At 40.4% G+C, this 72,089-nt stretch overlaps 1 long non-coding RNA gene across 1 annotated transcript; it reads right to left on the bottom strand.

The window, feature by feature from the left end:
- Window positions 1-34,935: 34,935 nt before the first annotated feature.
- LOC118143038 (uncharacterized) lies at window positions 34,936-71,151 on the bottom strand. Its single transcript, XR_004727082.3, has 5 exons — window positions 70,842-71,151; window positions 48,341-48,499; window positions 45,766-47,066; window positions 44,455-44,582; window positions 34,936-38,354 (listed from the first exon to the last, which is right to left on the bottom strand). It is a non-coding gene; the product is annotated as an uncharacterized LOC118143038 (long non-coding RNA).
- Between the last annotated feature and the right edge of the window lie 938 nt (window positions 71,152-72,089).

Below are 72,089 nucleotides of genomic sequence, written 5' to 3'. Positions count from 1 at the left end.
CCCTGGAATGAGGGCCTTATAACCTGCTGTCAGGGAAGGTAGGCCAGAGAACTTCTCTATGGCCAGCTCCTACACAGAAAGGTGGGAGAAGGTTAGAGTAGTATTTCTAATTTCTATGGTTTGCCTCAGGGGCGAAAGGGGAGCAGGAGACAGGAGGCCAGAAGGGCAGAGACCTTGGCTCTGAGGCCTTCCAATGCCTTTTGGGTCACAGTACTCAGCATACCAAAGCACCATACTTTGAGGTATCATCTTCTGAGCTCCACCAGATACTTTTTCATAACTGTATACATACATATATAAATTACAAAGATGGAATCCAACTACTATTGTGAAATTTCAGAGGAATATAGATTACTGGGAGTATTTGGAGATTCACATGGAACTGCACCTTGAAAGAAGAAAAGGATATGCAGACATTGGGAGAATTTAAATGTAATTTTCTAATATGTTAAAACCAAATTTTTCTCCAAAGAAATGCCCCTCATCTTTTTTGTGAAATTCGATTGAAAGAAATTTAGAAATTTACTTTTGTCTTTTCAGGACTGTACCTATTCTTTTTCTTTTCTTCTTTTTGAGATGGAGTTTCGCTCTTATTACCCAGGCTGGAGTGCAATGGTGCGATCTTGGCTCACCGCAACCTCCGCCTCCTGGGTTCAAGCAATTCTCCTGCCTCAGCCTCCTGGGTGGCTGGGACTACAGGCATGTACCACCATGCCAGCTAATTTTTTCTATTTTTGGTAGAGACTGGGTTTCACCATGTTGACCAGGATGGTCTCCATCTCTTGACCTCGTGATCCACCCACCTCAGCCTCCCAAAGTGCTGGGAGTATAGGCCTGAACCACTGTGCCCAGCCCCATTTTTAAAATTAAGGTCTAGTTGTAGCTCCTGTTCCCACACTACAAACTCAGAATTCTCCTTGGCCTTAGTCCAGCTCTGTTGGGTCTCTGTCACCAGGCCTAGCCCCTGCCAGTCTTTCCCTGTTCTCTCCCATTGCCCCTGCACTCTGACCAGGCTTTTCACTGCCCACACATGCCATGGCCTCTTCTTACCTCTTTACCTTTGTGCAAACTGTTGTGTGTGTACACCTTCTGCCTATAAGAAATTCTAGAAGAAATGCTAGTTGAACATCAACGGAGGGATCAAGTAGACTACAACACTAAAACGAAGTTTTAGGGAGATGAAGACGAACAGAAGAAACACACGAATGACTGAAATGGTAGGAGGGGGTGAGGAATTCAAATAAATACCTAAACGTGAATAATCCCTACTCCAGTCGATGTGAAGGAACACAGGGAAAGGGCTTTGCTCATCAGTGAACCTGTATATTGGCCTCACAGTCCACATACTTTTTGCTCTGTGTGACCCATCTCTGACTTCACCTAATTATGAGAAGACAACCCTCTAGTTTGTTGCCTTTTCAGTAACCACTGAGTCACAGGGATAGCCTTTTGACAGTATTCAGTTACAGCTTCTGAAAACCAAGGAAAATGACTATTTCTTACCCTCTCCTGGGTTCATTCAGATTGGATTCCTTAAGTATGAACTCAGAAAAAAAGAATGTTAAGTGTGTTTACAATTATGTATGTAAATAAAGTACATTAATATTATGTTAAGGACTATTAAGGTCTGCTAAAATGACAGAAATTATATTTTGTTCAATTGGGGATATTACTGTTTTCAGTATTCGTGTTTGCTGTCTCACCCACTAGGTTATAATCTAGTTACATAAGATTGAGGATAAGGAGATTTTTTAATTCACTTTTCTATTCCCACTGTGGACCATGATGTCTGGCACATAGTAGGAACATGCAACAATTAACACTGTAATGTTAAATAAACGGGATAAATGGGAGATTCTGGGGAATTCACAACTATATATTCTATAGGTGCTTCTACCTATATAAGTGAGTCACTATGCATATTGATAGAAATCTGCTCTTCCTATCATATTATAGTTGGAAAAAAGCAGGGAGTAAGAAAAGAGGAAACAAAGTTGGTAACAGAAGGAAAAATTCTGTCAATATCAGTCAAGGATGATAGCACATCATAGGCACGATGTCGCATGGTGATGTGTGGGAGACCTCACAAAAACCAAGTCACAGATATTTAAAGATTTAAAGATATTTAAAGTCACAGCAAAGATTATAGCAACTTTGATTCCTAATTAAAGCCCAGATACACAGAAGGAAAAGAGAACATTTGATTTTCCAAACCTTTATTAAGCACATTCTATACACAAAGACATTAGCGGGATGCTGAAGGAGTTATCATGGTGAAAGAGGAGTGAGCATGAAGCATCTTCGTGTTATAGCCTAGCTGGACTATTTCTTATCTGATAATTTATTCAAAGATAAACAAGACTCCGTCTCTGGATTGAAGAGCTAGAGCAGGAAGAAAGCAGAAAGAATGAAATGTAGAATAGGGATGTGGGACTGTTGGGGACCCAAATATGCCACCCCACAATATGCCTTATTAGGATAAGGATTATTTTGGGGTGAAGGCAATTGAAAAGAAGCAGAGGAAAAGCTCTCCGCCCTCTCCCATTTGCCTGAAAGCAGGACATAAATCTACAAAGGCAGAGGTATGCCTTCTCACTCCTCCTCTGGGAAGAACAAAAGTTGATCACTGAAGACAATTTTAGTTCCTTATCAGCCTGGAGACAGCACTGGCAAACTGTCTAACACGGCAGACTTTACCAACTGGCCTTCTCTAACATATGTTTCTCTTCCCACGACTGGACACACCTAGAGATTCAAAATCCATTTCCTTTTCCTGCTACTTCTCTAAAAATTCACTGTTTCTTTGTTGAAGCCTGTATTCAATGCTATGTTTTTGAGATTTGAGATTTATTCATTTCCTGTTTTCCATGTTATATAAAATATATATGTTCAACTTGCTTTTTTTCTTATTAATCTATATTTTGTTATAGAAGTTTGTCCCAGCTAAGAAATATGAAGGATAGAAACAAAATTATTTTGCCTCCCTTACAGGAGCATAGAAAAGAGAAACCAATTCCAACTGGGAGTATAAGAAAAGACTTCAGGGTACATTTTGGCAAAGTGGAAGACAGATCAAGTACAGTGGCCACCTGCCCACACAGAGCCAGCAACGTAGACCTGAGCCACCTGAGCCTGGGACAGAGGAGGTGCAGCAGGGCAGGAGGAGTGCACTGCGCCTCAGCATGGGGAGGTCCAGTCCTTCTACTGTTCTCAGAGTCTTTTCTGGAAGAATACACACTGGAATCTTGATGATCACCATAAACAGCAGGCTGAGGTATGAACAGCAGCAAATGCTGTTCTTTGATTTTCAAACTTTGCTTGAAAAGTGAAACTGCTTTAAAAATACACACAAAAATCCCTACACCTAGAAGAGATAAAAGTGGAGTGGCTCCAAAGAAAGCAGAACAATAGCGGAGGCGTGGATGTCTTCCCATTCTTCCCTACTTCCACCATCTTGGCCTGGGGGGAAAAATTACATCAGAAACATTTTTCTGACAGACCAGGTAGAAAGTGACCATTAAAAAAAAATTAACTTGAATGCTTTTTCTTGCCTCTTTCTTTCTTTTTTTTGTACTCCATAACAACTCGTAACAAAGTAAAGCAACACTGTATATCATCTCAAATTTTGTTTGCCAGGTCTGTGATCTCTCATGAAAATGTGTGAGAAGTTGTCAATCACTTTGGAAGTGAAAAGTTCAACCAGATAGAATGTTGCTGGGTTCTTTTTTACTTTTTCTTTCTTTCTTTTTTTTAATTCATTGGAATGCTCTAAAAATCATTCTTCTATTTCAGAGGCATCTGTGACGGAGCAAAAGCACTGACTTCTGTCAAGTTCACATGAAACAGAAATTCACAGAAGTCAACACTTCCAATCGATGCAAATGATTCTGATGGAGAAATTGACAAGAATTACTGAGGGCAGCATCTTGGTTCGCTCTCCTGTCAGGCCACAGGAGGCTGAAGCTCTGCTGTCATTAAACCAACTGGGGGACTTGAGGAGAGGGAAAGGGGGCAAAAGCAGGAGCAGACTTTTTTTTTAAAGTTTAAGACAGGATAAAAGAGCAATTTAAAAATCATTACTTTTTAACCATGAACACAGCTATTATTCTGAACTCCAAACCAGGGATGTAATAGTCACAAAGACAAAAGAATAGCAGGGTAAATTGTTGAAACAAATCTCTTTGTAGTCGCTAGTAAAAAAATCTCATTGCAATTCAAGAGATAAATGGCAATTAAGTAGTTTCTGTTAAGTGTTTATTGTTCACCTTTTATGTGGGTGGCCTTTTAAGTGATTTTCTTTTTACAGGAAAAGAGAAAGTTTGTTCTCTTCAGCATTTGAACTAAACATGATGCAAATGCATGCAACCATCAATTTAAAAATAATAATCGTCTTGATTTTCTAAGCCGATAAACCAACTACTACACACAACTTCCTTTTCAGACTCTTGTTTGCTTGGCTTATCACAGTTAACTATTGCACTGTGACTCTGCATGAAGACGGTAATGTAATTAAATCCTATTAACACATCAGGAATAAAGCCCTTTAATGGGCACACAGGCTTTGAGAGGCAGCTCGTTCCTGAGCAGATTTAATATCCTTAAATTAAGCAAGTGTGAATGGGAAGATGAATCTTATTAAAAACTTAAATCTGATTATATCTGAAAATTATTGGTTCCTTAATGTAATAAATTATCCAATACAGACTAGAACAAATAATATGTCCTAGCTTCACATAACTCCACTCCATAACAAGTGACAAAAGAAATTATGTGTGACTGTAGGGCAAAAAGAAAGGTCTTTTTATAAAAGTCATTTTGCATAATGAAATACCTAAATCATTTTAATAAACATGTGGGGAGGGGGGAGAGCAAATGACACAGTTGGAGAGGGAATCATTTACACTATTCAGAAAGGGAATGTGGAAATAGTGATGCTAATGTTTTTTTTTAAATTGCCATTCTGGCCAATTTGTTGTAAATTCTGAAAAGAAAAGCTGCAGCTTATGTTGTTGGTAGCAAATTCCTTCTCCAGAAGGCTAATGCAAATGTAAGCCATCTGCCACACATTCTGCTGAGAAGGCTGGAGTCGCAAACAATGGGCCAACAGTCTCTGAATACTAACACACACACTCCACAGGCAAGAAAAGTTTGCATTTTCCCCAAAGGTATACTTTGCGTTACCTCCCTTCCTATCCTCACCAGGACCACCAGGCACCCTCCCGCTCTCTCCCGATCCAACTGGCACCAGGCGAGCTTCCACATGATTAGTCTGATGATGTTCACGAGGACAAACCCCCAGAGAAGCGTTTCTGTTGAAACTGACTGAAACAGGAATGCAAGACCTGTTAAATTATTTAAACCAGACAAATGCTTTACAGTGTGTGTTTTTTAACTTAATCCTATTTTAGCAAAAACTGGCATCGCCCATTGCACTATGCATCAGAACACTGCTTGGGTTTTATCCTTTTATGACTGGACTCTTTCAGAAGGCTCGGGAACACTGTCCTCAGCTCATCTGAAGCCGACATCTCGCTAGCAGATGGACGTGTTAAACAGAATGCACCGGGCAAGCAGGCGCTACAGGGAACCATCATATCTGAAACCAGGGTCTGCTCACATACCTTCAAGTAATTCTTCCTCCTCCATTCGAGGAAATTCGAATGCTCAGTTATTTGGCAAAGTGTGCCCAAATGGCTCATTCAGCAACATGATAAAACATTTAAATATTGCTTGGTGTTTGGCGATGATAGGGTAGAAGAGGCAACCTCCAGTGAAAAGCTGTCCCAGGAATTCTAACATCGTTTCCCCTTACCCCCATCCTTGCAGGTTTGGCGGCTGCCAGTTTTCATCCCAACCTCTTCTGGCTCTGATTACCAATTCCCTCTGGCCTCTTACTGGAGGTTCCTCAGACTTGCCAGACTGCATCTTATCCTCTCGCCCACTGCTGGTGTACAGCTGCTTTCACTGCCTTGCATGCCTTTCCCAAGACCCCTCGGTTACACATTATCTAAGCAAGAGTCTAGTGTATGCTCCAGAGCCTGATTTCCTGGTTTAAATAGCAGCTTCCTAATTTACTAGTGGCGTGGCTGCGGACAAGTTGTTAAACTTCTCCATGACTCAATGTTCTCAACTGTAAAATAAGCATAGTAATAATATAACCTACATCAAACAGCAAATAGGATGAGGCATGTGAAACTCTTGGCACAGTGTCTAGTATAACGTGTGCTCAGTAAGTGCCAGCTATTATTATCACCTCTATCGTGGAAATGCAACAATCCCACTTGCCGTCCCCTCCATCTCTCACTCCTTAATATTACCCTTTCTCTGAATTACCATGTGCTTCAGCAAAAATACATGCTTACACTGTTGCCCTCATCTCTTACCTGTGTTATCTGCTAGACTATCAGTTCCTTATGAGTTTATCTTTGTATCCATGAGGCTTAATACAATATCAGGCACAATAATAACTGTTTAATAAGCATTTATTAACTAAATACAAAAATTAATAAATGAATACATTTAGTAAGTGCTGGATTAAGCATATAAACCAAAATAGGGAGGATATCAATGTTTCATACCACAAAGACAATAAAATGGCTACGGAGGATAGAAAAGGACTACTTGCAAGTGCTTAGATGAATGTGAAGCAATGTTATAGCGGGTGGTCAGGCGGACATGAACAGTGCAGGAGAGAGCCCCTGCCCCTACCAGGAATGTCAGGTGACCACCAGGTGATGCTCAGGCAGCTGTTAAACTGTCTCTCTAGGATAATAATTAGTTCCAGTCAGTGCCAAAGAAAGGTAATCTACCGGTAAACAAAAACACTTGAAAGGGTGACTAGCAGCTTCCCAACAAGATCTCGGGAATTGAGCAAGTGGGCCCAAGCACATACATTAAGAGGTAAAATGGTGAAGTGTAACTGGTATATGACCTTTTAGGGACATTCAACTGGTAAAGTGCCTCAAGTGAGCACACATACAACACCAGTAAACACTGGACATGCTCCTTTCCCAAGGGCTAGCAGGCCACTGTGCATGTGGATAGCCCATCCCAAGGGAAGAACTAGGGGAGAAGCAGCACTAGTCCCTAGAAGTAAGCCAGCATATAAACCCCAAGTCAAAAGGTCAAACTGTGGACTTGATCTCTCAACTCACCCACCTTACCCTTTCCAAGTACGTTACTTCCTTTCATTCCTGCTCTAAAGCTTTGTAATAAACTTTCACTCCTGCTCTGAAACTTGCATTGGTCTCTCACTCTGCTTTATGCACCTCAGTTGAATTATTTCTTCTGAGGAGGCAAGAATTGAGGTTGCTGCAGACCTATATGGATTCATCACCAGTAAAAGCAACAGGAAATTTTAATAACTGCTGGGAATAGTGTAAACTGCCTCAATAATTATGAAAAACTATTTAGCAATCTTTAATAAAGCTACTTATATACCTGCCTTATGACCCAACAATTCCACAATTTAATATATACCCAATAAAAATGAATTAATGTATCCAGAAAAAGACATGTGGAATAATATTCACAGAAACTCAATTCATAATGGCCTCAAACTTGAAACAATACAATTATCCATCAGCAGGAAAATAGACTTAAAATCATTGTGGCATATTTAGGTAATAAAACACTACCCCAAACTTTAAGAAAAAAATACTGATATAAAAAACAATATGGATAAATCCTCAAAATATTATCTTGAGCAAGAAAAGTCAGGCATATAAAGGTATATATTATATTATTCCATTTACATGAAAGATAGGAACAAAGCTAATCTATGATGGCAAAAGTCAGAATAGTGGTTGCCTCAATAGGAAGCTTTCTATGGTGACAGAAATGTTCTGTATCTCAATCTAAATGGTGGTTACACTGCATTAGTCCATTCTCACACTGCTATAAAGAACTATCTGAGACTGGGTAATTTATAAAGAAAAGAGTTTTAATCGACTCACAGTTCTGCAGGCTATAGAGAAAGTATGGCTAGGGAGACCTCAGGAAACTTACATTCATGGCAGAAGGGGTAGGGAAAGCTGGCACATCCCACATAGCCAGCAGGAGGAAGAGAGGGCAAAAGAAAAGGTGATACATACTTTCAAACAACCAGATCTCATGAGAACTCTATCATATAACAGCAAGGGGGAAGTCTGCCCCCACGATTCAATCACCTCCCAGCAAGCCCCTCCTCTAACACTGGGAATTACAATTCGACATGAGATTTGGGTGGGGACATAGAGTCAACCATATCATTCCACCCCTGCCACCACCCAAAGATTATGTCCTTCTCACATTTTAAAACACAATCATGACTTCCCATCAATCCCCCGAAGTCTTAACTCATTTCAAGCATTAACTCAAAAGTCCAAGTCCAAAGTCTCATCTGAGACAAGGCAAGTCCCTTTCACCTATAAGCCTATAGAATCAAAAAAAACGTTAGTTACTTCCAAGATACAATGGGTTTACAGGCATTGGGTAAATCCTCCTGTTCCAAAAGGGAGAAATCGGCCAATACAAAGGGGTTACAGGCCCCATGCAAGCCCAAAATTTAGCAGGGCAATCACTAAATCTTAAATCTCCAAAATAATTTCCTTTGACTCCATGTACTGCCTCCAGGACACACTGATACAAGGGGTGGGCTCTCAAGGCTTTGGGCATCTTTGTCTCTGTGGCTCTGTAGGGTACAGCCCCTGTGGCCGCTTTCATGGGCTGGCATTGAGTGCCTATGACTTTTCCAGGTGCACAGTGTAAGCTGTTGGTAAATAGCATTCTGGGGTCAGGAGGATGGTGGCCTTCTCACAGCTCCACTAGGCACTGTGCCAGTGGGGACTCTGTGTGAAGGCTCCAATCTCACATTTCCCCTCTGCACTGCCCTAGTAGAGGTTCTCCATGAGGACCCCAATCCTGAGGCAGACTTCTTCCTGGACATCCAGACATCTCCATACCTTGTCTGAAATCTAGGCAGAGGCTCCCAAGCCTCAAGTATTACCCTCTGCACACCCACAAACCCAACACCATGGAAGCCATCAAGGTTTAGAGTTTTATCCTGTGGAGCAGTAGTCTGAGCTGTACCTGGGCCCCTTTTAGCCATGACTGTAGAGGCTGTAATGCAGGGCACCATGTCCCAATGCTGGACAGAGCTGCAGATCCCTGGGCCTGGCCCACAAAAATCATTTTTATCTCCTAGGCCTCCAGGCCTGTATGGCAGCAGGGTCCTGGGCCTGGCACACAAAAATCATTTTTCTCTCTTAGGCCTTCAGGCCTGTTATGGGAGGGATCCTGTGAAAGTCTCAGACATGCCCTGGTCACATTTTCTCCATCATCATTTATCAACATCAACATTTATCTCCTTTTCACTTATGCAAATTTCTGCAGCCAACTTGAATATCTCCCCAGAAAATAGGTTCTTCTTTTCTACCACATGGTCAGGCTGCAAATTTTCCAAATTTTTATGCTCTTTTTTAAATAAAGTTCCAATTTCTGACCATCTCTTTGCAAACACATAGGAGCTTACACTATTAGAAGAAGCCAAGTTATATCTTGAATGCTTTGCTGCTTAGCAATTTCTTCTACCAGATCCCTATATCATCTATCTTAAGTTCAAAGTTGCACAGATCTCTAGGGCAGGGGCTGCCAGTCTCTTTGCTTTAGCAAGAGTGACATTTACTCCAGTTCCCAATAAGTTTCTCATCTTCATCTGAGACCTCATTGGCCTGGACATCTCTGTCCATTTCCCTATCAGCATTTTGGTCAAAACCATTCAACAAGTCTCTCTAGGAAGTGACAAACTTTCCCTCATCTTTCTGTCTTCTGAGCCATCCAAACAGTTCCAACCTCTGTCCATCACCAAGTTCCAAAATTGTTTCCACATTTTTAGATATCTTTATAACAATGTTCCACTTCTCTAGTACCAACTTTCTGTATTAGTCCATGCTTACACAGCTATAAAGAACTACCTGAGTCTGGGCAATTTATAAAGAAGAGGTTTAATTGACTTGCAGTTTTGCAGGCTGCACAAAAGCCTGGCTGAGAAGGCCTCAGGAAACTTTCCATCATGGCGGAAGAGGAAAGGGAAGCTGGCATGTCCTACATGACCAGCAGGAATAAGAAAAAGTGAAGGGGAAAGTGCTACACAGTTTCAAACAACCAAATATCATGAGAACTCTATCACAATAACAGCAAGAGGAAAGTCTGCCCCCATGATTCAATCACCTCTCACAAGGCCTCTCCTCCAAAACTGGGAATTAAAATTTAACATGAGATTTGGGTGGAGACAGAGAGCCAAACCATTTCACACTGGTATGTACATTTGCAAAAATTCATTGAGGAGTGTACTTCAGGTTTATGCACTCTACTTTGTATAACTTACTCCTCCAAAAAAATGTTAGTAAGGTTGCTGGAAGGCATGTCAATTGGTACAAACTTTCTGGAGTGTTGTCTAGCAATACATGCCAAAAGCATCCCAAAACCATTGATTGAGAAATCCCACTTCTAGGAATTAATCCAAAGAAAATCAATGAACAAATGCACAAAGACATATGTGCAAAGATATTTATCAACTTGATGTTTATAACAGCAAAAACTGAAAACAATATAAGCCCTTATTGGTATGGGGATGATGCACAATGAAACACTACGCAGACATGCAAAAAGGAGATGTAGAGCCACAATTACTGACATGGGGGATCAACATAAAATGTCAGTGAGTGATAAAAAGTTACAAAGCAGTAAATTTGGTACAGTTTTATTTTGTTAATACAAATATACATACACACACACAAATATATATTTGCCCAGGAAAAGATCTCCAACTATGTTTAACGAAGTATGACAGTGACTTTCTCTGGATGAGATTTCATATGGTTTGGTTTGTTGTGGTTTGTCTATTACTTTTTATTTGTTTATTTTTTTTATGGTCACTTATCATTTGAGAAATTTACATAAATACATAGAAGCATGATAATTGGATACATACAAATGTGTATGTGCACTGTGCATGTGCAGACACCCATTCAGCAGAAATGAGATAATGTGACCTAAAGCCATATGTGAAAAAAGAAGGAGATGGCTGAATAGGAACAGCTCTTAAGTGTAGTTCCCAGTGAGAACAATGCAGAGGGTGAGTGATCACATTTCCAAACAAGTTTTTATTGCCCACAGACCAGGAGATTCCTGGGCTGAAAAGCGCTATGAGTTTCCAGCACGGCTGCTTCAGCTGGTGCTGTGGGTCTCCACACAAAGACTCACACAAATCGGGGTGGCTGTTTCAACTGATGCCTGCAATGCCTGTGAGACAAAGCCACCCATTCAACTGAAAAAAAGGGGCTGAAATAGGGACCCAGGTGATCTAGATCAGCGGTTCCCACCCACACAAAGACCAGCAATCTGAAACACTCTGGAGAGTTTCACAGCAAGTGCAGTTGGACCCTGGATGGTCCAGCTCTGTAGGGGAAAAGGCGTCTGCCATTACCAAGATACCACTACCAAGGCAGTCCGCCACTACCGAGGCAGTCCGCCATTACCAAGGCAGTCTGCCATTACCAAGACAGTCCTCCATTACCGAGGAAGTTCTAACTATATCTCTATAACCAGAACCTCAAGGAAGTCCACACGGCAGCTGGGCAGAGCCCATGACAGCTCAGCAATGCCTCTGTTGGCAGACTGTGACTAGGCTACCTCCTTGCTGGGCAGGGCATCTCTGAAAAAAGGCAGCAGCATAACAGGAACTTATAAATAAAGCCCCACCTTCCCAGGAAAGAGCCCTGGCAAAAGAGATAGTTATGAGTTCAGCTGCAGCACACTTAAACGTACCTGCCCAGCAGCTCTGAATGAAATAATGCTACTCCCAGCTCAGTACTTGAGCTCCTATAAGGGACAGACTGTCTCCTCATGCAGCTCCCCAACTCCATATATCCAAAGAGACACCCATAAAGGAGAGCTCAGCCTGACATCTGGCGGGTATCCTTCTGGGACGAAGATAACAGAAGAAGAAACTAACAGCAACCCTTACTGTTCTGCAGCCGCTGCAGGTGATCCCCAGGTAAGCAGGGCCTGAAGTGGACCTCCAGCAGTCCTACAGCAGAGGGGCCTGACTGTTAGAAGGAAAACTAAAAAGCAGAAAGAAAGAACTTCAACATCAACAAAAAGGACATCCACTCAGAAACCCCATCCAAAGTCATCAACTACAAAGACCACAGGTAGATAAATCCACAAAGATGGGAAGAAACCATCAGGAAAAGGATAAAAACACCAAAAACCAGAACGCCTCTTCTCCTCCAAGGGATCATAACCCCTCACCAGCAAGGTAACAAAGCTGGATGGAGAATGAGTCCAATGAATTGACAGAAACAGGCTTCAGAAAGTGGGTAATAACAAATTTCTCTGAGCTGAAAGAACATGTTGTAACCCAATGTAAAGAAACTAACAACCTTAAAGAAAGGTTTAACAAAATGCTAATGAGAATAAACAGCTTAGAGAAGAATATAAATGACTTGATGGAGCTGAAAAACATAACACAAGAACTTTGTGAAGCATACACAAGTTTCAAGAGCCAAATTGACCAAGCAGAAGAAAGGATATCAGAGATTAAAGATCAACTCAATGAAATAAAATGAGAAGGCAAGATGAGAGAAAAAAGAGTTAAAAGGAATGAACAAAGCCTCCAGAAACATGGGACTATGTGAAAAGACCTAATCTAAGTTTGATAGGTGTACCTGAATGTGATGGAGAGAATGAATCCAAGCTGGAAAACACTCTTCAGGATATTATCCAGGAGAACTTCCCCAATCTAGCAAGGCAAGTCAATATTTAAGTCCAGGAAATGCAGAGACCACCACATAAATATTCATTCCTCAAAAAGAGCAACCCTAAGGCACACAATTGTCAGATTCACCAGGGTTGAAATGAAGGGAAAAGTGCTAAGAGTAGCCAGAGAGAAAGGTCGGGTTACCCACAAAGGGAAGCCCATCAGACTCACAGCAGATCTCTCAGCAAAAACCCTACAAGCCAGAAGAGAGTGGGGCCAATATTCAACAACCTTAAAGAAAAGTACTTTCAACCTAGAATTTTATATCCAGCCAAACTAAGCTTCATAAGCAAAGGAGAAATAAAATCCTTTATGAACAAGCAATTGCTGAGAGATTTCATCATCACCAAGCCTGTCTTACAAGAGCTCCTGAAAGAAGCACTAAACAGGGAAAGAAACAACCAGTACCAGCCACTCCAAAAACATATCAAATGGTAAAGAGCATCAACACAATAAGGAAACTGCATCAACTAACAGGAAAAACAACCAGCTTATATCAAAATGGCAGGATCAAATTCACATATGTTAATGGGCTAAATGCCCCAATCAAAAGACACAGACTGGCAAATTGGATAAAAAGTCAAAACCCATCGCTGTGTTGTATTCAAGAAACCCATCTCATGTGCAAGGACACACATAAGCTCAAAATAAAGGGATGGAGGAAGATTTACCAAGCAAATGGAGAGCAAAAGAAAGCAGGAGTTGCAATCCTAGTCTCTGATAAAATAGACTTTAAAGCAACAAAGATCAATAGAGACAAAGAAGGGCATTACATAATGGTAAAAGGATCAATGCAACAAGAAGAGCTAATGATCCTAAATATATATGCACCCAATACAGGAGCACCCAGATACATAAGGCAAGTTCTTAATGACCTACTAAGAGACTTAGACTCCCACACAATAATAGTGAAAGACTTTAACGTTCCACTGTCAATATCAGACAGATCAGTGAGACAGAAAATTAACAAGGATATCCAGGACTTAAACTCAGATCTGGACCAAGCAAACCTAATAGATATCTACAGAACTCCTCACCCCAAAACCATAGAATATACATTCTTCTCAGCACCACATCACACCTATTCTAAAGTTGACCACATAATTGGAAGTAAATCACTCCTCAGCAAATGCAAAAGAATGAAAACCATGACAAACAGTCTCTCAAACCGCAGCACAATCAAATTAGAACTCAGGATTAAGAAACTAACTCAGAACAGCACAATTTCATGGAAACTAAACAACTGGCTCTTGAATTTTGACTGGATAAACAATGAAATGAAGGCAGAAATAAAGGTGTTCTTAGAAACCAGTGAGAATGAAGACACAATGTACCAGAAACTCTGGGACACAATTAAAGCAGTGTCTAGAGGGAAATTCATAGCAATAAATGCCCACATGAGAAGAAAGGAAAGATCTAAAATCAACACCCTATCATCAAAATTGAAAGAGCTAGAGGAGCAAGATCAAAAAAACTCAAAAGAAAGCAGAAGACAAGAAACAACTAAGATCAGAGCAGAACTGAAGGAGATAGAGACACAAAAAACCCTTCAAAAAAATCAATAAATCCAGGAGCTGGTTTTTTGAAAAGATAAACAAAATAGACAGACTGATGGCCAGATTAATAAAAAAGAAAAGACAGAAGACTCAAATAGATGCAGTAAAAAATAATAAAGGTATTATCATCACCAAATCCACAGAAATACAAACTACCATCAGAGATTACTACAAACAACTCTATAAACATAAACCAGTAAACCTGGAAGAAAAAGATACATTCCTGGACACTTGCACCCTCCCAAGCCTAAACCAGGAAGAAGTTGAAACCCTGAATAGACCAATAACAAGGGCTGAAGTTAAGGAAGCAATTAATAGCCTACAACCAAAAAAAGCCCATGTTCAGCTGAATTCTACCAGAGATACAAAGAGGAGCTGTTACCACTCCTTCTGAAACTATTCCAAACAATCCAAAAAGAAGGAATCCTTCCCATATCATTTCATGAGACCAACATCATCCGGATGCCAAAACCCGGCAGAGACTCAACAAAAAAAGAAAACTTCAGGCCAATATCCATGATGAACATAAATGCAAAAATCTTCAATAAAATACTGGCAAACCAATTGTAACAGCACATCAAAAACGTATCCATATAATCAAGTAGGCTTCATTCTGGGGATGCAAGGCTGGTTCAACATATGCAAGTCTATAAACGTAATTCACTACATAAATAGAACCAAAGACAAAAACCACAAGATTATCTCAATTGATGCAGAGAAGGCCTTCAACAAAATTCAACAGCCCTTTATGCTAAAAACTCTCAATAAACTAGGTATGGAAAAAACATATCTCAAAATAATAAAAGCTATTGACGACAAACCCACAGCAATTTTATCATACGGAATGGGCAAAAATTGGAAGCATTCCCTTTGAAATCTGGCACTAGACAAGGATGCCCTCTCTCACCACTCCTATTCAAAATAGTATTGGAAGTTCTAGCCAGAGCAATCAGGCAAGAAAAAGAAACAAAGCGTATTCAATTAGAAAAGGAGGAAGTCAAATTGTCTCTATTTGCAGATGATATGGTTGTATATTTAGAAGACCCCATTGTCTCAGGCCCAAATCTCCTGAAACTGATAAGCAACTTCAGCAAAGTCTCAGGATATAAAATCAATGTTCAGAAATCACAAGCATTCCTATACACCAATAACAGACTAAAAGCGAGCCAAATCAAGAGGGAACTTGCATTCACAATTGCTACAAAGAGAATAAAATACACAGGAATACAACTAACAAAGGATGTAAAGGACCTACCTGTTCAAGGAGAACTATAAACCACTGCTCAACGAAATAAGAGAGGACAAAAATAGATGGAAAAACATTCCATGCTGATGGTTAGGAAGAATCAATATCATGAAAATGGCTATACTGCCCAAAGTAATTTATAGATTCAACGCTATCCCCATCAAGCTACCAATTACCTTCTTCACAGAACTGGAAAAAAACACCTTAAAATTCATATGGAACCAAAAGAGAGGCCACATAGCCAAGAAAATCCTAAGCAAAAAGAACAAAGCTGGAGGCATCACACTACCTGACTTCAAACTATACTACAAGTTTACAGTAATCCAAACAGCATGGTACTGGTGCTAAAACAGAGACGTAGACCAATGTAATGGAACAGAGGCCTCGGAGGCAATGTCACACATCTACAAGCATCTGATCTTTGACAAATCTGACAAAAACAAGCAATGGGGAAAGGATTCCCTGTTTAATAAATGGTGTTGGGAAAACTGGCTAGCCATGTGCAGAAAGCAGAAACTGGACTCCTTTCTGACACCTTACACTAAAATTAACTCCAGATGGATTAAAGACTTAAACATAAGACCTAACACCATAAAAACCCTAGAAGAAAATCTAGGCAAAGCCATTCAGGACATAGGCATAGGCAAGGACTTCATGACTAAAACACCAAAAACATTGGCAACAAAAGCCAAAATAGACAAATGGGATCTAATTAAACTCCAGAACTTCTGCACAGCAAAAGAAACAATCATTAGAGTGAACTGGCAACTAACAGAATGGGAAAAAAATTTTGCAATCAATCTACCCATCTGACAAAGGGCTAATATCCAGAATCTACAAAGAACTAAAACAGATTTACAAGAAAAAAACAAGCCCATTCAAAAGTGAGCAATGAATATGAACAGACAATTTTCAAAAGAAGACATATATGAGGCCAACAAACATATGAAAAAATGCTCATCATCACTGGTTATTAGAGAAATGCAAATCAAAACTACACTGAGATACCATCTCATGCCAGTTAGAATGGCGATCATTAAAAATCTGGAAACAACAGATGCTGGAGAGGATGTGGAGAAAGGGGAACACTTTTACACCATTGGTGAGATATAAATTAGTTCAAGCATTGTGGAAGACAGTGTGGCGATTCCTCAAGGACCTAGAAATAGAAATTCCATTTGACCCAGCAATCCCTTTACTGGGTATATACCCAAAGGATTATAAATTGTTCTATTATGAAAACACATGCACACATGTTTTCTGCAGCACTGTTTATGATAGCAAAGACCTAGAACCACCCCAAATACCCATCAATGATAGACTGGACAAGGAAAATGTGGCACATATATACCATGGAATACTATGCAGCCATAAAAAACAATGAGTGTGTGTCCTTTGTAGGGATGTGGATGAATCTGGAAACCATCATTCTCAGCAAACTGACACAAGAACAGAAAATTAAACACCACATGTTCTCAATCACAGGTGGGGATTGAACAATGAGAACGCATGGACACAGGGAGGTGAGCATCACACACTGGGTCTGTTGTGGGGGGCGATAGGGGAGGGACAGCATGGGATAGGGAGGTTGGGGAGGGATAACATGAGGAGAAATGCCAGATATAGGTGACGGGGGGATGGAGGCAGCAAACCACATTGTCATGTAGATACTTACGCAACAATCCTGCATGATCTGCACATGTATCCCAGAACCTAAAGTGCCATAATATATATATATGTAAAAGGTTGGCCCTGTCTTTTAATGTAATAGGTTGAATTTCACAAGGCATGGAGAATACAGCCCACTCTTCACAAGACAAAGGTAAGCCTTGCCTGGCTGATACAAACAGAAAAAGCCTCTGCTGATGGCTCAAATGGGAGGCAGTCTCTACTTGGGCCCCCTTAGGTAACATGTTTAAGTAACTCATGACCTGACAAAAATTAGAGTGTCCACTTAGATATTTTCATTTTAGGTGGATAATAAATCAAATCTTCTCAGTTCAAGAATGTGGTTTTATACACAAAGAGAGTTTTTGAGGGGGTGTTGGAGGGAGATTATATCAGATTTTAGAAAGAAACAAAAGGTTGGGAGAGGGAAGACAGAGATGGAGATGGAAGTAGAGAGACAGGGCAGTAGGAATGGAGACAGAGAGGAGACAGAGATGTCCTTTCCTAACTATTACCAGTGAAAAGTAAAGCCTCGTTTCCAGCATTCTTGTTTGATCATGGTTGGTACAAATTCATTTCTTCTTCATTCTCTTTAATATTCTATTGATTCTTAATGGTTGGATGTAGGGTCACTAGGCATCTTTCTGCATTTTTCTCATTGTGTAATTATCACAATTCAGTGACTTAGAGTCTCCCTGGCCCTGTACAGCCCATTTAAACAGGCCTGCCCCAACCTCCAACTATGTATGTATCACCTCCTTCCACCTTGTTTTCAGAACCTACATGCCCTATCCAAGCCATAGCCTTATATTTTTTATAAAATTATTTTTTTTAAAAACCTGAAACTTATAGAGAAGTAGATACAAGTACAAAAAACTTCTTCCTTGAATAACTTAGAGTAAGGTGCTGACCTGATGTTCATCACCCCAGAAAACTTTAGTATTTGTTTCCAAAAAACACAGTCCCCTGCATAACCACAAAATTAAATCAACACTGATATATAACTATTGTCTATTCCTCGGAACCCCCTTCGAGTTTCACCAATTGTCTCAATAGTGTCCTTTACATCCGAAGAGTTTAGTTAAGAATCATGTGTGGCATTTAATTTTCATGTCCCACTTGTCTCCTTCAGTCTAGAAAATCTATTCTTCTTTCTTTGATGATTATGACCTAACATTTTGAAGACTACTGGCAGTTAATAAAATGGCCCTCAGTTTGGATTTTTCTGGTGTTTCTCATGACACAGGCTAGGCATCTTTGTCAGGAATATCACAGAAGAGATGCTATGTTCTCACTGCATCCTAGCAGGTGGTACACAATCTTGATTTATCTTATTAAGGATGTTCACTTTGATTGCTTAATTAAAATGATATATGCTAGGCTTTTCCACTGAAATTACTCTTTCTCACTGCGTAATTAATAAATATTCTATAGAGAGGTAGTTTGATACTATATAACTATCCATTTCCACATCAAATTTTGAATTATTCATTTGTTTATTTATATGTATTTATACCGTATGAATCCATGGTTTCTTATTTTATACAACAGGTTATAATCTATCACTACCATAATTTATTTTGACACTCAAATTGCCCTTGGGTTGGTCATTGAGGGCCCCTACGAGTGGGTGCCTGTGTTTTTGGCATGTCTCCATTATTCTTTGATCCTTTCCTTACTTTCTGGCATAAAATGTTCCAGCTCATCTTATATTTTCCCTCCCCAGACCTGGAATGGGTCATTTCTCCAAGAAGCTCTGGTTTCTCTTATTAGAAAATGGCATTTAGAAACCAGTATTTGGCTACTAAGTGTGGTCACTGATATTAGAAGAGCTGCTGCTCCAAGATCCTTACAATGCACAAAGATAGGGAATATACAAATGTATGTGTATTTGCATATGTGTATATGCATGTGTATATGTAGTATATGTGTATACACACATATCACAAATACATTTAACATTTATATTATTTCTGTATCTGTTATCTGTCTATAATCATAAGTTCACACTAATATTTCCAGTTTAAATACAACACCGCAGAGTTCATTTTAGTTTTCTCCCTTCCATATGTGTATCTCTCTTTTCCAAAAGTGAAAAACTTGGATCCCATTAATGTTAATATATTTGTTGTTTTGATCTGTCACTCTAGATGTACCCATTCCACCATCTCTGCTGCCATCATCTCCTCAGCATGAAACACTCCTCACTCAGCTCAGACATTGACACCCCACACGAGGAGCCTGTCCACATGGAGGCCTTCCACACTGTGTGGACTCTGACACCACACTCCAGGCTTCCCCGATTTGTGACACCCTCTTCACTCTGCTTGAGCTCTAACAACGAACATCAGGTCGCCTGTCCATGTGGACACCTGCTATGCTCTGCCTACCTACTGGCTTTAAGAAACACTTGTTTAGGAATAGATAAGGAATGAAAAGGTAGAAAGGGAATGGGAGGGGAAGAAGAGTCATGGATTAGAGTTTAACCCATGTATTTTTCTCCTCATTCTTCCATATCATGCTTCAGTTTAAATGCATATTTTAACATTGACTGCATAAGACATAAGTTTGTCCCAACTGAAATTCTGCTTTTAGATCTAAAAGCATATCCCACGAACTGAAATTCCAATTTTTATGAAAATCAAGCAAGCCTACATGAGGTAAAAAACTAATTTAATTTGAATTCAGGAGTTCAATGATGAATGGTTATGTATATGATTCTGGGCAGCAGGAGAGAAGTCTGGTTAAACACTAAGATTTTTGACTTATAGACATGGTATTAGTAGTTGAAATCACATGAATGAATGAAACTGTCTAGGAGAGATACATGTAAAGTTGGAAGAGAAGGAAGCCTAGGATATACTGGTATTTAAGGGCAGTCAAAAGAAGAAAAAATATTGAAAGCCTAATAAAAAATAATACAACCCTGCAAGATCTTCACATGTACCCCAGAACCTAAAGTACAAAAAAAAAAAAAATAAGTAAATACATAAATAATAGGTAGGTGAATAGAAGAAAATTGTGTCATAAAATCCAATGTAAATAAGAAATTTAAAATTTTTTTTATTTTTAAATGAGAAATTGATGATTTAATCAATTGTGTGAAATGTTTCAAATAAAAGATCTAAAGAATAGCCATTGGATTTTGCAACTATACAGTCATTGGTGTCACTGGCAAAATACTTTCAGTAAAGAGTTGCAGTAGTTTCCGGAGCAAAAGCGATACATCAAAAGGACATGTGGTAGAGTGACTTTAGTCTTGTTCATCCAGGTCAAGCGGGAAGATGTGGATACATGGAGTTAGGACAAGGAGTAGTGAAACTGTGAGAATTTATGCCTAATGGCTTTCATTTACTTCAGGAAGATGTGTAATTCATTGATGGAAAGGAGGCAGGGATGAGGTAGAAGCTTGAGAAGGATGGTCAAGATGACAAAAGCCAACTACAGAGCTTGTTAAAAGGAGCTTCCTAGGCAATTAAGCTGCATATATGCTCTAGAGTGGATCTTTCTCTTTGGTCATTTGCCCCTAAAGATAAGCCTTTGATTTCTAAACCCTCTAAGCAATGTTTCCAAATTAAAATTTTATTTCCAAAGCCTGAATTCTCAACATTCTATGTCTTGGACCATCAAAAGATGAAGGAAAGAACTGAATCATAACCATAGTTACCAGTAAAGGTGGTGAAGAGAGATGTGTATCATGTAAGAGGTGATAAAATATATATTTCATGGAAGAGATGATTTTTTAAATAGCCCTAAGATATTAAATCAACTTCTAGTTTTAAGGAGCACCATTTTAGCCACATTCTTAGTGGTCACAAACGCCTTTTGGGCCTTGCTTACATCTCTCGGGACTCTCACACTTTTATCCAGACATATACACTGCCCAGACTTACCTCAGGCCAGTGCTGGCCTCAGATCAATTGCTGAACCAGGAGTCTGAGCTCTTTTCAGGATATCCCACCCTCTGCAGATTTCCGGGCTCTGTTTTTTCATCTGCTTATCTTTCCCCATGGTTCTACACCACAAACTACAGCTTTTAGGCATTGTGCACCTGGAACAGCAGAATCCTTCTCTATAGTGTTTTCTGTATTCAAACTTTAAATCCTCTTTCTTTTGGTTAAGATTATCATATTGTGTCCATATGTGTGAAAACTTACTCGTAGTTATAAAAAAATCCTTACAATTTAAAAATTCACTAGCACTCTTTCCTACCATCTCTTCTCCATAAATATAGAGGCTACAGACATAGATATGTATGCATGTGTATTTGTGTATATAATACATATATGAGATATATACCAATGAAGTTGGTAAGCAGATTATTCAGTATGACAGGAACAGCATAAATCTATCAGCAAGCTTGGGAAAAATAAGGCAACATATTATACACACATATATATGCCTGCATATTATGTATATCTATCACATATAACTATATTTATATTTATATATTATATATTATATATACATGTATTATATTATATAATGTATACATAATTTACATTATATAATATAGAATATACATAATAAATGTATATATAATTATATATACATTATAATTATGTATAATACATATACAATATAATTATGTATAATACATATACAATATAATTATGTATAATACATAATTATAATGCATATATACCTTATTATGTGTGTATATATACATAAACTATTATAATACATAATTATGTATTTATAATACATGTGTATATTACATAATCATACAATATATAATTATACATGTATTATATATTATATAATTATATAATTATACATGCATTCAATATCATGTGTTCTATAATGTATATATAATTATATATAATATATAATTTTGTGTATAATTATACATAATGTTAACATAATTATATATGCAAATAAACATATATAACATATACAAATTTATATTAAACATATATTTAATATACATGTATATAATATATATTTTCTATTTTTATATAAAATGCATATTTTATATACAATATATACACATAATTCTATATATATATGATATATATATGCGTACATACATTTTTCCCCAGGCTTGCCGATAGACTTGTCCTGTTCCTGTCATACTGAATAATCTGGTTACCGACTTTGTATATTCATAAGCAGTTAAGCCAGGAATTAGAGTAGTGTTAACTAGATCAATCAATGATTAAATATACACAGTCTTAAACTAGTTACTACTGTACTCTAAACACCTGAGTCCCTGACCAGAGTGTCTCAGTACGTTAGTTACACACTTTCAGCCAAATTCCTTTGTGGCTCTTAAATAGTACACGAAGATGCTGATTAAACCTATCCTTACATAAATATTTCTATATCCAGTGTCATGGTGGATACACATTTGCATACATTGGACATCACTGGCCTCCACAGATTCTGGGGCATGGCTGTTGCTCTCTCGGCAACACCATGTTAGCCATAGATTCTTTATTCTGCCCTATGTGAGCCATAGATCCTTTATTTGTGGCAGAAACTCAAAACCTCTATAGGACAACACGACAGAAAATGAGCTTTAGAGCACACTAATTTATACATATATCACCAAGGCAGGCTACAAACATAATCCATGGGAACCTTCAGGCCTCCAGCTTTTAATCTGGCAAGCAACAAGTCAAGTTTTATGGGGGAAATATTCAGTTTTAAAATGCTAGACACTGTTCTATGTAGTAAGCACCCCACAGAAATACTGTGTTCAAAAGTGCCCACAGATTCCCAGCTGGCAGAGCTGTGTCTGTAAGTTTTCTCTTTGCTATGTAGCACTCTGGGAATTAAAGTCCACCAGCCATAAAGTTTGCTCCTGTCACAGCCAACCACAACTGTCTCTAATTAGTTCTGGTTTGTAGCTTCCAGACACAAGTATCCAAACACACAATCAGCCCAGTTTCCCCATCTGGTTCCGCAAAATGCAATACAGAATGTCTTTCTAGGATGATAAGGGAAATAAATCACATATACACACATACAAATACATATACCCATACATATATACAAACATCATTTTCTTGGAAGGAGGGAGATGCATTTTTCCACATCAGTAAAATCTACTGAGTTTTATGACAATTGACCCCTAAGAAAATAGTAGACGATGCAAAAATTCCAGAAGAACAGAGAAAAGCTACTATTCTCATTATGAATAACATGCATTATATGTTTTGTTCATCTCAGTAAGTCTATATCATGATGTCATACTGAACAAAGCTAAATAAAGAGTGACTCCCAATATGTTAGCCTCAACCAGATTCATGCCCTCTAAGATCACATCCCACCATCAAGGACATACCCTATCTCTGTGCTTCTCATGTACTCCATTCATGCTAATTATGGAATACATCAGCATGATTCTCCAGGTCCTGCACTTTGGAGGGATTTAGAACCACAGTAGAAAGAAGCAGAGATGAAGGACTAATGTCTGGTAGCTAAGATCTCAGCATGCAAAAGTAAGTTTACCTTTTTCATCCTTAGGAAAACCTATTCCTAATACCTCTGCCACCAACCAAATGCTTTTTTTGATCTTCTTATATCTGTTGGCTGAGAATGTCCTTTGTGTTCATTTTAACCCAATTTTGCCTTCAGAAAAATATGAGGGTAATGGAAATATTTTGCTATGTCCCTGGCTCCACACCTCCTAAACATGCACATGATCTGCTTTACTATCTCCTTCCACATCCCTTTAGTGGGGTTGATAGCCGGGCTCTCTCAAATGCGCCTCCAACACAGTAAGCTCCTGAACCCACTCCCTTGAAATCTAAAAATCTAAGCATCCAAAGGAAAATATTAATTATATGTCTGTTCTTAGATTAGACTGAAGGCACAGTTTGTTGTATAGACATGAAATAAATGTCAGGTGAAAGAAAACATAAATAAATGAATAGCTGGTTCCATTAGCCATAATAGTGCATTTGTCAGTGTTGACAGCATCCACTCCTGGGTAGTACATTTCTCTTTGCACTTCACACCTCATCCCAATGCCTCATCTTTTTCTGTGCAAATCTCCACCCTTTCTCCACTAACATTTAACAACTGAAATTTTCAAAATCATTGAAATGTTCTTTCTCGTTTGTCTGTCTCTTGATTAATATGGCTTAGTCAAGCTTACTTTTCTTTCAGCTTTCTGATCACACCTGTGCACATATTGCCTATATCTGAACAATTTTAAAATATTGGTAAGAGACACTGTTCAGTTTTTAAATGTTAAGAGATACCGTTATCTCTTATCAACATTTTAAAACTGAACAGTGTCTCTTTTACCAGCACAGTTCCATATACTTGAAATGCAATGTCTCCACCCCAATGTCATTTCTTCTGACCAATCACTATTCACCCTTCAGGTCTCAGGTTAACATTGCTTTCTTTAGTGTTACTTAAAACAAGATTAGGAACCTCAACTGCCATAGTACCTCCATAATACTTATCATAATTATAATTGAATAATTATGATTAGGGTATTATTAGCATCTCTCATTAGACAGTAAGCTCTTTGAGGAACTTCCAACATCAGGCTTGAGTGAGCTGACATGGACAATCTCCACCAACTGTAAACTACAGAATGGCTGGATTACATTTTAAATATCTATTCAAACTCAAAAAAAAAGGGAAGTAGAAATCCGTGAGCATACAGAAAAATGAGATGTTAAAGAGAAAAAAAAATCAGAGCATTAAGTAAGAGTTAACCCCTCCAGGAAGAAGTAAAGTGATGACAACAAAAGCATAAAGCCTTGGAGGAAAGACCTGGACCAACACTGTTAGACAGTCGTCATTGTATGCATGAGTCGGTGTAATATCACTAGAAGGTAGACTATGAGTTCCATAAGTTAAGAATGTGTATATAAATCCTTAAGCAATCACTTAAAAAAACAGAGTTGCAACTTTAACATGCTTCTTTATGCCAATAAATTCTAAAGCTTAGATAAAATAAACATTTTTTTTTTGAGACAAGGTATCATTCTCTTGTCCAGACTGGAGTGCAGTGGTGCAATCTTGGCTCACTGCTCGACCTCCCAGACTCAAGCAATCCTCCCACCTCAGCCTCCCCAGTGGCTAGAACTATAGGCACATGCCACCATGCCCAGCTAATTTTTGTATCTTTTGTAGAGATGGGTTTTTGCCATGTTTCCCAGGCAGGTCTCAAACTCCTGGGCTCAAACAATCTGCCTGTCTCAGCCTCTCAAAATGTTTGGATTACAAGCACAAGCCACCATACTTGGCTAAATGAATATGTCTTGAGAAACATAAGCTACCAAAGCTCATTGAAGAAAAAAATTGATCATTTGAATAGCCCTATATCTATGATAGAATGTGAATGTGTTTTTAAAAACCTTCCTACAATAAAAACTACAAGCCCTAAATCCTTCACTGGTGAATTATTCTGTGTATTTGAGTAGGAAATAATAAAAGTTCTACATAAACTCTTCCAGAAAATTAAAGAGGACAGAATACTTTCCATTTTAATTTATCAGTATTAGCCTGATTACAAAACCAGGCAAAGACATCATGGAGAACATGATTATCTATGTAGAAAATCCAAATGAAGCTTTAAAAAGGTATCAAAACTAATAATTGAGCTTTTATAAGGTTGTAGGATATAAGATCAGTCTGCAAAATCAATTGTATTTCTATATAGCGATGATACAGCAGTCTCTTAAAATATTAAACACACATGCCATATAACTCAGACTTTCCACTTCTGGGTATTTGCTCAAGAGAAATGTAATCATATAACTCTACAAAGACTTCTACTTGAAGGTATATAGCAGTTTTATTTGTAACAGCCAAATACTGGAAACAATCTAGAGGCTCATTAATAGGTGAATGGGTAAGCAAATCATGGTACATCCATATGATGGAAGACTACTCAGCAATAAAAAGTAATAAGTTATTATTAACCTAAAAAATGTGAATTTCAAAATCACTTTACTGAAAGAAGCCACCAAAAAGAATACACATTGTATTTTTATAATTCTATTTATATTGAAATCTAGAAGATGGAAAGCATTCTATAATTACAGAAAGCGGATCAAAAAGCAGATTACCTAGGGATCAAGTGGAGAGAAGTAAGGGCAAGAGTGAAGATTTACAAAGGGTAGAAGGAAATTTTTGGAATTTGCAACAAATAATGTCTACTATCTTGAGGTGACAGTTTAATGGATATATACCTTCACCAGTTTTATCAGAACGAATATTTTATATGTATATAGTTTATTATTGGTTAAATAATAATTGGTTATTATTGAATTAAACTTCAATAAGGCTATAAAAATAAAGGAATGGAAATGACAATTTTTTAAAGTTAGTAAATTGATAAAAGTTATTACTGCTAAAAGTTATTTTTTCAAAGTTAGTCAATAAATACATTGCTTGTTATTTTCTATATTTCTCAAAGCATGCCTGTACTCTCTTAATGTGATATTATGTCTGTTATTCAGCTTCATAAATATAAGGATTCCAAGAAACAGACCACTGGGATACGCACTTGGGTTGCATGATCTTGGGATTGTCCAGGAGAGGCAATGAGGCAGTACAGGGTAATGCTTACACAGGCTTAGGAGTTGGAACTCCTGAGAATGAATTCCAGCTCTTTCATTGATTAGTGGAATGGTCTCGAGTCAGCTGCTTAACCTCTGATTATCTTAGTAGCCTTACCTAAAATGCTATTGTCCTTAAGTGTTGCCATTATTTAATGATGTAATTCACTGAGAAGGCATAGTAAGGTATCTGGCACATAGCAGGCATTCAAGGAATGGCAGTTTCTATTATTTCTGTACCTCTATGTCTTTCCCAGGACATGCTGACAGTTTATGAGAACAAATGTCTGATCACTTGGTGAGAAGTAAGTGCTAACTTGCCCAGGACTGATCCCTTTTATTCACGTCTCCCAGAAAAAGAAGTTAGCTCCTGCAAATTTCATGGATGCTAACTATGACTTAGTACTTCAGACAATCAATCCCGGCCAACCCAAACACAAATTCCCACACACAATGTGTCAAGGGAAGGGCTGGTATCAAGGAAGCTGATGTAAGTCTTTCTCCCAGATTGACCTGACAAATAGATTCAACTCCATGGCTCAGAACTCAGCTTTCTGACCACACACGGGAGAGGCTAGTTCTCCATCTAACACTATCACCAATCTGGCAAGACAGGACTGAAGTTGAGGTTCTGCCATGATATATTACCATGACATACACACCACTGATTGTCAAAGGAGAGCCCAATGCCTCCCTAACCATGTGATTTTTAAGCCTCAAAGCCCACAACCAGACCCCTGGCCCTGCTAGATCTCTATGTGCCTCGCTGGGATGCAATGGAGAGTGATGAACGGGCACAATGCTACTGCCCTAGCCTCAGAAAGTTTCCCCCAGTGAACACTGCCCTAACAGGCTTGTGTGAACACTGCCTAGCCATTTGCCCTTGTCTATGTGACAATCCACCAACCAGACCTAAGACACAGACGTTGAACTATATAGATGCTACTCCTACTGGCTCTTACCTACCTTCCCTGACACACTTCAGGCAATCACAACCCTGGATATCTCTTCAGGGATCAGCGCTGATGTCTTCTCTGTTCTGCCTTAGACACAAACAAGTCTTGGCTCACTTTGCTCTCATTGGTTCTGTAGCTGCCCAGTCTGTCCTACGTCCTCGACTCCCTTTCCCTGGCTAATTACATTGGTAACTTTATACTACAACTAAGGTCTTATTTGATATTTAGCAAGGAAATTAAGGCATTCCTCATTCATTGGGGAAGTTGGAAAGTAGAAATCAGTTGGATTGTCTACTGCATAATCACAATACAGCTATTTGAGGCAACTCCCGTGAAAAGCAGGAAAACATCTATGAACCTCAACTTGCCAGACTTTAAGTACCCAACATAGCACAATAGTGAACCAGTTAATGAGTGATCAATAAGTATAAGGTGGTGTTTGAACAATTTATATAGAAAATTGTCAGGAATGCAAGGTTCATGACATTGCTCTGGGCAGCAATTTCTTGAATGTGACACCAAAAGCATAGGAAACAAAAGCAAAAATAGACAAAGGGGATTGCATCAAATTAAAAACTTTCTGCACAGCAAAGGAAACAACAGAGGGAAGAAACAATCCAGAAACAAGAGAAAGTACTTACAAATCAAACATCAGATAAGGCACTAATATCTAAAATACTCAAGGAACTCAAACTACTCAATAACAAGAAAACAAATCACCTTATTTAAAAATGGTCAAAGGACCTGACAGATAGTTTTCAAAAGAAGACACATAAATGGGCTTTATGTGTCTTAAATGGCCTTTATAGACAGATAAAATGTTCAGCATCTCTAATCACCAGGGAAATGCAAATTAAAACTACAATGAGACATCGCCTTATACCTGTTAGATTGGCTATCATAACACAAAAGAAACAAGTGTTGGTAAAATGTGGGGGAAAGGGACCTCTCATCCACTGTTGGTGGTGTTGTCAATTAATAGAGTAATTTTGGAAAATGATATGGAAGTTCCCCCTAATAATCTAAAAATAGAATTACCATATGATCCAGCAATCCCACCTCTGGATAGATATCCAAAGGAATTGAAGTCAGTATGCTGAAGAGATGTCTGCACCACCCTGTTCACTGCAGCATTATTCACAGTACCCAAGATACGAAAAAAAACAAAATGCCCATCAATGGATTAATGGATTTTTTTAATGTGGTATAAATACACAACAGAATACTATTTGGCCTTTTAAAAGCAGGAAATTTGTAACAATACAGATGAACCTAGTGGACATTATGCTGAGGGAAATAAACCAGGCACAGAAAAACAAATACCATGTGATCTCATTATATGTTGAATCTAAATAATATCAATTCATATAAGTAGAAAATAGAATGATGCTTACCAGAGGCTGAGGGAGTGGGATAAGAAAGGGGAGATGTTGGTCAAAGGACACAAAGTTTCATTTACACAGGCACAGAGAAATAGGTTCTGGTGATCTACTGCATAGCACAGAGGCTATAGTTAATAATAATATATTTTATATTTCAAAATAAATAGAAGAGAGAATTTTCAATGTTCTTACCTAAAAGAAATGATAAATACTTGAGGTGAGAAATACGTTAATTAACCTGACTTGATTACCGCACAATGCATACATATATCAAAATATCACACTGTAACCATTAAATATAAACAATTACTATTTGTCAACTAAAAATAAAATAAAACATTTAAAAAAGAAATAGGAATTTCAAAAATGCAAGGTTCATGTTTGCAGCAACCTGGGTGATTCAAATAACAGGCTAATCAGTCACGTTGTTTAACCCTGGGTGGTACACATTGGGTTGTTTTTTTTTAACTAAGAGGTCAAATGCATATAGCAGATTGGTGCCTTTTGAATGCAGGAATATAAAAACACCAAACGTCATTACACAGACATGAGTTTAATTCCTCTGCTTTCTACCTCCATCTTCGGTTCCTTCAACAAATATGTATCATGCACTGGGCTAAAGTACCCATAAAAATGGGGTGGAAATTTTGGGGTACTGTTTAAATCTTTGATACTTCCATATAAGAAACAATAAGCAATATCTGTATTACCACAAGAGAAACTCGATCTGGAAACATTGACTTCAGGGAAAGATTTTGCATAAGTCATGTCCAGTGGGGTTTCATTAGTGATGTAGTGGAAGTTGTTCAAGGTGGAGGGGTCTCTCCCTGAGGCAGCTTGGTGCCACAGACCCCAAAGGCAGAGTTACAGCAGAGCTCTGCTGCAGAACTGCCTAGAAGGTCATTTCTCTGCCCACTCGAACCTGTGTGCAAAGAAACCCGGTGGCTATTTTTTCAGCTTGAACAAACCTTTGACCTGATGGCAGAGGAGTTCTGTAAATCTTTACGCCCAAACAAAATTCACCTGTTGACTTGCAGAGAAACAAATATTTTTTTAAGTGCTTAAAAAAATTAACTAATTCATATCATGAGAAAAATCCCACCTTAATTCCTCTGAGGGCTCATCTATTCCTCAATCCATTCTATGCTCCTTATTAATTATCAAAAATTCTTTATGCACTGGTTATTTAAATAGTCTGCTAAGTTCTTATGGAAACAAGCAAACACATTTTTTAAAACTTGCCAAAATCTGTTGTTCCCTTTCCCTCAGAAGCACAGAAAGTGAGTTCTTGTGGTTTCTTAGATGGATGACAGATTTCTATCTAATTAATCCAGAGCCCTGTGTATAGAAATGACTGCAAAGCAAACATGTCTATTAACAAAAAGCAGTGATCACTGGTTGGCACTGGGCCAGCAACTCTACATAAGCAATGAACTGATGCGTACAACTGTCTCTGCGCCATATGGGTTCTGCTGTAGCAGTGAATTTGATCCAATGTAAGGTTAAGAGATGTCAAATTTAACTGGGTTTAATTGATACTGGTAAGAGGTTCTAAATAAAGAAACAGTGTGTGCACCATCAGAAACAGGCAACACGTAAGGCTCTATCCTCCCAGTTTGTCACTGAGTTTCAACTCAGTTACAGCCAGACATTCAAATTAGTTTTCAAATTCAACTTTCTCACATACGATTTTTCATGGAAGTTGGGTTCACAGGTTTCTCAGCAGCTAATTGGGGCTGAATATTATGTCATAATATAATTACATCTGCAGTTATTTCTCTCTTACTACCAAGTTCTTGTTTACACAAACCAGGTAGAAAACTCAAATTCATCATCCCCATTATGAACTCGCTATTCTCTCCAAACTCACGCTTCAATATGTGTCTGCCATTCAGATAACGGCCCTTAATGACAAAAGAGAAAGGTCTTAAAGTCCTCTTGACTCCTCTACCTTCCACTAACCCCCATAAATTCAACTTCACACGTGCCTGACAGGAGTCCATTTCTCCCCACTACCAACTGTCACAACCGCCATCATGTCTCCCCTGAATTGTAACAGCTTCCTAGTGGAATGCCCACCTACTTAACCATTCCTCCCAACTGCTAGACACTTCCCTGTTTAAAACCCCCAATATTTGTTCTGTATCTCCTAAGATAGAAGTCAGACTTCAGGGAGTCCCCTTTGCTATACCTGCTCCTGCCCACTTACTGTCAACCTCCAGCATCCCCTTGATCCAGACACCCTGGCTTCTCATCCTACCCTAATCATGTAAGTGCAAACATTTTTGTGCTATTGCCTCTGCTTAAAACACCACCCTTAAGTTCTTCCTGAAAATTAAGAGAGGAAAAGCTCAAATCTTACTTTTCTGAGAAGCCTTTTCCACCCCCAAGCAGAACTCACCACCCTTTTCTGTACTCCCACAGCTCGTTGTTCATAACTTTATTATAGCACTGATGTGATGCATTAGAGCTGCATTTATTCTAACTATCCATCTCGATTATGAGTCCCTATGACTCCTATCCATCTCAGTTATGGAAAATCAAGCCGTTTATCTTGATACAGCTGAGTTCCCCACAGTGTTGGGCTTGACTCTGTGATGGCGGAGTGAGGAATACACAGAAGGGCACATCCAAGCCATGTGGATAGGCTGATTGAACCCACATTAACAACACTGCTTCACTTGCAACATGACAGGAGATACCTCCTCTACGTCAAGGAGATGGACTCCATTTCCACCAGGTGCGTCTTACCGATTAACACTGACAACCACAAATGTGTACTGAGCACTACATTTTGCTCAGCACTTTAGAATCATTACTTCATTTATTATTCATGAGTGTCCTATAGGGTGAGGATTTCTCTCCACTGTTTTGTTCTTTTGTCTAGGACCTGGCACATGTAAATATTGTTAATGAATAAACAAGCTATATAGTATATTATTACCTTCACTTTACTGAGAAAGAAACTGAGATGCAGAGATGTCAACTTACCTAAGTGCTGTGGACTGAATTCCATCACCCAAAGATTCACATGTTGAAGCATTAACCCTTAATGCCACTGTATTTGGAGATGGAGTTTTTAGGAGGAAATTAAGGTTAAATGAGTCCTAATGGTCTGATAAGTTTGGTGATCTTATGAGAGATGAAGAGAGAGATATATCTGTCTCCACTTGCATACACCAAGGACAGGTCACGTGAAAACACAGCAATAAAGCAGCCAATCGCAAGCCAGGCAGAACACCGAACCAGAACCTGACCAAGCTGGCCTCCTGATCTCAGGCTTGCAGCACCCAGAAGAGCAAGAAAATAAATTTGTTGTTTAAGCGATCTAGACAACCCAAGATGATTTAGACACTAGTTATTTAGAAAAATTTGGAAATAGGAAACTCAAGATTTTAACCTAGATTAACAGATTTCAGAAGCTTTATCCAGTCATTATGGAGTATTTCTCAAAGTATGTGTTGTGACCCACTAGTAGGCCTGAATGCAGTCTACTGGGTTACAATCAGCACTTTTTTCAGGAAATTGAAAAGGCAGGTATAGAATATAATTGAACAGAATAGAAAATATCAGAGTGTGTCACTTTTTCAAGTAATATAAATAATCTTTAAAAAGCATAAGTCATCCTTTTGTTTTGAGATGGAGTCTTGCTCTGTCACCCAAGCTGGAGTGCAGTGGTGCAATCCCGGCTCACTCAACCTCTGCCTCCCAGGTTCAAGTGATTCTCCTGCCTCAGCCTCCCAAGTAGCTGGGATTACAGGTGTGTGCTACCATGCCCAGCTAATTTTTGTATTTTTAGTAGAAACAGGGTTTCACCATGTTGGCCAGGCTGGTCTTGAACTCCTGACTTCAGGTGACCCACCCACCTCGGCCTCCCAAGCTGCTGGCATTATGGGCATTAGCCACCTCACCCAGCCCATACATCACTTTCAAAGTAAGACTTTAAAAACATAAGCATTACTTTATAAAACTTTTGTCCCAGAAATGTGGAGGAGAGGTGTGGAGGGCACAGGCACCACAAAGTGGTATGTATCTCTTATTGTGAGTTTCAGTCAAACATATTTTTATAAACACTGTTGTTTTGCCATACTGTCTCACAAATAGCCCACTCATTCTATCTCTAGCCAGACCCCTTCTGATATAAGAAATGTCACAAACCCACAGGTGAGTCCTGATTTTCATAGTGCTTACACAATTTCCCCCTTGGTTATAGCTCATCCCAGCAAAACATGGCTTGACATTTAATCTCTATACATCAAACATATATGTTTCCTTACTTATTTTGTGCCCATGCTTTTTTCTTGCAGCAGTAGAAGCTGACCACAGCTTGACTGTCCATCCTTATTCCCTGTTTCCTGTAATCCTTAACTCAGTCTGCAACCCAGCAGCACTCTTCTAAGGGCTTATCCATTATAAGTACACACTAAATGTATGTGAAATAATTGAACTAATTGATCCAATCAAGTAGATTATATCCATCTGAGAGCTTTTGTTCAGTCCCAAAAGAGCCCAGACTCAGTCACAGAGAAATGAAGCAGGCATTAGCTCTGATTCTGGAAAACTTGGGTTTTTAATCCTAGAATCAAAACATCAGTAGGTTTTTCTTAATGCTGAGACAATGTAAACAACTATAATTTTCTTTCTGGCTCAGTCTTTATCTCTACATGGTAGTCAGGTTCGTTGTGGTGGGGGACAGTGTGGTATACTCACCCAAGTGATATAGGCACAAGTGACAGTCACCTCAAGGACATATCTGGGTACGGGCCATTTGAGTAGTTGTCACCACTAAGACAATCTTGTCTGGGTCCTGAGTGGTGAGGCCAGACATTCTGCAGAAGGGCAGGCTTATGGGGTGTTGGTCAGCACCACGGACAGTTCCAAGTGCCCCCTGACTGACTTCAGAATAGCAGGAATCCCTCTGATGTGGTGTTAGACCCAGCATACTTGGCTTATTGCCTCTCCAATGTACACCACTCCAAACAGGTGTCTCAGACTGCAATGGGATTTTCAGTGTCAGAGACCATGTGGTTCTAGGCCCAGGAGTGCCTTCTTCCAAGGTACGGAGACACTGCTTCCTCCTCTGGGAGTGGATGGGCCCCTCCTATGAGGGAAGGGAAGGAGAAGAGGTAGGTACAGCTCTCCCTCACCCCTTTATTTAACATCATCTTTTTCCAATATCCTATACCTTCTGTGACCCAGATCATAACCTAACACAGGCAGGAGTTAGGGGAGAGAGTGTCTGGCCTATCTGTAAAGTATATTTATTGATTTTCTGATTGCCCAGCATCTACTCCAACTTAATTTAGTAATATATCCCAATTTTTGATGAGCTACTTCTCCCCTCACAGTATGCTATGTCTATCAATCAAGATGGTCCATCATCCCTGGGCAACATGGCAGACATGTGATTCATCTTGGACAATCAGATCCTCCCTTCTTAGAATTAGAACCTAAGAATAATAGTAAAATAGTTACAGTTTCCTTATTGCTAGAAAATTCTTGAGCCTGACAAGACAGTTGACTAGTTCCTTCTATTAACACCCTCTGAGGCTTCATGTTTCCTGTTTTTTTCAAATCTGGTTCTTTAATCTTATAAGCAAACTCCCCATTTTTCTACAGACATTTCTTTTGCCTAAATTAGCCAGCATTAGTTTCTATTACTTGTAACCAAAAATTACTAACAGTTTCATCTACTAAGGATAAAGGTTATGCCTGGAGTCTTCAGATGGAAGGCAGAGAGGATAGTAAACTTAAAACTGGCAGTTAAGCACAACTAAGAGACTATGAGCCAAGACTCTATGTGAAATTTATTTCTAAATCCTTACACATCTTAGCATATGTTTCATCCATAGTTGGTATTCAAAATTTACCTGGCAAGGTAAGGCATATATAAAAATTTATAAAGTGAATATGACTAACAGAGAGATGGATGTTAGTTAAACATCACTGTGAATAGTACATATTTTGGAGGTAAGAAACAGCTCTCAAAGAAGTTACCATTACCTCTTCACCTCTTTCTCTCCCTCTTCATATCCCTCTCACTTTTAACAATAAATACAAATTTCAAAGCCTCATCTTAGCCCTCTCATTTGTTAGGGCATCTGTTATACCATGGAGTAAAGCACTGGGGCAATGTAAAATAAAATTCATGTAAAATAAAGGCTTTTTCAAAGAATTCCTAAATTTTGATCCTTTCTGATATTCCCCTGACTCCAGTTAATAAAAATAGCAACAGTTAATAAAACATTCTATCCACTCCTTTTCAATGCTGCCTATTATTCTTGAATGCTCAAAAGCCCCAGGCTCCCAGCCGGGTCAAAAGGTTTCACAAAACATCCACGAATTATTTCGAAGCAGTGAGACTCCCACAGCATGTCTCCCCGGAAGCTGTAAGGCAAGAAAATCCAACCTCTCTTTCTGATCGAAAGTCAGAATTCACTGGAGGAGATATAAAGAAACCACCAGATAAAGGTTTATTCTTATTTTGTACCTTCAGTCTGTAATCCCAGGTACATCCCTCACCTAAGTAGAAGCATTCCTTCCCAGGAGAAGAATCCCAGTGCACTGTCTATGACAATGTATTTTCAAAATTTTGTATAATAACTACAAATTCTATTTTTAAAAAGCAATTCCACTATTCACTATGCTGGAGGGCACTAGTAGTTTTCTCCCCCAAACACTGAGGGGAGAAAATTCTCCTACCTTAGCCCTTTGGTATTTTCTCTTTCAATCAGACTTTAGCAGCTTCAAGTTGAGCCTGCTAAAAGGAGCCTATGTTCACTCGCCTGTCAAACCAAACCTTTCTGCACAGCCCTTTGGCTTTGCTGGATGTTGCTATAAGACCCAGTCCTTAAAAGCAACACAGTATTTCCAGCCTGAGCCGTCCACAGTTTGATTCCTCATCCAAAACGTAGTATACTACAAGAGACATACCATGGTTAAAAGATTAACGATAGCCATAGGGTCCACTCATACATCTCACAGGGCCTATCCTATGTGTCATTTTGCAGTATGATGTAACCTAGCCTGGGGAGTTCCAACTCTGGCCCAAAGATTACCCAGTCTCTATGACAACAGGTTGCCCTGAGACAAGACCACCTCAGTACAGTTGCAACTTTCATGAACCTTAAAGCAAAGCTTACCCTTGCAAGAAGCTTAAACTCCCTTTATGAAATAAATACCTGGTAACCGGCCCAGACAGAATACAGGTATAAAAAAGGGGGAAAGGCCCCCAAACTCTGAAAATGGTACCCAGAGGAAAACCTCCCCTTCAGGGGGTCATCTGATCCATGCCACAATAAGAGCACTACTAGAAGAAACTGCCTGAACACCAGATGGTACCTGACTCTTATCTTTGATGCAAATCAGACCAAACAGGGAAAAGTCACCCCTCGGGAAGCTGGTTAACCAGGCCCACCTGACAGCCCCAAACACCACATGAAACTGATTCTTTGTGTGTGAATCATGACTTTAGAGTGATAACCTTAAACACCAAACTCCTGTAGCTGCTAATACACATAATTCCTCCCTGGTTTAGTCCTGACCCACTGGAAGAGTGGGCAATAGATTCCTCACTGACATTGCCAACAGCAAAAAGGCTATGAAACTCAAAAGAGGACAAGTTACAGGGAAGAACAACAGAGCTGTAGAAACCACTCTGCTGTGATAGTTTCATTTTAAAATCAAATGAAGCTATTTAGCAAATAGAATCCACACTCTCCCATGAACCCAAAACACTAAATAACTAGTAAATGTTTTTATTTCTCTGGCTATAATGCCTTCAATACGTTTGTGATAGTTTTGCCAGATCAAGTATTCAGAATCTATTTGCTTTATGGATTTTTTAGTGAAAGTGTTCTTTATCCTGGTCTGAAGAATGCTAAAATTGGGGGAAATGGTGGAATACTTTTCTTCTTTGCTTCTAACACCTAATCTTTGTACATAACAATTTTTTAAGACAATTTTAAGCCAAGTAAATATTATGAGCACTACTTCCCAAGCCCAGAACATTACACATTCATTCATTCACAAGATATTTCTTGAGTGCCTGCTTTCTGTCAGGAATGGTTCTAGGCTCTATCCTGGAAACTATAAAATGGACATATGATAAATTTTTTAATTTCTTCATTTTTAATGTGTCACTGGCAATCTTTGCCTTGTAAAACAATCTCTTTTATTAGCATGAAAGTATTTTTGTAGAGAACTGCTTTGCTATCTTATTTATATGCAAAATTAGAGCTTTTGTGAGATCCTACACTCCTACTTCGTTTCTATTAGACTTGAGTTTTTTAAAATTATGATCTTTCATTGCAGCACAATTGAGTCCCAAGGCCTGCTTTTTCTATAGCAGTTTCAATTACAGCAAAAATTTTACTATCACAAAAAAGCATGCCAAAGTCCTGCTGCTGGCAGATCTAGAGGCAGTGTTCAGTTGACCCCTAAATGCCTTCTGCTGGCTGTGACCAGGAGCTTCAGGAGCTGGTAGATCTCCGCGGCAGGTTTTGCAGCTGTGGCCCCTCCCCCACTGTGATGGTTAATACTGAGTGTCAACTTGATTGGACTGAAGGATTTGAAGTATTGTTCCTGGGTGTGCCCGTGAGGATGCTGCCATGCAGATTAACATTTGAGTCAGTGGACTGCGAGCAGCAGACCCACCCTCCATCTGGGTAGACATCATCTAATCAGCTGCCAGCCAGGCTGGAATAAAGCAGGCAGGAGAAGACGGAAGAGCAGACCTGCTGAGTCTTCTGGCCGTAATCTTTCTCCCATGCTGGATGCTTCCTGCCCTCGAACACCAGACTCCAAGTTCTTCAGCTTTTGGAATCTTGGACTTACACCAGGGGTTTGCCAAGAGCTGTTCGGCCTTTGGCCACAGACTGAAGGCTGCACTGTTGGCTTCCCTACTTTTGAAGTGTTGGGATTCAGACCAATCCACCACAGGCTTCCTTGCTCTTCAGCTTGTAGACAGCCTATTGTGGGACCTTACCTTGTGATCACATAAGTCAGTTCTCCTTAATAAACTCCCTTGAATATATACATATATCCTATTAGTCCTGTTCCTCCCTAGGATCCTGACGAACACCCACCATCACAGTTTGCAGGTCCTCTTCCAGGAGAGATATTTGCTGTGACTACCATCCTCTACAACTTCTCTTCTAGTTTCTTCCTCAGGGTGATCCAAGACACCAGAGAGCCGAAAATTAGCTTCCTTTCCCTAAAAATAAAGGGAGGGGAATTGTTCTCAATTCTCCAAATACAGCTCAGTCTCCTTCACCGGGGAATCAGAATTTGAATAAATCATGCCCTAACCCAACTTCCCCATCACATTCCCTCCCTGAGGGAACTCTGGCCAACTGCTCAGCTTACTACCTCCCAAATGGGCCTTAAGCTTTCTAATCATTATTTCTTCATTCAAAATATCCTCCCCGTCTACAACATCCTTCAAAATTCTAACTTGCCTTTAAACCTAACTAAAACTTCATCCCCTCAAAACAGCTTTTCCTTGACTGATTTATACTGAAATCATCATACTTACCTTTTCACAAATTATAGCAATTTCACAGCTGAAATATGTGGAAGGTCTGAATTGGGGCAGTGGCAACAGGAATGCACATGTGAGAATAGACTCAAAATCCATAATGGTAGTCAAATGGCCAGGGCTTGGTGGATGTCGGCGGATGTCATTATGGATGCCTTTTGCCAGAAAATTGCTTGAAAGTGAGGCCAGCACCATGAAGGGAATATGAGCCTTTTCCCCTCCAATTTCTACCAGGTACAATATTTAGAAATGTGAGGCAGAAATGACCACTGGTCAAAATTCTGAAGATTTTTATATCTTCCCTAAGGAAGCAGAACATAAACATTTTCATAGCACAGAGATCTGTTGCTGACTCTAATTACAATAATCTCTCATTCTGAAATTACTTTTTTCCTCACTGGTTCTTTCATCACAGACGCCCAAGTTGAAATCAAAGATAACTGACGTCACCTCTAAAATTCTCATTGCTCGAAGTGTGTGAAACGGAGGATGTATGGTTCATGCCCCTTGAGCCACACATGTGTCTCAGTCTGTCTTGCCTGAAATAAATTTGCTACAGTCACTGTTTTTACAATATGCCAAAGATATATTACCAAAATAAGCTTGCTCCTCCACGGAGTAAGTGAGCCGAAGGCATTGTGTTCCATCTTTACAATGAAATGCAGATTTCTCATTGAAAGACTAATCTTCAGTTTCAAAAGATTGAACAAAATGGTGCTTAAGAAGAATTATAGCTGGTTAAATATAAGCTGCTAAAAACATCCAGGACAAGAATATTCCATGAGCACCAAAGCATTTTCATCTGCTTATGATTTAAACAAATTTCTTTCAGGGGAAGATCTTATCCCAGTATTTTCTTCTGAGATCAGCAAACAAAAATCAGGAAGTATACTGACCCAGAGCCTTCTTTACCTAAATCATCTTATTTATCTATAATTGTGTCACTAAGAGACTGCTTCATATTAGCATGATAGACCCCTCCTCTGGCCTGGACCTACTCACAGCAGAATGGAAGAGAGTCCCACAGAGCTCCCCAAGCTCCTGGTAGGTCATTCATGCTCACGTTTGCTCAGCATCTCCCCTCAGACCTCTACTCACTGGCAAATACTAGTCCAAGGTCTGCTCCAAACTTGTGACCCATTCCTTCCTTAGAAGACTTAGGACCCAGCTTCAGTGCCTTCATCCCTGTCACCTTCATAGCCCCATATAGTTTCCTCTGTCTGCCAATCTAACCCCATGTCATTTCCCTTCATTGCCCTCCCAACCCTTTTCTGGGTCCCCAGTAAGTCATGGTCTACAGGGAAATCTACAGGTCCCTGGGAAGTCACGCCTACAGGCCAGGTACTGTGGCTCATGCCCATAATCACAGCTTCTTGGGAGGCCAAGGAGGGTAGATCAGCTGAGGTCAGAAGTTCATGACCAACCTGGCCAACATGATGAAACCCTGTCTCTACTGAAAATACAAAAATTAGCTGGGCATGATGGCAGGTGCCTGTAATCCCAACCACTCAGGAGGCTGAGGTGGGAGAATCACTTGAACCAAGGAGACGGAGGTTGTAGGGAGCCAAGATTGCACCACTGCACTCCAGTCTGGGCAACTGAGCAAAACTCCATCTCAAAAAAAATAAATAAATAAACACCTAGAAACTCAATTTCTCTGAATACATCACCTTCTTACTCCAATGAAAATCTTCAGTAGATCCCAAAGCACAGTTTCCCCCACAGCTCCCCCTAGTCGCCACACTAGTTGTGCTTTTCCTCTGATAACATTTGTCCTAAAGGAGAGGTAGCTCCCCTCATTGCCTCTTCCAGATTAACACTCCTGCCTCCACCCTGTAAGCCCAGCCATACCACCTGATACTTTGCACTGTTACAAGAATCTATTTTCAAATCTGGTAGTTGCTTTCATTAAATGAAAGAATGTGTTCCTTGCTGTCTTCCTCATCACTTCTGTAACAATTGAGGATGGTTAAATAACCACACAAAATCTCACAAATTTTTGTTATTTTTGCTGAATTTATCCCATATCCTGCCTCAGCCACTTAATTTCCTGGTCATCCCATCTCTTCTCATTGCCAATAACTTCACCCCCTCTAAAATATTGGTTTCAATTGGCCTCTCTTTAATTACAACCTCTGAGGTTTCCAACTTGATTGTTGCTTTTACCACAATTCCAGTAACCTGAGGATACACAAATCTTGGACCTACCACCCTTTCTTTGACTGACCATCAGGTTCTTGCTTTCCTCCTTCCCCAATTTACACTTCATGGTTCATGTGTAACATCACCCCTCACGTACACTCCCCAGTATACACTCCACAGTCCATCTCTAACATCACCCCTCACATACATTCCCCAGTTTACACTCCATGGTCCATGTGTAACATCACCCCTCACGTGCACTCCCCAGTTTACACTCCACGGTCCATCTCTAACATCACCCCTCACATACACTCCCCAGTTTACACTCCATGGTCCATCTCTAACATCACCCCTCACGTGCACTCCCCAGTTTACACTCCATGGTCCATGTGTAACATCACCCCTCACATACATTCCCCAGTTTACACTCCATGGTCCATGTGTAACATCACCCCTCACATACACTCCCCAGTTTACACTCCATGGTCCATCTCTAACATCACCCCTCATGTGCACTCCCCAGTTTACACTCCATGGTCCATGTGTAACATCACCCCTCACATACACTCCCCAGTTTACACTCCATGCTCCATCTGTAACATCACCCCTCACATACACTCCCCAGTTTACACTCCATGGTCCATCTCTAACATCACCCCTCATGTACACTCCCCAGTTTACACTCCATGGTCCATGTGTAACATCACCCCTCACATACACTCCCCAGTTTACACTCCATGGTCCATGTGTAACATCACCCCTCACATACATTCCCCAGTTTACACTCCATGGTCCATCTCTAACATCACCCCTCACATACACTCCCCAGTTTACACTCCATGGTCCATGTGTAACATCACCCCTCACATACACTCCCCAGTTTACACTCCATGGTCCATGTGTAACATCACCCCTCATGTACACTCCCCAGTTTACACTCCATGCTCCATCTGTAACATCACCCCTCATGTACACTCCCCAGTTTACACTCCATGGTCCATCTCTAACATCACCCCTCACGTACACTCCCCAGTTTACACTCCATGGTCCATGTGTAACATCACCCCTCATGTGCACTCCCCAGTTTACACTCCATGGTCCATCTCTAACACCAGCCCTCACGTACACTCTCAGCTCTCATCTGTTCACCTTGCCCCTTGTGTACTCAGCCAACAAAACCGCAATCCCAGTGAATTCAGCTTTCTTCCTACTCCACGCCTACACTCAAGCCAATACTGAGGGCCAGAGGAAATCCCACAATTCTCTGGACTAAACACACTTTAAAATCATGACCACAAACCTTAACAACATCTTCAACCTTCACCGGAAATTCTGGCGTACTGTCCTTGCCAGTTAATTCTCTTGCCCTCAGACAAGTCTCTCTCTCACACTCTAACTTTTCTTCACTGGAAACTTCAACATGGCCTACACATTGGTCTCTCAAGCACATCATTTCTTATTTTACTAAGAAAGAAAGAACATCCCAAAGACAACTTTCTTATCCTGCAACCAAACCTGGCATCATCTCTGCTGCTGTGCCTGCACCTTGCCTGCCCTCCTATAACAGGGCTTGAACTGTCTATCCTCCTTTCTAAAGCCAGCTCCTCCATCTGTCCCCTCTTGCCTACATAAGGACTTCTGCACAGCAATTGTCTTCATTCTCCCCTGGCTTACTACCAGATTACACTTACCAGCAAACATGTTGTAATGATTTCCTTTTGAAAAAAAACAACCCTCCCTGGCCTCACATCTTCCTTTTCCAATTAACTCCACTATCCATTTCTTGGCTTCCATTCTTGGTAAAACTACTCAAAACATTGCCATGCTCTCTGCCTCCACTTCTTCACTTCTCATTCTTTCTTGAACCCCTTCTACTCAGGTTAATATCCCCCCATTTCACTAAGACTGTTTTCTCAAGATTGTTAATGACCTCTGTGTTTCCAAACTTAATAATCTTTTCTTACTCTTTGTCTAATTGGACTTCCCGGTATCACTTGATAATTTAATAATATCATCATTTGATAAATCCCTGTTTTGGGAATGTTTTTCTCAGACTGTAGAACATCATGTGTCTGGTTTTCTTCTTACCTCACTGTTACTTTCCAATCTCATTTACTGGATTTCTCACTCCCACTTGAGGCTCAGCCCTCAGCTATCTTCTCTATCAGCACTCATATCCCTTAAGTAATCTTACATCTTCCCTTGCTTTCCATATCATCTGTGTACAGATGGTCCCAAATTTATATCTCCATCCCCTGACTTCTCCCATAAACTCCATATATATCCAACTCCCTGTGTGACATCTTCACTTAGATGTCTACCAGGAATCTCTGCAGGTGGACTTCAAAACATACTAAGAATCCCTGCCATGAAGACAAAGAACCATGCGAAGTTTCAATATCAATAGTAATCAGATCACGGCAAGCAAAAAACACAATGTGATTTTTTCCATCACCTCATTATTATGAATTATATTGCTAGGAATATTCATAAACGTGTCTTGGGGACACATTGCACACAGTTTTGTTATTCAACTTGAGATGATGACAAACTTTTCCAAAGTAAATACATATTCTCAGCTGTTTTTGCAATTTTTTATTTTTAACATCACTCTTACCAGCCATTTTAAGTTTTGTCATTCTGCTGTGTGTGTGGTGTTATTACCTCATGCTTTTAATGTGTATTTTCTTGATTCCTGGCAAAGCTGAACTCCTTTTCATTATTGACCAAGCAAACTGAACTATGAGATTTAAGGATGCAACTTAGGTACCTAACTATAAAGAAAGCCAAGGAAGCCGGGCGCGGAGGCTCACGCCTGTAATGCCAGCACTGTGGGAGGCTGAGGCAGATGGATCACGAGATCAGGAGATCGAGACCATCCTGGCCAACATGGTGAAACCCCGTCTCTACTAAAAATACAAAAATTGGCTGGGCATGGTGGCACATGCCCGTAATCCCAACACTTTGGGAAGCCGAGGCAGATGGATCACGAGATCAGGAGATCGAGACCATCCTGGCCAACATGGTGAAACCCCGTCTCTACTAAAAATACAAAAATTGGCTGGGGATGGTGGCACATGCCCGTAATCCCAACACTTTGAGAAGCCAAGGCAGATGGATCACGAGATCAGGAGATCGAGACCATCCTGGCCAACATGGTGAAACCCCGTCTCTACTAAAAATACAAAAATTGGCTGGGCATGGTGGCGCATGCCCGTAATCCCAGCTACTCGGGAGGCTGAGGCAGGTGAATTGCTTGAACCAGGGAGTCAGAGGTTGCAGTGTGTCAAGATTGTGCCACTGCACTCCAGCCTGGTGACAGAGTGAGACACCATCTCAAAATAAAAATAAAAAAGAAAGCCATGGAAGTAATGGCCATAAAAATCAGGGGAGTAGTTACCCTCAAGGGGCAAGGAAGGTAAAATCACTGGAAGAGGACGCGCAGAGAATAAGGGGCTTTCTGAGTGCTGGTGACTGTATTTTTTTGCTCTATGTAGTAGACACACATATATTCACTTTGTGATAAAACACTGGGCTGTAAAGTCTTGTTTTGTGCAATTTTCTACATTTATCTCACAGTAAAAAAAAAAATAGAAGGTTAAGTGAAGCAACCAAATATTATTTGAGTACTTACTACATGCTGGGCCATATGACAAATACCAGGGATCCCAAGATTAATGAGGAAGGTTGTTTCCCTCAAGGTCACCATGAATCACACTATTAATTGGTGGCAGCGAGAATTGCACCTGGAGCACTGAGAACCTGTGAAAGATGTCACGAAAGAGGGGGGATTTGTTACAGGCCTCAAAATGTGAGTAATATTGGATAAGCAAAGAAAAGAAGGGATATGATGGCCATCTTTAGATTTATGACCAGGGCAACCCCCAGTCTACACACACATTGACATTGACACTCAGATGCCCACAATCACACACACACTCATGGTATGCATCTGCTGGAACTGCCGTAACAAAGTACCACAGTTGAGTTGGCTTCAACAACAGAAATGTGCTGTCCCACACAGTTCTGGAGGCCAGAAGGCAGAAGTCAAGGTGTCGGCGAGGTTGATTCCCTAAAGGCTGTGAGGGAAGGATCTGTTCCCAACCTCTCTGCATGGCTTGTAGATGGCCATCTTCTACCAGTGTCTCTTCACAACCTCTTCCCTCTCTGAGTGGCTCTGTGTCCAAATTTCCCCTTTTATAAAGACAGCAGCTAATGGGATTACAGCCCACCCTAATGTCGCCTTTGAACTTGATTATCTCTACAAAGACCTCTCTCCAAATAAGGTTGAATTCTAAGGTATTAGGGGCTGCATTTTCAACATAGGAGTTTTAGGGGGACACAATTTTATCCATAACACTCAACATATATATGTTCAAATGTACACACATCCATGTACTCCCATATACAGTCACACATACATACATTCACACACACATACACATGCACACATCTACATATACACACACACAATCTCACGATACATGTACACACACACCCCTTTACCTTTTCTCACTCATATTGACACCCTCACAGCAGGCAGGCATGTGGAGTGTCCCACATCTGCAAGGGAGTTGCTCCTTCCCCCATGCTGCCGCCGCCCACAGCACCCTGTCTCCTTGATGGGAATGTGACCCAAGCCAAGGAAAACAGAGTCCCTCACCAACCATGCACCAAACTGGGAATAAGGGAAGACTGCTCCCTGCTGTCTGGTGGCAAATTTGGAAAGATAGAAACCCAGTTGCTACTGGAAACACTGTTCCACTGTGGTAGGCCAAGACCTGTCTGCTGGACAATGAAGAAGAACCACAGGAGAAGAGAAAGTGAATCTTGATGCCCATATCCCTTGGCCCCAGCCATCCACGGGCCAGCTGCACCCTGACACGCTCATAGTACAGTAACTTCCCTTCCCTGCTCAAGTTAGTTGGGTGTGGGTTTCCATTACCTGTAATTCAAAGAGGCCAGGGCTTTCCAAGGGAAGTCGAGGAGGTCTGAAGAGATCATGAAGATAGAGGGTGAGGGATCAAACTGAACTCGTCACCACGTCTGACGGCAAACCTTCTCTTGTCTTTGATTCCATTTTGTTTCCTTGTTGCAGTTGTGTTCCGTTCTCCAACCACACTGCTTTCTTTCAGTACTTCCCCAACCTCTCTACCCGCTGCAAACTTTAAAATCCTCCCCCGTCTCTACTAAAAATACAAAAAAATTAGTTGGGCACGGTGACGCGTGCCTGTAATCCCAGCTACTCAGGAGGCTGAGGCAGGAGAATTGCCTGAACCCAGGAGGCGGAGGTTGCGGTGAGCCGAGATCGCGCCGTTGCACTCCAGCCTGGGTAACAAGAGCGAAACTCCGTCTCAAAAAAAAAAAAAAATCCTCCCTGCTCCTTACAGATCTCTGCTTATATGTTAGTCCATCCAAAATACTTCCTGACCACCCTAGGAAAGGCAGTTTACACTCCTGTTACCTTCCAATCAGAACTTTAATTGCTTTCTTCACAGTGCTTTATCACAGTTGGCAATTATGCTATTTGTATGCTATTTACTTGGGTTTATCTCTCATCCTCATTCTTCTCTAAGCCCCCTAAGGACAGAAACTGGGTGCGTATATTCCCCATCTTATCCCCCCAGGCCCAGCACTCAGTGTGGCACGGATGGCTGATGCAAGAAGGTCAGAAAGGGCAGAGACAAGGAAGGAGGCTGATGAGGTCTCCAACTCACAGTAACTTCCCAGTTGTGCTCTCTAAAATCCGGGCATTCTGAGAAGACTGTTTCACTGGCAGTTTCCACCTGGACTTGTGTGCCTCTTGCTCTTTGAATGCTGTGCTGTTTTACCTCCTGGGTGATTCTTCTCTGTTAGTCTCCCAGGCCGCGCACCCACAGGAACGCCCCTGCTGCGTGACCTCTTGCTTTAACAGTGGGGCACCTGTGACTTTTAGTTTTAGCGTGATCACAGGTGTCGTGTATTACCTTGTTTTGGTTTTAGCCAATGAAAAAAACATGTTGAGGATTCTTAAGTGACTATTACAAATCTTAATACTCCCCCACCTACATTTTTGTAGTTTCTTTACCCCAAAGTCTTTCTTCAGAAGGTATGCCATGGGCAATGCTGGATTTCTTGGGACAGAGTAGTGAAGAGCAGTGTCATACTCAAAATCTAGCACCAGGACTTGCAGGCAACTTTCTGTCTGGAGAGCCTTCCTTGGGGCCAAGGGTACAGGAGTAATTTAAAGTCTCTATTCGCAAACCTCTATTTGAAAAAAAAAAAAAAAAAAACTGTTATTTGTTGGCTTGTTTTCATTTTTAAGTATTTTTTTAGTTTTTTGAGACAGGGTCTCACTCTTGTCACCCAGGCTTGAATGCAGTGGTGCAACCACAGCTCACTGCAGCCTCAACCTCCCAGCTCAAGCGACCCTTCCACCTCAGCCTCCTGAGTAGCTGGGATTACAGATGCTGGCCACCACACCTGAATAATTTTTGTATTTTTCATAAAGACCAGGTCTCACTATGTTGTCTAGACTGGTCTCCAACTTCAGGGTTCCAGTGATCTGCCCACCTTGGCCTCCCAAATTGCTGAGATTACCACCACACCCAGCCAGAAAAAAAAAAAGCCTTCTCAAAGTAAACCACTTGAAAGAAATGATTATGGTTTATTAACATTCCAGAGTCTCAGATACCAAAGCCTTCATTTACCACAAGGACTAGTCCGGGGGGAATAAAAAATGGCTTACTGTGATGTTTTTAAGGTGTCTGAAAACCACATTCCCTCTTCCCTTTCCTTTCAGATACTCAATCTCTAGGAAACCCAATTGACAAGTTTCTGGCAATTCAACACCATGTAGTATCGCACGTCAGAAATCGGTATGGAATGTTACACTCACTTTTCCTGTAACTTCTTACAGCCTTTAAATTGCCATCTCTCTAACTACATTTCTTCAAACAATATTGCCGTTTGAGTGGTATCAATCAGACAGGATTGCCCTTTGGTGTCAAAACTCTCAGTCAGCCACGTGAATAAATTCTGATTACTTCTGTATTCTGAAAAGAAAATGTATTTTTTCAGATCACAGTCATGAGCTGTGAGTGAACCTTTAATAAAAACTAACATTGACTTCTCATCTGCAGGTGTCTGGCGCTCAGTTTAGTGTCTTTTGAGAGCAGAACCACCCTAGGCCCAGCTCCTTTTTAACCGTGGCCTTAACACTCCACTGCTTTGCCTAATTCCTAATTCTAAGCAACTCCCATGGCCTAGTTTGTTTTGTTGATTAAAAAAATGTGCTAGTTTAAACTTCACATTTCAGGTTTGATCGCTGTGGGACAAACTGGCTCATAAATCTTCCCTCGGCTACCAGTAACCAGGGAGAAGTCGCTTTCTTCAGTAAACATCCCCTGCTTCTCAGTAATAGGGTGCCTTCCATCACCCAGAGGTTTTTTCCTTTTAATTGAGTGTTTGTTGAAGCATGACTCTGAGATAGGAGGCCTATTCAGGAATAGAAATTGCAGCCCAAAGTGCCCATTACTTACCTGAGACAGGGCCCGAGACCAGCTGCACCTTGCAGAACCTGGACGCTGGGACGTGTGGATTCAGGCTGCTGGGCCGATTAGCGACATTGCCAAAAACGACGGGGATGCAGGGAGATCAGGGGAGCCTAGGTCTTGATATTCTCTCCACCACCCGCAAAGCTGAGGGATAAAAATAATAATAAAGTAGGCACTCCATCTCCACTCCCTCCTCCCCACCGAAAAAACACCTCTCCCCAAATGAAAAATTCAACTTCTCTGCACACCAGAAACACACCTCTTTTTTCCCCCTATTTTTTCTAATTTTCTTCTCTAGCAGTCAGAAGTCTGCTTCCAAAGCTTCCCCTACATTTCCGATTTGAAAGAAGAGAGCTAATGTCTTTTCAATCTCCATTTTGAGCCAGACATTATATTAGCTGCTTCAGTATATCATTTCCTTAATTCTTCCAACAAGGCAATTCACTCGGTCCGTGTGTCATGAACAGCTACTGGGAAGACCTTTGCTCTGCCTTAGCTCTCCCAGTCCTGATCTCATGGGCCCCATTTTTCCTAGCCCAGAGTTCTTCTTACACATCAATATGGATGAGGTTTTACTTTGAACTGTTCATTCCTCCAAGAATGACAGATGTCGGATTAAACTGCAAAACTCCCCAACTTTGCATTCACTGCATTCACCTCCAATCAATAAACGCGTTCTGGTGCTTCCCAGCAGGAAGACAGTCTTCATTATGGCCCTCCTTGGCAATGTGGGGAACTGCTCCTCCCAGCCCCTCAGAGCTTACACTATTTTGCACAGACCCTTCTCACCCCTGATGTGAAGCACTATAGTGTCTGCAAATGTGATTTATTTGAATTCTAGCAGAAACATTTGTGGTACGTCTGGGTGGTCCTCTGTCTTGAGCTGAACCTCTCAGTGCTACAGAAATGGGTTATTACTGATACCTGGGAATCGCTACAGCTTCTTTCTTGGCTGGGATAAATTACAGTGTGACCTCTCTGCGGTATCCAGTACATGGCGAGCCCTTTGCCTTCAGACAAAATGGCGCCCACATCACAAATCTCTGTCCTGCAGAAATACTTGAAGGCTGTTCTCCCATCTATTCTCTATCATAAACAAGCCTCTGTTTTGATCCTTCTCCTCATTGCCCTGCTCCTGTACACGCCCCTTCTCTGTTGCTTGGCTCCCATTACCCACCCCTAACTGAAAGTCCCTCTGCTTCCTTACTATGAGCGATCTATTCTTCAATAAATAGCTTAAAACCCTCCACAGAAGGGGACTGACTGCTGAGCTGGGTTTTCAGAAACGAACAGAGTGAGCTGGAGAAGAGAATGTGCAGAGTTACCGCAGGCAGGAGAAATGTGTGCACAGGAACAAAACACATTGTATCAATATTTGGCAACACTCTTATCAGGGATTGTCTGTGAAAAGCAGACACCAACTCTAAGAAGCTCAAGTAAAAAAGGAAGGTTACTGTTAGTATTGAAGGGAATAGTAAGGAAACTAATTTGAGGTAGTAAGACCAAGGACTAGTACCACACAAACTCCCATGTCCATTTCAACCTAAACGTCTGAAGGGAATAGTAAGGAAACTAATTTGAGGTAGTAAGACCAAGGACTAGTACCACACAAACTCCCATGTCCATTTCAACCTAAACGTCTGCCCCATTCTCCTTTCTGGTAATCCATTTCCTCTACCTGCCTATTCTCATAACTGTGACATTTATGGATTGGGCTACTTGGAAGTAGAATTAGCCCTATTTTCACAGCCTTAACACTGCTACCCCTCCTGGTTCAAACTATATAGAGGAAGGTCATACGATTGGGTCAGCTTGGGTCAGGTGATCACTTCTGGTCCAATCAGCTGTGGCCAGAATGGTCCACCATGAGCATGGCTGTTTGCACCTGTCTCTTCAGCAGCTCCTGTGGTTGGAAGGCATCTCCCAAGGGAAAAAGCAGGCTGAGCAGGTAAATTATGTCTGGACAAGAGAACTTTCAGCAGCTCAGTATTTCTGAAACTTAAAGAACAAGGCAAAGAATGGTGGAAATGAAATCTTGTTCTTTGCTGGCTTATGAGTGCCCCTAGACATGGCTCTATAAATTGTTAGTTGAGTCATTTTAAGATATATTTTTATGTACTTTCAACCTTTGTTTAAGATTAGATTTTACTAATCTTTTTCTCCCATTACTTAAAAACAGTTTTAACTGTTGGTATCTTCGATGAGAGAGAAATACCTTAATCAAGCCTTTCTCCTCAAGCAGTTCCCCGTGACTCTAGCAAGTCCTCCTTCCCTATTCAAGATTGTTACTTTCTATGCCAAATACCTAAAAATTCCCCTGCAGTCTTTCCTTTTTTATCATGGATTCTGGCATTGGTTTATATAGTATGTATTTGTTTTCCAAACTATATTATAAGCTTTTGAACATAAAAGCCTGCTATTTCTATATTCCTGCTTCTATATTTCCTTGACCATCATATATATGCATGGGGGATTATCTGGATATCTATTATGATGGACTTCAGTTCTATATTACAATGTAATAAGTAATCTCTTATGACATGTATTGGTCATGACTCTTTTGGTCACAAATAGCAGAAATCAACCTAAACTAGCTGAGGTGACAAATGGGAATGTATTGGAAAGACATTAGGTACCATCCCATCTAAACCATGGGAAGGGCAGAGAGATACGTGGACAAAAGGATATTCAGAGACTTAAAAGGAAAATCTGTCTCTCTTCCTGCTTCCATTTCTCTTCCTTTCTGTCTTCCTCCTTCCTTCCCATCTCCTTTTTTCATCTTTGCTTTTTCTCACTTTTAGACTGGTTCTCTTGATGGTTGCCTAAGTTTAACATCTTACATTTTCCACTTCTCAAGAGAAATTGACTGTCTTTCTTGGTTTGAATTCTAAAATTCTATTTGGTTGGCCCAAAATCACATTCAGATTCAGGGTGAGCCACCCCTGAATTAACAAAGTATTTGTTAAAATGGGGTCGAGACATGGACTCTAAAACCATGGCTTTCCCTGCTGAATCTACATGAATGGAGAAAAGCAGTTCCCAGAATAAAAGGTGTTTAAGTCAGGGTAATACTAATTACTGCAAATTGATAAACGCCTAGCTCTCTGTGGCTTAACGTGTCAAAGTTTATTTTTCACTCATGGCACAGTCCTGATCAGGTGGCTCCTCTCCACATGATGCCCAGGAGGAAGAGAAAGGTTTTGGTGGACACGTACAGTGTCTGTCATAGAGGCATGCTGTCCCGTAATGAAGAGAATGAAGAAAAGGGAGTTCTTGGTCTCCCAAACAATAGATGTCCATTATGCCAGACATAATACATCAGCTCATAACACATTCACTGGGAACAATCATGAAAAGAATGATACAGACAGACAAAAAAGTAGCAGATATAAAAATGTATTTGTATCCATAATACAAAACAAAGTTGAACATGAAATTATAAAGAACCTCAAAAACATGCTAATAACTCAGGAATCGTGGGGTCTTAGAAACTGTTTCTTTGCATTTCATTCTTTCAGAGGAACCATCCTAAGTGCTGTCCTTGTTTCATGAGATTTTGGTCTAATAAATCTTCCCCCATGACCCCAGAGAATGATAAAATTGTTTTATTTGGAGGCATGTTCTCTCCAAAGGCTTTTTTATTTAGTGCCGGAGATTACAGTACACTAACACAGTCAAAGCCGGAATCAAGAACTTTGTTCCAATTGCTTGATCCCAGGCTTAAATACGGCTCCTCATAGGATCTTTATTTGCCACAACGAGAATGCAGCTGGTTCCTTCCATTTTCCAAGCTTACCCTCATCATTTCAATTACACAGGCTCTTGGAACAAAGCATACTGCTATCATGATCAGTCTCCTTTAGTTATCGCCAGGTCAAATAGATGCCTCTGATTCCCACTTGCGGGTTTGGATTCTGTGATGCCTTTACGCCCTGTTCTCACTCATCCTCCTCCTTTTCTTCTCCTTCTCTTTCTCCTACAGAAGAGCAAACAGCTGTACCCTTTCCTCATGTTACTGGTGAGAATCCACTCCATACCCCAGCCAGGCAGGTTCCTCTGGCTGCCTTTATCATCTTTCTTATTGTAAACATTACAGCAAAGTAATAGTTAAGAGGGAATAAGTAAACAAGGTAATTATAGAGGAAGCTAAAAGTTGTAGGACAGAGAGAAAATCTACCTACGATAGGACCAACGGAGTTCTCAAGACTGATGAATAGACACAAACATTTGCAATTTAGAAAAAAAAATTCACATCAAACCCTTAAGCTCATGAAACCATCCCAAGTCACTGCCTCTAAATCATGGTTCACTGCTAGGACTCAAACTCTGAGCCCAACCTGAAATAGGGCATAAGTGTTAAGCAGAGTCCCTCCTAGAATCCTCTACATTTTCACAATGCCTTTATAAAAGTACCTGCCAGATATATCATCCACTGGCCTCTCCTCAATTGGAAACACTGAAGCACGGGAAACATGGAGTGAACCACCCGCCACATGACAGAGTTCAGGGAATAAAATTTGGGATTTCATCCCTGGGTGCCTGCCTTAGCATACAGCCATTCTGCTGCACATGTTTTTCATAATGTACCTCCGAGGGTTTGAATTATTGCTGGTTTTTGCTTTTTTAGGTGGATGGGGAGAATTCAGGTGGAGAATACTAGTAAAATGCAAGACGTTAAAGCATTATTGGTATAACAAATAGAGAATGTTTTGTTCCAGTCGAAAGACCTCCAATATTTCATCCCAAAGTCATCTTCTGGGAAAACCAAAATGTAAGGAGGCTGACACATACTGAATAAGATTTAGTAGGCACATTTCCAGGGTATACACAGAGCCTGAGTTTCGCTGATTTTACACTTCCTCTTTAACCTTAGGTCCACCTGGGCAAATATCTACAGTTTCTCATGCTAGTGAACTTTCAGGGCAATGTAGTCAGTAGAGCACAACATTTTTATTATACATTAGTTTCTCTTTTCAGATACTTATATTCACAAGGCATACTCCCTGATCACAGTCAACTTTCTCTTTCAAAATCACATGATGCAAAAAAAAGTTTCCAAGATAGTTTCCCCATACGAAATAAAACCTGAAGAAAAATGTCCAGATATTAATAATGATTGCTATGTGAAGGTTATTATTGTGAGCGATTCTGAAATCTCTTCTATGAGTTCATGTTACTTTTTAAATAAGAAATGAAAGATGAAATGAAAATGCTTAACTGTTTTAAAGGTTTAAAGACACACTGTACAGCTCCACGTGCATCCATATCACCTCTAGAAGGCAAGGCAAAGCCCTTGAGTGTAAGTGCGGAGCAGCTCACCTCTTTCAGCTGCTTTCTGAGGCTGTGATCAAGAGGCAGTGTGATAAGTGGTCAACCTGAGCACCTGGTTCCCAGTCCCACCACAGCTACTCAGTTGTTTGACCTTGAGCTTGACATATCATGCCTTAGGGCTCCAGATGTCTCATCTCTCATCTGTAAACTGAGACAATTAGAATGATGCCTACTTATAGTTATATGAGTCATAGGGATTCAGTGAGGTGATATAAAAAAATTCAGAGTACATGCTGATAACTCAATAAACACTAGGTATTGTATCAGCCAAGATCCAATCAGAAAGAAAATCTACTCTAGATTTTTTTTTTTCAACTTTTATTTTAGATTCGGGGGTACATGTGCAATTTGTTAACTGGACATATTGTGTGATGCAGAGGTTTGGAGTACATATGATCCCTTTACTCAGGTACTGAGCATAGTACTCAACAGTTAGTTTTGCAAGCCTTGTCCCACCCCTCCCTGCTCTAGTATCTCCAGTGTCTGTCATTGCCATCTTGATATCCATGAGTACCTGATATTTAGCTCCCACTTATAAGCGAGAGCATACAGTATTTGGTTTTCTGTTCCTGTGTTAATTCAGTTAGGATAATGGCTCCCAGCTGCATTCATGTTGCTGCAAAGGACATTATTTCATCCTTGTTTATGGCTGCATAGTATTCCACAGTGTGTATGTACATGGTTTTCTTTGTCCAATCCACCACTGATGGGCACCTAGATTGATTCCATGCCTTTCTATTATAAGTAGTGCTATGAAGAACATGTGAATGCATGTGTCTTCTTGGTAGAATGATTTGTTTTCTTTTGAATATATACCCAATAATGGGATTCCTGGGTCAAATGGTAGTTCTGTTTTAAGCTCTTTGAGAAATCTCCAAACTGCTTTACACAGTGGCTGAACTAATTTACATTCCCACCAACAGGATATAAGTGTTTCTTTTTCTCTTCAACCTCATCAACATCTGTTTTTGTTTTTTTCTTTGACTTTTTAATAATAACCATACAGATGGGTCTGAGTTGGTATCTCATTGTGGTTCTAATTTGCATTTCTCTGGTGATTAGTGATGATTTTTTGTAATGTTTTTTGGCAATTTGTATGTCTTCTTTTGAACGTATCTGCTCATGTCTTTTGCCCATTTTTAAAATGAGGTTGTTTTTGCTTAGTTATTTAAATTACTTCTAGATTCTGGATATCAAACCTTTGTTGGATGCATAGTTTGCAAATATTTTCTCCCATTCTGTAGGTTGTCTGTTTGCTCTGTTGATAGTTTCTTCTGCTGTGCAGCAGCTCTTCCATTTAATTAGGTCCCACTTGTCAATTTTTGTTTTTGTTGCAGTTACTTTTGAGGACTTAGTCATAAATTCTTTCCCAGGGCCCACGTCCAGAATGGTGTTTCCTAGGTTATCTTCTAGGATTCTTATAGTTTGAGGTTTTACATTTATACCTTTAATTCATCTTGAGTTAATTTTTGTATATTGTGAAAGTAGGAGTCCAGTTTTATTCTGCATATGGCTAGCCAGTTATTCCAGCATCTCTTATTGAATAAGGAGTCCTCTCCCCGTTGCTTATTTAATACAGGGAATTGATTATATAGGTAATTGAAGAGATTAGGAGTCTACAGCGAAGGGCAGAGAAGCAAACCAGAGATTAGCAACAACAGGAAGCTACCACCTCCCCTAAATTGGAGGGACAAAGGGAAAAGATAGAACCACCTGGCAGAACCTGGAGCCATGATGGGTCTGTTGAGTGAAAACTGAAGCCATAGCAGAGACTCAGTTGCTGCCTGGGGAGCTGCCCAAAGCAGACAGAAGGAAGAGCTGCACTGGCCCCCTCCTCCTGCCCTCTGGTCTTTTGCCAGTGCTGCTCACTAGCCAAACCTCTTTTCAAGCTGAAAGATGAGGCAGCCTGAGAAATGTAGTTCCCTGCAACAGAAAGCAAGGCAGAGCAGAGCAGGGAATGGAATGGCGAGCAAATGGGCAAATAACTGGCATAGCCATTATCCTTATTTTCCAAGAAATAGCCCTTTAAATGAAACTTGCATTTGCCTAAAGGCACATTAAGTCGTTTTTCATAATGTCACCTTTTGTAGCTTCCTCTTAAGCAAATTTTGAGAATTTTTGCAGCCAAGGGTTCCAGTCCAGTGACGAGCAAAGGGTGTATCTTCCATCCCCATCTGAGACCTATGCTTCTTCTTTCTCTGACATGCTGTAAGTCAAGTGCACTGACCCTCTCCTGAAAGACTGTTCATCACAAGTTTCTAATTTCTCCATGTCCTCTACAGCATGCATAGCATAGACCTTCTTATGCATACTCGAGTTTTCTGTACTTCAGTTTCCATATCTGTGACATGAGATGCTAATATCCACTATACCCTGAAGCCCAACTCTTTTAAAGCACCTTATAAATGGTAAAGCACTTTACGCAAATGGCTTATCATTACCTTTTGATTTCTGCCTAATGCTCTTTTTGCTACCCCATGCCAGTCCTCTTGCAGAAACAACTTAATCATTCTGACATGTTAAAAGATATCATGAACATGTGTACAAAAAAAGTGACTGCCAAATATAATAGCTTCTGCTAAATTTCAGATGTGGTCCCAAATCAAATCAGCCTTAGGGCATGCTGACATAGAAAATGAATTTGTTCACATGTTAGAGTTCTTAGCCAGGCTTCCCTACACAACTACAGTCTTGCTTGGGATCATCTTCTAAAATATAACAACGGATGCACCTAAAAGCATATTTAAGTGCATTTTAAATATCTCAAAAGCATATTTAAGCACATTTGAAAACAAAAGAGGTTGGGCAAACAAAATCTGGTCAATCCTGTAAGAGAACCACAAATAGCTTCCCTCTTATGGAGTGGCTGCTCTGTGGCAGGCGTTGTGCAAGGCACGTTACAGACATCATCCTGCAATCAGTGATATTATTCTCATTTTATTAATGGGAAACTGAGGTTCACAGGTCCAAAGCACCATTTTTGAGACCATGCAGCTGGTAACCAGCAGAACTAAAAGTTGAGCCAATAACATTCTGCCAAACGTCTTTCTACTACATAACACGGCATCTCACGATAGAATGCGTGTGTCTTCATTTCCCTTTTGGCTCCTCCAAACACATGCTATGACCCTGGCAGCTCAATTCCACACCATGTGGTCCACACCCGGCAGGAGCTCCAAGCAGGCTTTCCTTGTCTATAGAAAACACTGGCATTACAGTGAACCCCTCAGATCTCTGCTGGCAAGGTGCAAAATTGAGCAATAGGTCCAGTGGCTGCTCTCTGAAATCTATCACCACACTCACATGGAGGCCTCACTTCCTACCACCTGCTCCCAGCCAGCACCTGACCGCAGCAGGAACATTAAGGCAGGGCCATCCCTGGAAGATAGGAGATTCTTCTGACAGGCACCTTCCACTCTCCTTCAACTTAAGACTCTTCTACCCAGCTTTATTTCCTTCCCTTTCTTATTCACAAGGTTCAGACCTACATCATAGTCTAATGGCTCTCCCAGCTTCCTATGTTCCCTCATAGGCATTTCTGCCAATAAATCTCATCTGTCTAATCCAGCCTGGGCATCTCCTCCTCAGAGGACCCAGACTAAACAGCATCTCTTACCCTGTTCCTGTTCTCTCTTCTCACCTTACACCTCCTTGTCTGAAGTTCCAGGTCTCAGGGCCCTAGCACCCAACCGCAGCCTCAGTGGATCTGGCCAATCAATCATCTATTTTAACCATACCACTACTACTAGGCTCCAAATTGGAGGTAGAACTAAATTTTTCCCCATTTTTAACACCTCGCACTTCGATACCTTTTTGCTGCTCAAATGTTCTCTTATTGGGGAAGAAAAAAAAATGTTACAAACCTCTTGCCTCTAAGGTATAAATATTAGTAGTTTAGTGTGCTATGTCTCCAGGGAGTCTGCATTTTAAAGAGATCAAATAGGGAGGACAATCACTTCACCTAAAGAAATGAATAAATTTACAAATATTTCTTGAGTACCCACATCAGGGAGCTCAAGACAAGCTGGATTCAAATTTAAACAGTAGAACTCCTGAGTGAGATTTAAACAGTGCCGCTTCTTGGCTGGGGAGATCTTTTCTCAGAGCAACTAAACTGCTCAATAACACTGAAGGCAATCCAGGGTAAAGCCTTCCCTACCCCAATCATGCCATTCTTTTTCAAAGTGATGTGGAAATGCTCTTCTCCATGTGATGATAAATGGGTTTCAATTCAGCCTGCTGTGGCCTAGGTGGAGGAGGCCACTTAAAATCCAGCATGTGGGGGAAGAGTTCCTTGATGATTTTAAGCTGGTCTTCTGCCACCTTCTCTCAAGTTACAACCTCTTACTGCAATTACAAGCAAGCCAGGAACTCTGTGATGGCATATGTGTTATCACAGAGGTTACTCCATCCTGGGCCTTACAAAACACTGGCCAGATGTTTCTTGGGCACTGAGCTCCTTGGGCAAGGTGTTTTATTTACATGGGCTTGCTTCCCTATACATAAAAATTAAGTGGTAGCACTTGGAGATACTCCCCCATCTTCCTATAAAAGCCAAGAACAGAGAATAAGGTATTATCTTCAAAGTACTTGATATAGTAGTTCCCCCTTATCTGCCAGAGATACATTCCAAGACCTCTAGTGAATGACTGAAACCTGGATAGTACCAAACCCTATAGAAGTAAGTTTTTCCTATACATAAATACCTATGAGAAAGTTTAATTTATAAATTAGGCACAGTAAGAGATTAACAACAATAACTAATAAAATAGAACAATTCTAACAATAAGCCAGCATCACTACTCTTGCACTTGGAGCCATTATTAAGTAGAATAAGGGTAACTTGAACACACGCACCGCCATACCACCTAGACACTCAATGATCTGATAACCAAGACAGCTACTAAGTGACTAGCAGGTGGGGGGCATAGCGTGGAACCCTGAACAAAGGAACGATTCACATTCCAGGCAGGACGGAGAAGGGCAGCATGAGATTTCAGAACAGCACACAACTAAAAATCTATAAATTATTTATCTCTAGAATTTTCCACTTAATATTTTCGGACTTCAGTAGACAGCAGGTAACTGAAACCACAGAAGGCAAAACTGCAGATAAAGGGGAAATGCTGTATATGACAGTCAGTAATTTCTTACTGTCAGCTGGAAGTTGTTATGGGTGCTCAAATGTTCAAACAAAATAAAAACCTCAGAGGGCTTACTAGAGGGAATAATTAGGCAATCCCTCAAATGAGTGTGCTCAACGTGTAGCCTCCAATTCGAGCATATTACATACACTCAAATCTGTCTTTTTGCTTTCAAAAAAACCTCACACATGTGTAAACACATGTACACACACACAAAAGCAACAAGAAAATTAATCTTGTCATGCGAAGTTAACATATCACTACTTTTCTGCATTTTAAGCACAAAAGTCTAAAAACTTGCAGTTACTATAAGCCACGACCTTTGACTCCATGCCAACTAGCAGAGTCTGGCAGATTGCACCCCCAAATTATTAATCCATAGATCTGCTTCCACTTTGGTTACCGACTTAATATATGACACTAAAAAAGGCACTTATCCAACCTGTGCCTCCGTTTTCCCATATATAGAAGCAAAGCAATGCATCCAAGTAATTTCAGGTTTCCCACTAGCTGCATAGGAAGGTCATAGCTATTCATGAGTATAACTCATAATTCTTCCTAACCCTCAGAATAAAATCCCACTGCTAAGCAAAGACATTCCAAGACCATAGGAATGCTATGACCTCTGAGATCATTCATCCACCTGAATAAGACTGCTGAAGAACATTGGATGGGTGGAAAAGGAACATCCCAACGAGAAAAGAAGGAACTGAGCCAAGAGTTCCCTGGGCTCATCTTGGGACTGTGTCCATCTCAATGATGGAACCCAGGGCTGCTGCAGCCACTGTCTCTAACAGTGGTAAGTACCGTTATTCAAAGGCAGAGAGACTGCACCTTCGTTCCCCCTAGAACCATCGTTCTTCACAGATACGCAGAAAGTTCCTTCAGTGGCACAAGGTACAGTTCTATGCCACAGGTGTTTCTTTTAAGAAACACTTTTTTTAAGAAACATGTTTGAACATTTGAGCAGCCATGTACTCACCTCCTGGAGTCAGCTCTGATCATACCTGTCCATCATCTTCTGGCTCCCTCATTAGACCCTTCTCTCTGTGCTTCCATAATATTTTTCATACTACGCTATAGATACTGAGCTGTAAATGTTTGTCTTCCTGATAGATGATTTCCTTGAGAGGAGAGGGCTATGCTTTCTTTAATAAGGGCCGAACCAAGTTCCTGGCACATAGTAAGTGTTCAATACATTTCTAATGAATAAGTGAATGGGTGAGATTACAAAGGAGAAAAAGCACAGTTGTGCCCTTATAGCTAATAATCCAGTAAAGGTTGATAAGACTAGAAACCAAACATTTAGGAAAAAACAGAATATAAGATGTGACCAAATTCTATAGGAATTTAAATGAGGAAATAGTCTCAGAAGTGAAAAAAGCCTTTAAACAAGGTCATAAGTAGGGAATGACATCTAAGAAGAGTCAGGGCCGGCCAGGCGCGGTGGCTCAAGCCTGTAATCCTAGCACTTTGGGAGGCCGAGGCAAGTGGATCACGAGGTCAAGAGATCGAGACCATCCTGGTCAACATGGTGAAACCCCGTCTCTACTAAAAATACAAAATATTAGAAACAAAGAAGGACATTACATAACAATAAAAAGATCAATGCAACAATAGGAGTCAATGATCATAAATATATATGTACCCAATATAGGGGCACCCAGATATATAAGACAAGTTTTCAATGACTTATAAAGAGACTTGGACTCCCACACTAATAGCGGGCGACTGACACCACATTGTTAATATTCGATGGATCAACAAGATAGAAAATTAACAGAGACATTTATGATTTGAACTCAGACCTGCAACAAATAAACTCAGTGAATATTTACAGAATTCTTCACCCCAGGTCCACAGAACATACATTTTTTTTTAGTATCACATTACACCTATTTTGAAAGTGACCACATAAATGGAAGCAAATCACTCTTCAGCACTTGCACAGCATTTCACAGATTTAAATGAAATATTGGTTGGCTGTTTGTTTGTTATTTTCTTTCCTTATTCCTTCCTGTCTCCGCTGTTAAGCACAATCATCAGCATAAAAGAGGTTTTTAATACCTATTTCTAGATTGCATTCCAGCCTGGGCAATAGAGCAAGACTCCTGTTCTGTCTCCCCCTTTTCTCTTTCTCTTTCTTTCTTAAAAAAAATAATAATAATAATAATTAGCTGGGCATGGTGGCACGTGCCTATAATCCCAGCTACTCAGGAGGCTGAGGCAGGAGCATTGCCTGAACCCAAGTGGCGAAGGTTGTGGTGAGCCGAGATAGCACCATTGCACTCCAGCCCGGGTAACAAGAGCGAAACTCCATCTCAAAAAAAAAATTTTTTTTTTAAAAAAAGGAAGAGGCAGGGCCTCTGTAGTTTGTATAATAACCCTCAAAGCCCCTCTGACCTTGTCTCCTACCAAATCCCTGGCTCCCTCTCCAGCAGCAACAGCAGCCTCTTGCTATAATCTCCAACCCGCCGGCAAATCTCTGCCTCAGGGCCTTTGCACATGTTCCTCTGTCTGGAACACTCTTTCCCCAGCTGTTCACATGGCAAACTCCCTCACCACCATCACGTCTTTGCTTAAATGTTACCTGCTCAATGAGGCTTATTCTAACCACTCCATACTAAATTGCAACCCACAGACCCCCAAGCAATGTTGCCAAGTGTGCTTACCCTGCTCTGGGCTTTCCTGTTTGCTTTTTAATAACAGATCTTATCTAACATGCATTAAAGCCATTTGTAGACTAATTAATTAAAGTCCAGCCCAAGTTTTATTTCAAACTCGCCACGAGGAAAAAGGCTCCTGAGAACACCAGTTCCGAGGTTTCTCTCTTGTTCGACATGTTTCTAAAAGGAGGGAAAGTGGTTAGGTAACATTGTTAGACTAGGCACAATAAAGGAATGCCTGGTTAGAAGTTATTAGGCCTGTCACAAGACAGATGATTAGCTGAGCAGATAAATTTAACTTCCCAAAAGGGAATCTTAATCTCATTCAGGTCCAGTGATATAACTAGTGTATGTGACACTCAGAGCAGATCATTTTTTCTCTCTCTTGTTTATAACAGAGTTAGTTTTAGTAGTAATCACAAAATTAATAATAATAATGGCCAGAAAAGAATCAAAGACAGTGAAATTTTTCTTTAATTGAATTTCATGCTCAGAGCATGTTGATAATAAAATTTAACAATGGACAAAGAAAAAAGAAAATAAATGTTATAGCACAAAAAAGGAAACAAAGTAGCGGTTCAATAGTTTTCATCACATTCATGGGGAGGAAACCTTATGTCTACACACTGTTTGCCTCGGAATGTACAACACTGCCATTTCGTGTTAAATGCTCAGTTATTACATAATTAGATGAGACTTGTTTTAAAACAAATTTCTATTTTGGCATTCTTATTCAAAGTTAGTTATTTTCTGTGTGAACTAAAATTTTTAGTTTCCAAACAAAAATATGACCCTTCGCAATTCTCACTTTCATTTTTTTTTTAGTTGCAAACAAATAAACATACAGAATAATGGCAGTTATGTAGTGGCCGTATAGAAAGACAGAACTGAGCTGAGCACGGTGGCTCACGCCCGGAATCCCAGCACTTCCAGAGACCAAGGCGGGCTGATCACTATAGGTCAGGTGTTCAAGACCAGCCTGACCACCATGGAGAAACCCAGTCTCTACTAAAAATACAAAATTAGCCAGGTGTGGCGGCGCATGCCTATAATCCCAGCTACTCAGGAGACTGAGGCAGCATTGCTTGAACTTTGGAGATGGAGGTTGCAGTGAGCCAAGATCTCACCACTACACTCTAACCTGTGTGACAGAGTAAGACTCTGTCTCAAAAAAAAAAAAAAAAAAAGAATGATAGAATTGACATAGCCCAAGTTCAGTTTCTGTGTCTCTACAATCACTCTGCTATTGTGGTTTATGTCAAAACTGTTGTTTAAACTCAAGCACATATACTAACCCACAGATAGGAGACACGTTCTGTTCCTGAAGCAAGCACTAGCAACTGAATGTGTGTGTGATGTGTGAAGGGCAGTTGTGGAGGGAGGGACTTTAGGGCTTTTCGGAATTAATTTCCATTTCAAATAGAATGTTTATTAAAGTACAGATAATTTGAAGTTTGTGTGTATATTAAAATGTAACAGTAACCATAATGATTAAGACTTAGCCCAACAAAAGGAAAGGAAAGGTATTTTATCAATGAAGTTGTCACTGGTTCATGGTGGCAATGACAAGCAGACGGCTTTCTGTTGGTTGGTTGCTGTTTGGTAACTCCCTGCAGACAGCACAGTCCTCACCACTTGCACCCAGCTTGGGGTCCTCCAGTTGTCTCACCCTTGGTAGGCTTCTGCTATAATCTAACAGCATTTTCTTGAAACATTTTTTCAGAAATCTAACAATTCTGGCTCGGGATCATTTTCTTTCTCATATCACACATAGTTAATTATTTCACTGATTGTTTGACTCCTCCTTAAGGGCAGGAGTACCTGTCGATTTTACACACTGTGTTATCCCAAACACCTAGAACAGTGGCACATAGGATGTGCTCAGTGTTCGTTTGATTGAATTGAAAATTTCTCAACTAATGCTCAGCTATTGTTATGGAGAGAGTCTCATCTGCCTAAATTAACTATAGCTATCTCCAAAGAGCCATGCCAAAGGTCCAGCAAACTGCTTCCTTAGTGTTTAGCGTATCAGAGCTGAGAATCCTTGCCCCATCCCCACAAGCCCAATGTTCCTTCCAGAGTCCTGGGACTGTGTCAGCTGATTCTCCAAGTCTGTTCTGAGGACCCTAATTCAGAAGAATAATAATAGCTGTCTGGTAAGAGGAGGAAGAGGAGGAGATACTGTTATTAAATTATTTTAGGAAATTTTTGGTTAACAAAATTAAGGTAGATTTACTTGGTTACTTTTTTTCACTACAACAATTTTCAGGGTTTGTTTTATATTGTCATTCCATGTTGTATACTATGCAACATTTCCAACATTTATATGGCCCCAGTTCTGAGAATGTCTGTACTACAGTGGAGTAATTTCCTGACCTCCTAGCCCTGCACACTGTTAATCTGAACATGAATATGATAAAAGTGCCTGCCGCGTGGGGCTGCTGTGAGGAAGTGATACATTAACCCACCGACAGCCCATAGAACAGTCCCTGATGCTTGACCTAGTCATTCCGTGTTGGCCACTGTTTGTAGGATTTTGTATGTGGTTACTTTCATCGAAGAAACTCAGGTTAACTATAGCGTTTTTCTCATCTCACTTTGTAAATGGACAAACCAAGGCCAGATCTTTTTTTAAAGAGTTTGATTGATTGATTGATTGATTGATTGATTTAGAGACAGAGTCTAGCTCTATTGCCAGGCTGGAGTGCAGTGGCCCTATCTCAGCTTCCATTTTCCAGTTTCAAGCGATTCTCCTGCCTCAGCCTCCCGAGTAACCGGGATTACAGGCACGCACCATCACTCCCAGCTAATTTTTTGTATTTTTAGTAGAGATGGGGTTTCACCATGTTGGCCAGGATGGTCTCGATCTCTTGACCTTGTGATCCACCTGCCTCGGCCTCCCAAAGTGCTGGGATTACAGGCATGAGCCACCATGCCTGGCCTTAAAGAGTTTTAAAACAATGTGGCTCCTGTCTGTAATCCCAACACTTTAGGAGGCTGAGGTGGCAGTTAACCTTGAGCTCAGGAGTTCAAGACAAGCCTGGACAACATAACAAAACCCCATCTCTATGAAAAATACAAAAATTGTCCAGGCGTGGTGGCTCAAACCTGTTGTGGCAGCTCTTCGGGAGACCAAGGAGGTCAAGGCTGCAGTGAGTCAAGATCTCGCCACTGCATTCCAGCCTGAGCAACCAAGCAAAACCCTGTCAAAAACAAAAAACAACAACAACAAAACCCTGAATCTATTGTCAGGAGGATAACTATAAGAATTACTAATGCTATGAAATTGTAAGTATCCCACAAATTTAGCATAATACCTTAAAGTACTGTTTATTCCCATTACCCTGTATTCCCATTACCCCAGAGAAATGTGACAGAATGCCAGAATAATCAGGGTCCATCTTCTCTGGAAAACCAATGTTGCTTCAAGATTTTTGGTATTAAAAAGTTTAATTTAACTAGTATATAATTTAAACAACACATGCATATCCTTAAATGTAAATATTTCAGATTAGAATGCAAATCCTATGAAATTTAAATAAAACGTGAACATGTAGATAAATATTTTCTTCCTGCAGAAGCCACCTTGAGCACAGCCCCAGAGCCCTTGAGCTATCTGTCCCCCTCCTCTGACATGATGGGTAATCTGATGGAAGCTCTGAGAGACACTGCCTAGAATTGAGCCCTATGTGTAAACGAAGCAAGGAGGAAAGAACATGTGCTATCAAATATGATTCATGATTCAAATATATTTTAATATCTTATTCTTTTCACACTCTGAGAAACCATTCTGATAATGTGATTGTTTTGTAAAAGAGTGTGTCTTCGGATAATATAAAGATTTTATAGCTATTGCACAGTTTTAATAAGCAAAAGACTTGCTGGGTTGAACTGGGTTCAACCCATACCACTGTACAATTTAATTCAACACAATATTCCTCTGTTTAAAGTGCATGTAATTGCCAATTTATACAGTCACCAAGACCAAAGGTTTGCTAAATAGAGTTCTGCAAACATAGTATGGAATGCTTTATCCCCAAGTACCATAAACCGAGAATGAATGAAACTAATCATTCATCAATCATGTATCTAATTCATTTCAAGGGCTTCTTTCAACTGTACAATTACCCAATGAATAAATTCAAATCCACCTGTGTTAGCATTTCTCTAGATCTTATCACCATAAGTTTTAAAAATCCTTAGAAACTCAAGGAAATGTGTAAAATGAAATTGACATTATCTTAAACAGTATTAGATTGTTATTCCCTCTTCTTTCATAAAGATTTTCTTTATGGAGAGTTATTCTTAAATAGCACTGATATTTCTGAAAGTTTCCCCAAGTGCTCCATTCTTAAAGAAATTTTTATTTAAAGGATGAACAATACGTAACACTGCTTGGTGTGTGTATGTTTCAGTGAAAGGCATTACACTGTAAAAACTCATTCTACAACTTTTTTCCCTCTAAATTGTAATTTTTAGGATGTAGTAAATATATTACTATGTATAAATAGATCTAATTCTACTAACTGGAAAAAACACTCAACACTCATGATAGAGGTTGTTTCTAGGGACCTAGGGAGGGGAATGAGGCTTGGAATGGCACAAAAAAAGCATGTGAACTTTATATATAATGTGTTCTTTATTTTATTAAATATTGAAGTAAATCTGACAAAATGGCAACAATATTAAGGATTTGAAAATATAGTCTTATTTTCTCACTCTAGTAAACAAACAAAAATTTTCCTTTTATATGTAAATAACTTTTTAAATTTCACCAAGAAAATTTCTTTAAAATTCACAAAGAAAGATTGCTGTTGGCTGTTTAATGTCTTCTTTGCTCCTTACTCTGCTTTGGGGGGGCTATGGCCCCTCGTGCTCATCGGCACAGCAGCATGGATCCAGTTAGCTTTGGTGCCTCATCAGAAAGAAACCTGCGTTGCACACTGATGTATATCTTAGCAGGCTCTCCAGGCACTCTGTTCTATCCTCTGCATCCTTTCAGCCCATGCAACCCCTCCTTAGTCACCCTGGGAGGACGATGATCTTTTTGAAACTCATGACTATGGACACACACTTTCTGACATTATCCAGTACTCTCTGTGGGCTCTTGATCAACAATTGACCTTGAATAAGCTCTTTCCCTGGGAAGTGTGAAACTCCAATGTAAAAGCAAGAAATCCATGTTCACAAGATGGCAAAGCCCCTGATTCTGTGTGCTTCTTCCCTCCATTCATTCAGTAACTCTTTAAGACCGTGCTCTATGGTAGGCACTGTCCTAGATGCAGGGGATATAGCGAAAAGATGAAGATCTGTCCTTGGAGTTTCCCCCCTTATTGGGGAGTTGGTAGATAGGCAATGGACAAATTAAGTAAGTAATTATCTGGTATATGAGAAGGTGGAGAATGCTATGGAAAGTAATCACAGATACAAAGCACTAGGGGTGGGTGGTGGAGGAAGGCATCACTGCAAAGGCAACATGTGGGCATGTTGAAGGAAAAAGAAGTTGTGATCCATGTGTATATCTAGGGATAAAAACATTGCAGGCAGAAGAAAAAGCAAGAGCAATGGCCCTGAGGTAGGAGTATGCATGGAATTCTCAAAAAACGGCTCCCATGTGTATGAGGAATGCAAGGGAATGGCTAGAGAGATACTCAATTGCAAAGTTTGCTCTTCCCGCCATGTGAGTGCTACTCAAAGTGTAGTTATCTAAGGGCAGCATTGGTCTCACCTGAGAATATGTTAGAAATCCAGATTGTTGTGTATCAGCCCAGACCTACTGTAACAGAATCTCTGGGGTGGTTTTTTGTTTTGAGATAGAGTTTCGCTCTTGTTGCCCAGGCTGGAGTGCAATGGCACAATCTTGGCTCACTGCAACCTCCGCCTCCTGGGTTCAAGCGATTCTCCTGCCTCAGCCTCTCGAGTAGCTGGGATTACAGGCACACCTCACCACACCCGGCTAATTTTTGAGAAACCACAACAGTGTTTCTCCTTGTTGGTCAGGCTGATCTCAAACTTCCATCCTCAGGTGATCCACCGACCTTGGCCTCCCAACGTGCTGGGATTACAGGAGTGAGCCACCGCACCTGGCCCAGAATCTCTGGGGGTGTTTTAATTCTCCACCTGATTCTTATTCATGCTAAACTTCTCCAACACTCCTAATAATAAAAAGAAAAAAGCATCAATTTTTGGCTTCAAAAATCCTAAGATGAAAATGTAATTCTGTCCCTTACTAATACTCTTAATACTGGATTCATTGCACAATTCTTCCAGGCCTCAGCTTCCTTGTCTATAAAGCAGACAAATCCACGCCTGCTCATTTTAACCAAGAGTTCCTTTAAAAAATGTAAATATCAAATGTGATGGCAGATGTTAAAGGAATGTGGTGACTGTAAATCTTTTGACAAATGTGGGGTTTTATTATGATGTACATAAGCCCCAAGCCCATCTACCCTGAGGCATTTGTACTTTTCTGTACCCGCTGCCCTCAGTCCCCACCCCCTCATCCCCCACAACTACCGGCAATGCTACTGGGCTGGTAAAGACTTGCCCATGGAAAGCTCACAGTGAGTCTGATCTGATTTTGTTCAATTTGGCACAGAGCCTTGGCATTGGAGACTGCAGCTGGTGAAGTGCTGCCATGATGTATGTGATACCTGTCCTCGCTTTGGCAGGCCAGACCCTGGCCACCGAGCATTTCAGACTAGGATAATGGCACAACAGAGAGGCTTGCGACACTTAGCCTAGAACACTTCCATCATTCTTTCTATCCCAAAGTATTTGTTATGTTTTAGGCAAACAGTACACGTTTGCTTGGTGTGTGCAGTGAAGAGGACACCGGGTTTGGAGTCAAAAGAAAGGGGTTCCAGCCCCGAGTTCACTAGAGGACCCAGAGAGCTCATAGTACCATTCTGAGCTGGCCCTTGCTATCTACTTCCCAAGGGGGTGGGAGTTACCTAAAATAACATACGTGAAAGCTCTTTGTAAAAAGTAAAGCACCATGTAAGAGAGTAGGACATTGTTATCATAATCCACTTCCTCAGTAGGTCAGTCACTCAATAAACAGCCGACAAATATTTACTGAGACCACAAAGTACCTGGCTCTGTGCCAGGCTCTGGGACACAGCAGTAAATGACAGAATAAATCCACACGGTGTGTGGCGCTTATATTCTAATAGAAGAACAGAGAAAACAAACAGCAGCCACAGTAAAACATGTAGTCTGTCCAATGGTAGTAAGTGCTTTAGAGAACAAGAAACGAGAGGAAGCTGGGTTGTAGGAGGAAGGGGATTATAAGGTCAGAGAGGGTAGCTAGGAAAGGCATTGCCGAGAAGGTGCAGGAAGGGATCGAGTCTGCCTCAGTGTTGCAAGCTCAAATCATGCTCAGAACATATTGAGACCAGTTCTAGGCCTGTTTGGTCTTCATATACCCATGATCCAGAATACTTGCAGAATTTTCCTTATTTCTAGTCTTTTGTACCATATTTGGGATAATTAGCTGAATATCATCAGTGCCATGGATAATTCATGCAAAGGCACAAACCCAAGCCATATGAATGGCCTATTTGATTTTTTTTTTTTTTTACTGAGGCTTCTGGGACAGTGGCTGTTGAATAAATGCCTCTTCTACCAACCCCAGAATCCAGTGATGTTTCACCAGCATGAAGATGGGAACCACATGCTATACTTATAGACTAAACTTCATGTCCTTATTTTTATTGTTAACATTACTGTTTTGATTCTATCATTCGCTCCTATTTGCTGAGCATCTACTATAGGCTTAGTATTTAGCAGCTATAATGAGAAAAGGAATTATTTTTTTTAAAAATGACTATAGCACTCTCACACTGTAGAGGGACAGGATGCATATTTAGATATCTAGGTGAATTTTTCGTTTCTGCAAAGGTGGGCTCCAGAGCCCAGTGTGAAATGGGAGTATCGAGTAAGCTATGTAATCAAGTAAGAGAATGTTTTTATTTTCCAGTGGCAGATGTGGGGTTTGGGGTTCAGGGAACCTGGAAATAGGAGGATCTAAGCGAAGGTGATGGGGACTATGGGAGCAGGTCCCAAGAAATGGAGGGCAGCCAGATTTGAAAGAACAGGAGAGTAATGAGAATTCCCTGGGGCCAGAATGGGCAAGAAGTTTAAGAACAGTAGAAATTCACATTTTACTTTAAATGTGTTTTCTGTTCCATGCTGTAGCTCTCCTCCATCATCAAAACCCTCAGTAAAACCTGCTGTATACCACCTTCCTATTGTCTTCAGGGCACGAAGGAGAATGGAGCTAGATCTGCAACAGAAGCTACAGAAAACAAGATGGCCATTCAGGTCCCGGGAGAAGCCAGAGTTGAACACAAGAGAAGCACCCACCACACCCACCCACAGAGAATCCCAGGGACTAAAGTCATTTTGTGTTTGCCTTCAACTTAAGATAGGTCCCAGAGAACTGGAGGATATGGGGACCAGGATGCCTCATTGCACAACTCCAAGAGGCACATTACAGCCAGTGTACAGGAGGGCACGACACTCAAGTTACATACACATCATCTCATTTAATCTTCACAACTCTCCTGGAAGAAAGGCATTATTATCCTTGTCTTACAGATAAAGAAACTGAGACTCCAATAATATGTCATATGTCACAGTCATTGTATGTCTAACCATTAGGGGGAATCAGTGTTCAGACTCAGTTCATTCCAACCTCAAAATCCACTCCAATCCACCTATTTCTATGAAGTAGTGAATGCAAGAGGGCCCCCCACATACAGTACCTCCCACAGTCCCTTCCATCTTCTCTAAGATCCTCACGTTCTAGGTTCCCCACACCTCAATCTCCATATCTGCCCCTAGAAAATGGAAACATTCTCTTAGTCGATTTTATGACATATTCAATACTTCCATTTCACAGTAGGTTCTGGAGTCCAACTTGCAGAAATAAATGTAGCTCTGCGACTTCAGAACTATACTGCTCCACCTAAATTCAGGCAGCAAGAACCGACAGTGACTTAAAAGGACCCCAAAATCCAGTAATTTTGAAACACCACATCATAGCTACGCAAAAACTTTGCCTGTTTTTTATCCAGACCTATGTGCATGCAAATATATACATATAGGTCTGGATAAAAAACAGGCAAAGTTAGGCAGAAGCGTAGAGGAGTTCATAAGTGAAGGGAAATTACGGCACATGAGATACTCTGCTTGCTTCTTTCTGCCTTAGTCTCAAATCCAAATCCCACTCCATTTAAAATACGTAACTCGGTTTTCTAAGACAACTCCAAAAGATCATTGTAATCTCCTGTTTCCCTTTCCCCTATGAAAGCTGCAAATGCAATCCATTTAAAACATTACCAAGGCTGTAGACTGACTGTAGCCAATCAACTCTCAGCACCAGAGGAGTCCTGAAATCAAGTCTTATTTCCCTGGAGCTTTTCCACCTTCTCCATTATCTTCTCTCCCCAGTAACGTCCTCAATATCTTCCATTCTGCTTGCAGTCAGCACGTGAGCTCCAGGCATCCAATACCAGCCTTCTCAACATTTTCATTTTCATGTTTACCTCTTCATTTCCATTCAGTCCTTCGACCCCTCTCTATGTGACTCAGCTTTCAATCAGGACAAATGTTTCTTTGCTCCTTTGATGCTGTGAGTCCAGTAGAAATCAGGTGGCTGCAAACAAGTGTTCTATGGCTTGTCACTCTGGCCAAGAAATGAATAATTTAGACTTGTGACAAGCTGATTCGGTAAGATAAATCAAATCCCACCATGGGCCAGAGCACTCACTTTGAAGGACTCCCTGTCATTGGTTCCAGAGAAGCTTGTCCAGGCTTTAGTCATGATCTAAAAGATTCTACATCAAGCAAAGACAGAGGATGCTATTAGTGGTAACTGAGAAGGTGGACACATCCTTCCTCTTGCGAGGCTAGCTAAGTTATTCTTAGGCCACCCAAATAAAAGTACCAGATCTTATATAAGCCCTGATGCCTGTTCTCTGGAGGAAAATCTGTTTTTGATAGTTCAAGTTTCCCCATTTAAAATTTGCAACATACAAACAAGTAAGAGGAGAAGAAAAGAATGCTTTTCTTTTCACACAATGCTGTTAACAATCTAGTTATTTCTCTGCTATAATAATCCAAGCCATGATGTGCCTCACAGACCATGGTGGCATTACTGCAGGGATCCTCACCTTTATCACCTGCACAGATCTTTTCTATTTTATTTCAAGTTGACAGACAAGTCATCGTATCACTTATTTAAAGAAGTGGCATAATGAAGGATACATGAGGTGCTTTGGAAGCTGAAAGAGTTCCTGTCTCCAGAATTTACTAGTCCTCTAGTCTGTGGACTGCAGTCATCCCAGAGCTAATCAGAACTTGTGGGGAGTTGATCTGTTAGAAACAACACTATTTAAGGCATAAAGGACATATATCAGTTCATGATAGTGAAAAGCCTAGAGTAGCTCTAGAATGGCAAGGCTGGATTCAGGTGTTCCAACACCGCCATCAGAGAGCTGTCTCTCTCCAATTCCATCTCACCACTGCACAGCGAGAAAGCTGCCAAGAGCTCCACATTCATTTTCATCGTCTCATAAAGCCTACTGG

Source organism: Callithrix jacchus, chromosome 7 (genome assembly GCF_049354715.1).
Source record: "Callithrix jacchus isolate 240 chromosome 7, calJac240_pri, whole genome shotgun sequence".
Taxonomy (NCBI): domain Eukaryota; kingdom Metazoa; phylum Chordata; class Mammalia; order Primates; family Cebidae; genus Callithrix; species Callithrix jacchus.
The sequence above is the reverse complement of the archived record's forward strand: the minus strand, read 5'-3'. Positions and strand labels throughout refer to the sequence as shown.